Source organism: Pistacia vera, unplaced genomic scaffold (assembly GCF_008641045.1).
Source record: "Pistacia vera cultivar Batoury unplaced genomic scaffold, PisVer_v2 Contig671, whole genome shotgun sequence".
Taxonomy (NCBI): domain Eukaryota; kingdom Viridiplantae; phylum Streptophyta; class Magnoliopsida; order Sapindales; family Anacardiaceae; genus Pistacia; species Pistacia vera.
The window spans coordinates 37,080-109,168 of record NW_022196525.1 but is presented as its reverse complement, the minus strand read 5'-3'; the positions used below and the strand labels follow the sequence as shown (position 1 = coordinate 109,168).

At 34.8% G+C, this 72,089-nt stretch overlaps 5 protein-coding genes and 1 pseudogene across 7 annotated transcripts; 2 read left to right on the top strand and 4 right to left on the bottom strand.

The window, feature by feature from the left end:
• Positions 1-18,815: 18,815 nt before the first annotated feature.
• Positions 18,816-21,711, bottom strand: LOC116112940 (putative disease resistance RPP13-like protein 1). The gene is made up of 2 exons (XM_031399066.1): positions 19,895-21,711; positions 18,816-18,861 (listed from the first exon to the last, which is right to left on the bottom strand). Exons 1-2 carry the CDS (start codon positions 21,709-21,711, stop codon positions 18,816-18,818), a joined length of 1,863 nt encoding a protein of 620 aa, XP_031254926.1.
• Positions 21,712-30,117: 8,406 nt separating this feature from the next.
• Positions 30,118-37,890, top strand: LOC116112939 (exosome complex component RRP41 homolog). The gene is made up of 14 exons (XM_031399065.1): positions 30,118-30,276; positions 32,741-32,788; positions 33,490-33,552; positions 33,641-33,687; positions 33,767-33,827; positions 33,908-33,946; positions 34,020-34,084; positions 34,510-34,591; positions 34,674-34,710; positions 35,392-35,508; positions 35,653-35,720; positions 36,481-36,570; positions 36,766-36,829; positions 37,286-37,890. Exons 1-13 carry the CDS (start codon positions 30,118-30,120, stop codon positions 36,811-36,813), a joined length of 924 nt encoding a protein of 307 aa, XP_031254925.1. The 3' UTR covers positions 36,814-36,829; positions 37,286-37,890.
• Positions 37,891-39,392: 1,502 nt separating this feature from the next.
• LOC116112969 (probable LRR receptor-like serine/threonine-protein kinase At3g47570) lies at positions 39,393-41,829 on the bottom strand. 3 transcript variants are annotated; one of them, XR_004125337.1, is made up of 2 exons: positions 40,038-41,829; positions 39,393-39,869 (listed from the first exon to the last, which is right to left on the bottom strand). XR_004125337.1 is itself a non-coding variant. In XM_031399092.1 (2 exons), the coding sequence occupies exons 1-2, from the start codon at positions 40,534-40,536 to the stop codon at positions 39,487-39,489; spliced, it is 882 nt and encodes a 293-aa protein (XP_031254952.1). In that variant the 5' UTR covers positions 40,537-41,585; the 3' UTR covers positions 39,393-39,486. The 3 variants fall into 3 exon arrangements, 1 of the variants encoding a protein (XP_031254952.1); XR_004125338.1 differs by having other exon boundaries at positions 39,393-39,823; XM_031399092.1 differs by having other exon boundaries at positions 40,038-41,585.
• Positions 41,830-44,066: 2,237 nt separating this feature from the next.
• Positions 44,067-47,538, bottom strand: LOC116112937 (MLO-like protein 10). Its single transcript, XM_031399064.1, has 11 exons — positions 47,520-47,538; positions 46,964-47,052; positions 46,767-46,841; positions 46,599-46,687; positions 46,419-46,468; positions 46,276-46,316; positions 46,019-46,192; positions 45,593-45,628; positions 45,406-45,473; positions 45,065-45,125; positions 44,067-44,796 (listed from the first exon to the last, which is right to left on the bottom strand). Exons 1-11 carry the CDS (start codon positions 47,536-47,538, stop codon positions 44,392-44,394), a joined length of 1,107 nt encoding a protein of 368 aa, XP_031254924.1. The 3' UTR covers positions 44,067-44,391.
• A 288-nt stretch (positions 47,539-47,826) lies between these two features.
• Positions 47,827-54,794, bottom strand: LOC116112935 (annotated as a pseudogene).
• A 13,537-nt stretch (positions 54,795-68,331) lies between these two features.
• LOC116112964 (cytochrome P450 89A2-like) lies at positions 68,332-70,058 on the top strand. Its single transcript, XM_031399084.1, has one exon. It carries the CDS (start codon positions 68,383-68,385, stop codon positions 69,931-69,933), a length of 1,551 nt encoding a protein of 516 aa, XP_031254944.1. The 5' UTR covers positions 68,332-68,382; the 3' UTR covers positions 69,934-70,058.
• Positions 70,059-72,089: the final 2,031 nt, after the last annotated feature.

Here is a 72,089-nt window from a genome sequence, read left to right as displayed (position 1 = left end):
ATAGAGTAGGTTGTGCGATGGGGAACCCTTGAGTAATGGGTAGAGTATTCCCGCATGTACGCCGCATTGAGAGAGCGGCATGAGTATCAGATAGAGAAGTGGTGTAGCCCGTGGAGTGCATGCGGATGGCTATACCCGATACCCGAGAGAGAGATTAGACTCACATAGCCAAGGGTTCCGATCCATGCATAACCAAGTCCGATCGCTAGAATGAGTAAGGTCACGTAAGGGGAGCGAGTCCTGGCCGTGCCCCCGTTAGATGGGGTCGTGACTTACTAAAGTTAATGAAAAGAGTTCTAAGAGAAAGAGAAAGAGAAAAAGAGAGAAGTACCCAAAGAAAATTGAACGAGGAGTTGTAAGGAAATAATTAGAGAGAGAGAGTTACGGGGCTAGCATGAGTGAGGATTTACTTACTGAGCATTATTTAGTGCTCACCCCTTTGTTTTCCTATTTTTTGCAGGATCTATGAACACTGTCGGATGGATGTCGGCGTTCGAGAAGGAGCGGTTACACTGTCCTTATGTTTTTGATGACTTTTGTATATGTTAATTTTATGTAAAAAATGTATATTTTGTAGATATATAAATAATTAATAAAAGAAAATTTTGGGCCAATTTCTTTATATTATTTATATGTTTTTCATTATGAGTAGTGGCTATTACAGAAAGACGGAGAAGAAAAAGAAATAAGAGAATTCAAACAAAAAAATGGTTACATGACAAGTGAGTTGCCACATCAACTGCCACGTCACTTTGTATGCCCCTCTTTGTATTTCTCTTTGTAAAGTTACATTTTTCAACATAAAATAGCTTTGCTAAAGTGGCCTCCGATGGAAATTTGCATGCTTAAAATCCCAATAAAAGTCAAGGAAAACTTTGTCCATTATAAGGCAACATAACCTGATCTAGCACAAACAGGACTAACATAACAGCAGTAACACAAAGAATTTTAAATTGTAAATTCATCTACCTGAAGCTCTGCCATTTTATCGCGGATTTGCATATAACCTAATGAAGCTTCCCTCCAAAATGATCTGCTAAGCGATGGTCACTGAAGGTAACAAAAAATCAATATATTTCACTACATATTCGAAAACTTTCAACAGAAAGACACTTATGGCACATGCAGTTTGCCCATATATTTCTATCTAACAATGCATGATCACAAGCATATAAAACAGAAAAAATGACGCAAATTCTTTAGCTGCAAAAGTTATCCCCGTAAAACTGGGCCCAAAAGCCTGCTCGTGACAAGGAGGTATAATACTCGGGTCAAAGCTGAAGCACTTGAAACCCCAAAATACTGATTCTTTGTTGCCCTCAAAAAGCTAAAAGAAAAAAAAAAAGTTGTGATTTGGAAAGATATCAATATTTTACCTGTCATAAATGCTCCAAAATTGTCACAAACATGTAGCTTCTGGTCAGCCTGAAACACCGTTGGAGTTGATAATAGTAAGAACTGGAGATAGCGAAATCAACAATCACTTAACAGCTTTTATAAAGTACACAGCTCGAAGTTAATTATCACAATGCATATTGCGACATATGAATACAGAATCCTTTCACACCCCAGTTTAGCACGTTAAATAACTAAGACCCCACCTTTTATATGACGAGAAACTTAAGGGTGTATGGAACTAGAACTAGACTAGGCTAGTTTATTGTGATTCGATAGGATTGAATTATTATAATGCTATCTGTGTTTGGAGCATACCGAACAGGATCATAAATATTCCATCACAATTAAACCGTTAAAAAAATTAATTAAATATCAAAATTTGTTCAAAAAAAGAAAATTAATAAAAATATTTCTTAAATATTAATTGAAATGATTAAATAATCGTGATTTTTGTACCATCAAAAACTGTATTACATTTAATCTATCTGCTTGTAAATTCTCAACTCATCTTAATTTCTGTCTTTAAATTGTATACTTCAGTATTATGGTGCCAAATATAAATTGAAGGAAAAATATAGAAATGCAAATACATGCTGAAAAATGAACTCACAATGCGCACGTCTGCAGCAGTGTACTTGGAGGAATCTAGAAAAAAAAAAAAAAAAAAAAAAAGCATCATGTGTTTGACAGAGATCTAAATAGTGATATAAACCAAAAAGGAGAAAATATGGACCAATAGTCTCAAAAGTCAAAAGTAAACTACGATTTTCGAGAGTTAGACCTTCTTAAGTGGTTCAGCCTCTTCCAAAGCTTTTTGTGCCTCATCCACCATTCCTTGCTCACCTGATCAATGAAAAAGAAGAAGATGGGAGGAGGAGGAGAAGGGAGAGAGAAAAGAGAAAGGGAGCAGAAAGGAAAGAAAAACGAGAGAGGGAAGCGGTGAAGAAGATGAATGATGGAGATGAAAGAAAGAGAAAATGGAGTAAAAGATGATAAAGAAATAGAAAAAAAATTGGGATATAAAAAGTCAAAATGATCCCTTAGAGATGAAAGAACATCAATAATACGTGTTTATAACTATTAAAAAGCACTAATTATTGGTCAAATTGAGTTGCATTAAAAATTGTTAATGAAGAAGAAGATACAGTGCCATTTATGTAGATATAATTATTTTAACAATAAAGCTAGGGACACCGAAAAACCTGCACCGAAATTGTGTATCGGCCTACGTGTACCAGCCGCGTAAAATTTTTTTTAATTTTTTTTCTAGTGAACGGTCGTCCAAAAAATTTGGACGGCCGTTCACTCATATGGACGCCCGTCCATATTATATGGACGGGGTCCATATACCAGGGACGGGCGTCTCTATTTAAAGGACGCATGTCCATAAATAAAATATAATAAAAAAATTTACAAAACATTAGGGATGGCCATCCATCCATTATGGACGGTCATCCATTACTTTTGGACGGGCGTCCACAAATAATGGATGCCCGTCCTTGACCCAAATATGAAAAAAAAAAAAAAAAAAGAAAGACTTTGGGGACGGCCATCCATAAATTATGGATGGCCGTCCCTTACGTTGGACGCCCGTCCCTTACATTTGGACGAGCGTCCATACTTGTTATTCAACCATTTTTGAAGATACAGCTCCAAATCTTCTTGACTCATCTTCTCCAACTGTCGCTCGCACTCATCTGCACTCATCTGCTTCTTACTTCTAAAAGATTCTTCATCCTCCCTTTCAAGCATGATGTGGAAAGATTTTAGAATCCTTCGAAGAATATCTTCAGTTTTGTAATCTGGAGAGACTGAAACCCAAGCTCAATCTTGAAACTTATTTTTAGCTGTGATCTGTAGTGACCACTGACCAGAGGACGAATATATGATTTTGTAATCTGTAGTAGATGACCATGTTGTTACCTAATCCACCCATACCAAAAATAGAAATCACACCTCTCCGCGGCCCCCGCCAAGAAGTTTAGCCAACAATTTCTCAGCATCATCCTCACAACCAACAACATGGTTATCTACTACAAAGGAGGTGGCTCTTCTCATTCGTTCAATCTGTAAAAAGCATGATCCTTTCTTTCATCCTTGTTACCAATATCCTCAAGGCAGTACTGTTTGCTTTGCCGAGAAATATCATGAAGTTTCTGTCTAATATCTTCGATCTTGTTGCCTATGTTGCGTAGATGGGGAATGAAGACGAAGAAAAAGAGAGGAGATGGGGAATGAAGACGGAGAAGAATGGGTTTTTGTTTAAATTTTTTTTTTTTTTTTTTTATTAAAAGTATGGACGACCGTCCATTCTTAAAGGACGCCCGTCCAAACATAAGGGACGGACGGCCGTCCCTAAAGTTTTTGTTTTTTTTTTTCATATTTGGATCAAGGACGGGCGTCCATTATTGGTGGACGCCCGTCCAAAAGTAATGGACGGCCGTCCATAATAGATGGACGGCCGTCTCTAATGTTTTGTAAATTTTTTTATTATATTTTATTTATGGATGGACGTCCTTTAAATGGAGACGCCCGTCCCTGATATATGGACCCCCGTCCATATGAGTGAACGGCCGTCCAAATTTTTTGGACGACCGTTCACTAGAAAAAAATTAAAAAAAATTCACGCGGCTGGTACACGTAGGCCGGTACACAATTTTGGTGCAGGTTTTTCTCGGTGTCATTAGCTTTATTGTTATTTTAATGTTATTTCTAAGAAAAGACTCCTTTTGTTCAGGTCAAATGCCGTGCGTTATTCTAAAGATGATTTAAATTAGTTACAAGATGAAAGGCCAATTTTTCATTATTTAATTTCAATCAATCTCCAGATGATAATTGTCATTTAAGTTATTTGTTATTTTCTATTGAAGGTAATCGCAAATAATAGTTTGATATCCATTAATTGAATAATTTATAACTTTTATTTTTTTGGGTATGGTAATTGGTGACTATCTTACCTTTGTAACAACTTGAACCCAAGACCCTTTGGTCTCTTTTAACTCCTCAATCCATCATTTCCCATAATAATACATAATTTTCATTTTCACTTTTGCGGCAGTTTCCTCTAATTAGTAGAGCATAGATTTGATTAATGGACTGTTGCATACGTGAGTCAACTGATGGCCAATTGAAAAAACTATATGAAATTAAATAATCCTACGTCATACACCACAAGTTTGTCAATACTCAATATAAATATTCTATAGAACAAAATCCAAATTATTATCTGAATATTTATATTTAATTAATTAAAATTAAATAATAAAAAATTGACGTGTCATCTTGTATAATACAATTTTCTTCTGTCTTGTACCATGTCACCAATCTACCCAGATTTTTTTTAAAAACAAAAAACAAAAAGGGAAATAAGTCAATTTTTCATAACACCAGTTTGTGCTTTAAGAAAAAAATAAGATTTAAAATATTTTACTCATATATTAAAATATTAGATGATTTTAAAAGGCCGTAAAAATGACATATGAATAATTAATATTAAAAATTATAATTATTTATTCTTTTTAAAAACAAAAGAAAACAGAAACCATATGTGTGATTTGATCATAGTAGGACTGTAAGAGACACGCTTTCACGGCAGTTATCACTTTTAAAATTAAAGTATTCCCTCTAAAGCACGGATTTGATTAATGGACTGTTGCATTCATGAGTCACTGATGTCCACTGTCCGGTTGAATTATTTGGGGATGAGCACGGATAGCGGGTAGAACTGAAACCTACGGTAAAATCAAAAGGAAAATTAGAACCTACCTGGAACTAACACCGTATGGGTAAGTTCCAGTTCCATTTTTTTGGAACTGTAAAAACCGGAACATGAAAAAAATAAACCTGCAACGGGTACCCAGCTTGGAGCCTACAACGAGTATCCTGTTTTGGAACCTGAGCTAAAATGAAATATTTATGAAGAATGGGGGTCTTATAATTTTTACATATAAAAAAATTAAAATGGAAAAAGTTAAATTTTTACAATAACCTAATTAAATAAATATATAATTATACTTATTACATAAAAACTACATCATATAAAAAACTTTAATATATTATAATATATTAATATTAAAATTTTGATTAATTAAGTGTATAATTGGAATTATGACCAATTAAAAAAATTATTTTTGAATAAAATAATATATTTCATTGAATAATATTATAATATTTAGTTATTTACTTTAATTATCAAGTTCAAAGTATATCTATAGTAAATTAGTAATTAATTAATTATATAAAATAAATTGATAAATATTAATATATTACTAATTAAATGATTATTTAATCAGTTATAATATTACATTATAGTTAAATGATTACTTAATTAATTATAAATTTATAATATTACATTAGTAATTTAATTAAATAATTAGAAATTTAATTACTTATAACATTACACTATAGATTTATAGTATAATTACTTAATTAATTATAATATTACATTAAAAACAAATGATTACTGAATTAATTATAACATTCTATTATAAACATTAATACAATACTTAATTAAATGATTAAAAATTTAATTAATTATAATATTATATTAAAGATTTATAGTATGATTATTTAATTCATTATAACATTACATTATAATATGATCATATAATTAATTATAACATTACATAATTAAATGATTACTTAATTAATTATGACATTATGTTATAAACATTAGTAATTTACTACATTAACACAATACTTAATTAAATGATTAAAAATTTAATTAATTATAACATTACATTATAAATTTATAATATGATTACTTAATTAATTATAACATTACGTTATAAACAAATGATTACTTAATTAAATGATTATAAATTTAATTATTTATAGCATTACATTATAAATTTATAGTATGATTACTTAATTAAATGGTTATTTAATTAATTATAACATTCTATCATAAACATTAGTACAATACTTAATTAAATTATTAGAAATTTAATTAATTAAAACATTACATTATAATTAAATAATTACTTAATTAATAATAACATTACATTAAATTATAATCACTTAATTAATTATAACATTATATAGTTAAATGATTACTTAATTAATTATAAATTTATAACATTACATTATAAATATTAATAATTTACTACGTTAGTATATTAATTAATTAAATGATTAAAATTTTATTTTATTATAACATTACATTATAGATTTATAGTATGATTATTTAATTAATTATAATATTACAGTATAAACATTCGTACAATCCTTAATTAAATGATTAGAAATTTAATTAATTATAATATTAAATTACATATTTATAGTATAATTGTTTAATTAATTTAATTAATTGTTTGTGTTTTGGTTTTGATTGATGAATTTTATGTGAATTGTGATGAATTGATTGAATTCAAGTGTTGCCTAGAGATTAAAGGATTTATGAGTCACATTGGACACAAATGAATTAGTGATCAAAATTTGTTAGGGGTGCATTTGTAAACTTTTAAGGTATTTTTGTCATTTTTAAACTAATTGAGGGGTAATTGATTTTTTATAGGATACCTGGGAAAGGAACTAGAATCTGAATTACAGGTTCCAGTTCCTTGAATTTAAGAACCTACACTGTGCGGTTCCGGTTTCTTTTTTTAGGAACCTGCACTGCATGGTTCCGATTTCGATTCTCCCGAAAAATGCAGGGTACCCAAAACCGCTCACCCCTAAAAAAATCCTACGTCCTACACCTCAAGTTTGTCAATATAAACATTCCTTAATTAATAATTTGTTTGTTTATATATATATATATATAACAAAATCCAAATTATTATCTGAATATTTATATTTAATTGATGAAAATAAAATAATAAAAAAATTGATAGCTCATTAATAGTCAATTCAAAATAAAAATTTCATAAACAAATAATTACAAATAATATTTTATTTTTTCTTATTTTTTACGGAAAAATTAATTAAAGTAAGTAAGTAACCATCATTTTCTATTTTGATTATTAATAAATAAATTAATAAAATAACCAATCTTTTTTAATAAATGAATAATTAAAAAAGATTGGTGATAGTCAATTGAAAATTAATTAAAGTAAGTAAGTAACCATCATTTTCTTCCATTGTCGAGATTGACATCCATATGCTGATAGTCAATGGCTTGTTTGTGCCCAGACTGGGAGACCGATGGACGGAAAGCAGCTTTAATCGGTTTTGAAATTTTGAAAATTTTTATTTTTAAATAAAGTGACTTATTTTATATTAAAAAAAGAATTTCGAAATTCTGATAGTATTTTAAAAAATTCTATAAAAATAAATAGAATATACAAATTAAAAGACATATTTATATTATTTTCGTTACATAAAATTTATATATATAATTTTTATTAAAATTTTAACCGAACAGGCCCTTTCATGGGGTCAAGGCCTGGTCCGGGTCTTACAATTCAAGACTCTTAACATTTACATTGGGACAATTTCATGGCAGTTTCGCTTGTAGAGTTGTAGTTACAAAAGCAAATCCATGGACTTTTGCAAAGTCTATTCATGTATAAATAAATTAATGGACTTTTGCGAAGTCTACTCATGTATAAAGCAAAGTCTATTCATGTATAAATAAATTAATGGACTTTTGCAAAGTCTACTCATGTATAAATAAATTAATAAAATAACCCTTTTTTTTTTTTTTATATATAAATGAATAATAAACTAGCCATTCATTTTTTTAACTGAATATTCATATAACCATTATACTTATTTGTTTATTTATTATAGGACATAATTAAAAGAGTTGTTAATATTTCACTTCTTATCAATAAATATTTAAAATAACCTTCCTTTTTTTAATCATAAATAATTAAAACAACAATTTCTTTTTCTTTTTTGTTTTAATAAATAAATAGTAAATAAAAAATTCATTTTTATCATTTATTTCCTATAAATATATAATTAATTATTTTTTATTCTTATTTTTATAAATAAATAATTAAAACAATTATTTTTCCTTATTTTCATTTTATATAAATATAAATATAAAACGAAATAAGATAATTGATTTAATAGCTTTTTTTTTTTTAATAAATAAAATCAATTGCCTCTAACAATAATATATTTGTAACACCCGGCTTATTGTTTCAAGACTCCGTCCTTTTAAGTGAATTTAATTCATTTCCAATAATAAGTAATTTCATGATTTTTTTTCCTTCATTATATATTTTGATATTCTAATAAGATTTTTTTTCTTTATTCAAATTCTATTTTCTATAAAAAAAGCAAGTTACCTTAAGGGGGCGTTTGGTTCAGGAATGTTAGATTATTGGGAATGTTGGATTACTGGAAAGATAGATTACCTTGAAAGATTATGGAGAATCTTTAGGAAAATGTGTTTGGTTAGTTGGTGGGTATGTTATATTAATATGTTTGGTTATGGGGAATAAATTGGTGGGTAGTTATTTAAATTACTAAATTGTCCCCGTTTTAAATATTAATATAATATTATTTTTATTATTAATTTTTGAATAATTTCTTTTAACCTCCAATGTTTCAGGTTTAGCTAAAACACCCCTGCTTATATAAAAGTTTAATTTATGATGAAATCACCCCCACCTCCTGCTGCTGCCTGCCACCACAGCGAACCACCGTCAGATCTCTCTGAAAGTCAGCGTGAGTACCTCACCTTGACCAAGAGGCTCCGCTATGGCCGTTTCTGGCCATATTGATGGCCGAAAACGGCCATATTAGGCCAGATCTGGCCAGAAATGACCAGATCTATTGTGGCCATTTCCGGCCAGATCGATGGAACTGGTCGTTAACGGTAATCTCAAAATACCTGAGAAAATTGAGGTAATCAGATTACCTCTGATATTACCAATAGTAACCTCTATTGGTATTTAAAGATTACTGGTATCTTATATTATTTGACAACTAAACATGATAATTAAGTAATATAAGATGACATAACCTCAATAATCTCACTTAACCCCCAACCAAACGCCCCTAAGAGTATTTGTAAAATTCATTGAGTTACACAATAAATTCATAAATATCTTGACAGTGGATTATTCTCTGTAAAATATCATTTCAACTCAATAAATGAATCAAATGGTTTTTTTTTCTTCATTATATATTTTGATATTCTAATGGTTTTTTTTTTTTTCTTTTTTCAAATTTTATTTTCTATAAAAAGAAAAAAGAAGCAAGTTACACAAATGATTTTGAACTAAAGAATAAGTAGTAAAATTCTTGCTAAAACTGACTATTGCTAAACAAAATCATATTTAGTGATTAATATTAGAGTTATTACCTATAAAAGCTTAGCCATAATGATAATTGTTAACTTTTTCTCTTTATTAAATTTTCACATGAAATGCCCAGGAAGCTTCATCTGAAAATTCCTCTCAGGCTTCTATAAAACCATCCGCCACCCCATTCACTTAATAACACCAAACTTCATCTGCAACCCTTTCACTTCCTAACACCAAACTTCATCTGCAACCCTTTCACTTCCTAACACCAAACTTTCTGTTCTATAAAAGGTGAACCATAATCTGCAACACATAGCCATAACCATGAACCGGAAAATCGATTTACGCTTTCTTCTTCCACCTCTCCTCAACCTTCTCCTTAGTTTACTCAGCAACCAATTAGCTTACATAGATTTATTTCACAAAGAGGACGACGATGATCACTTCTTCTTTTTCATCCTGGCCTTGCTCTCTCTTCTCTTTGCCACTCTCTTCTTTCTACTCACCTCCATCAAACTCCATATACATGTTTTGACATACTCACTTGTTTTCAAGTTCGGTGACTTCTCAGGGCCACTGGCTCTGGCATTACTTGCCTCTCTCCTCCTTCGTCCCTTACTCTTCTTCATTGCTTACTTAATTTGCATAGCCATTTCTCCTTGGTTTCCAAAGCTGGTAGAGATTGTGAAGCGGTTATGGCTATCGTTTTATCATGACCTTCTTCAAGCCATTCATGTCTTTGTTTTAACTAGCATCACGGCGCCTGGTAGAGATTGTGAAGCGGTTATGGCTGTATTTTCGATTTTTTACTATTGAAATAAATATATTTGATATAAATTTAAAAAATAATTTAAGAGTAAAATCATTAAAATTAAATTTTAAAACTATTATACAGCGAAGCTGAACTGAACTGAAAACTCCCACTAAAAATCGCGCCCAGCTTTCCTCTTCCCGCAAAAATGGACCTCCGCTCCGCTTGAGAAACCAAGGAATCCGTACACTGTTCAGTCCCATACCTACGCAGAGTGGCCATCGCTTTACGCCGAGCGCCGTCAACGATGAAAAAATCCGCCACAAACTCAGCCTTGACGCCGGCGATTTTCCCGGCAGTTTTTTCAAGCGTCAACAGGTGTTATTTTTGTATTTTTTTAAATTTTCGGTTTTCGAATTTATTTATCGATTATAATAAGTAGATAGATAAAATATATAAATTAGAGATTCTAGATTATTTTCTGATTTTTTGCAAGTTCTTTTCAATTATTAAAGCTTCTATTTTTTTCCCCTACTGTGTCGAAACAATTTTTTTTTTCTTTATTGTTATTATTATTATTATTATTTTCATAACAATCACTGTGTGAAAAAGGTAAAATTTTATGTGATTTAATTTGTCATTTTATTCATTATTTCTATGGTTTTTGAGAATATTTCATGTTAATTGTTCATATTAGCAATATCCTTGGCCGTACTCAGATTATGTTTTCTTTTTAACAGATTCTTTGCAGTTTGGACTTCAGAATTTTAGTTCTGGATATGTTTGTTTGATAAAGATATGGAAGAATAACTTCTGGTGCTTGATTGTCTTGAAAAAGCTAAAAATGATAAAATTATAAATTTCCGTCAATTTTAATTCGTGTTGGTGGGCTTGATGGGGCTCGTGTTTGATGTAATGTGGTGTGTCTCAATGGCATTAACATTGGCAAGAAAGAAATTGGTGCAAGCTGCCTTGTTACAGTATGTTCTTTCGGATTCATTTCGACATCAACTCTTCAGACACCGGTCTTGTACACTGGTTTTGGAAGGTCTCTAGTATTGGATGGATGTGTAATAGTTTTGGTTTTCAAATCTGAGAGGCTTTTGTGCTGGTAGTATTGTGCCTGAAAAATTATGTTGGGAAGGTACGTCTTGTGAAGTTTTACTGAAAAACTTGAATTAACACTGAAGAATCATAAAGTGGATGAAGCTAGAAACTTTTAATGATTTGAAGAGATTGCATGTTTTCCTGGGTGTTCAATTATGAACAAGTTTGTCACGGAGTTGTCTTACTCATCGAGTCGCTGGCTAAAAAAAGCATGTATTTTGGTTCTTATAATCTTGAAAGAGAAACCGAATTTGCTTCAGCTTGACGTTCTAGCGAAGCTGTCCCTCTCTTTAGCAAGAGCTCAGATGCCTATCCCTGCTTCGATGATACTTAGACTGATGTTGGAGAAAAAGAATCTTCCAGCAATGAATGTATTGTGGTTGGTTTTTCTGCATATGGTGAAGACTGAAACTGGGACGTGTGTTGCATCAAATTTCTTGATTCAGATGTGTGATTGTTTCCTACTTTTAAGTGCAGAGAAAAGCAATTGCGCAAAGCTGATCAAACCTGATACAATGATCTTTAACCTTGTGCTGGATGCTTGTGTGAGATTCGGATCACCTCTTAAAGGCCAACATATAATGGAACTTATGTACAGACTGGGGTCATTGCTGATGCTCACACAATTGTTGTTATGGCTCAGATTCATGAAATGAACAGTCAGAGGGATGAGCTGAAGAAATTTAAAGATTACATTGATCGAGTATCAGTTCCATTTCTGCAGCATTACAGGCAGTTTTATGATAGTCTTTTGAGCTTGTATTTTAAGTTTGATGATATTGATGCAGCTTCTGAGCTTGTATTGGATATGAATAGATATCGAGACTCTCTTCCTGATCAAAAACTTATGAAAGGCAGTCCCAATCTGAGCTTGTAATGATTACTTTGAATTCCTCTATTTATAGTGGAGGAATTCAAGATAATCATTACAAATCTATAAGTGGGTAGATACTGTACAAGGTCTTCCTTATCTCCTATTGGCTAACTTGAAAAATATCCTCAAATTACTTAGGGTTTGATCAGGTGTCCGCTCCTATTTACTTATAGACATAACCTGAATCTGTCGAGTTGACGACATCCATATTCTTTCTGTCTTGGGGGACGTGACAACTTTTAGACGGTACAAAGCCTTCCTGAACTCTGATTGGAACTTACATCAGCCGTTATTTTTTAGGCATAACATGTACAATCTTTGGGTTTTTCTGCTTCTCTTATTATAAATTCTCTTCCTTTTTTTCTAAGGTTCATCAGGTTCTTGGTCTGTTTTCGGTTATAAGGGCCAACATCACTTGCCCAATTAATAGAAAAGAGAACCTCGTGATTGAAGTGAATACCAAGATATTATAATTATTGATACGTGTTTATGACTATTAAAAAACACTAATTATTGGTCAAATTGAGTTGCATCAAAAATTGTTAATGAAGAAGAAGAAGATACAGTGCTATTTACGTATTTAATTTAAGAACAATTATGTGTTTAGAAATTAAAAACAATGTGTAATCTGATCTGGGCCAAGATTTAGATAGAAATTGAGCTTCTTTTAGATTTGTTTGAGTGTAATGTGCAGTCAGTGGATGTCTAACCCAATTTTTGGGGATTTAGACGAAAATTGAGACAAATGTCAATTATATAGATTTTCCCCCAATAACAACATGTAACATCCACATTAAGATACGTTACTTATGTTCTAATACCCTTAGTTTTACTTGTTGCAAGGTGGAAGATTAAAAAATTAGAATTTGCAAACTTCGCCGCGGCAAGGAAAGAAGTTCACCGCGGCAACGTACACTTTGGAATTTTTCGCCGAGACGAGGAAACAATTTCGCCGTGGCAAAGAACTTGCTGGAATTTTTAAGAAAATTCTAGAAAACTTCCTAAGGGCAAAATGGTCATTCCACCCATAATTAGTTGAAAATGTGGGGAGCGAAAAGTAGTAGAATTTCATGGAGAATGAAATGGAGATAAGGGTATTATTGTAATTGATCAAAGGGCAAAGATGGAATTTCATAGAAAATACAAGGGCAAAATGGGAAAGTATAAGTAATATTATGTGATATTAAGGGTTCAAGAATTGAAACTCTACCATTCTCTACTCCCTCTCACGCCACCTTCATCCCCAATTCTCTCAATTTCTTCGCCAAATTTTCAAGGAAATTTATAGGATTTTGGTCGGATTTTGGTAGAATTTCAATCCTAAGCATCCAAATGTAAGATTTATACTTGAAGATATGAGATTAAAGTTTTTAAAGTGTTGAATTCTTATAGTTTATATGCTTCGGGTTTAAGAGGAAGAGGAAGTCTACCAAAGAGAGAGATTCTAGTGTGAAACTACCCAAGTTCAAGGTAAGTAAATCCAACCCTAGCCATGATTTGAGCAAGAATTGTGCAGAGAAATTTTATATATATATATTTATGTGCTTGAATGTTGAGTATTGTTGATGGAATTGATATTGAATGATGGTTAGAATTCCCCCTTGAGAAGTAGTGTTTAGTATGAGATGAATTGGTGGGAGTTTGAAGAAGTTATGAAAGAGTTAGAATAGAATTTTGAAGTATGAATTTCCTGGCCAGGTTTGATGATGATTTTAGGGAGCTTTGCTCCAAATTTTGGTGGTTAGAAGTAGATATGGAGATGTAATCACCTTAGTGCTTTGTTTGTCCATACAAAGTGTTTGATGAAATTTCAAAGAGAAGTGCATGTATGAGTATGTTAGTTCATTATTTTGATATGAGTTTGTAGATGATAGAGAAAGTAGAGAATGACATGTTTACATGCCATATTGCATTCTTGCATTTAAACATTTGAATTTAGAAAGAATAACAAGAAAAAGCCCATCTACATGTATACATGCATATAAGAACACTAAAGAACAAAGAGAAAGAAAAGAAAGTTACTAAAGAAAAGAAAAGAAATTAAATACAAAATTTCTAAAAGAAAGATAAGAGAAAAGAAGGTTGTTACGATGGGGAACCCATGAGTGGTAAGAAGAAGAATATTTCCACATGCATGCCGCCTTTAGTGAGCAGCCAAAGAATAAGAAAGAAGAATTTGTACAGTTCATAAGAAGTGCATGTGGATGAGGACTGTATCCAAAAGAACATACCTTCATGCATACCGCCTTTAGTGAGCAGCCTAAGAATAAGAAGAAGAATTTGTACAGTCCGTAAGAAGTGCATGTAGATGAGGACTGTACTCACTCACACGGCCAGGGTTCCGAATCCATACCTCAACCGAGTCCGATTGGCAAACAAGAAAAGAAAAGAAAGAAAGAAAGAATAGAAAAGAAGAAAAGAAAAGAAAGAAAGATTAGAAAAGAAGAAAGAAAAGAAAGAAAGAATATAAAAGAAGAAAAGAAAAGAAAGACATAATAGAAAAGAAGAAAGAAAAGAAAGAAAGAATAGAACAGAAGAAAGAAAGAAAAGAGAGAATAGAGAGAAAAGAAAGAACAGAAAGAAAGAAAGAAGAGAAACAAAAAGAAAGAAAGAAAGAAACACAGAAAAAGAGAGAGAGAAAACAGAAAAGAAAATGCATCTCTTATGCATTTGTGCATATGCATTATGCCATTTCTATTATTTAGAATTAGTTTCCCTGTTTGAGCTTACATGTTAGTAAGTGAGAAGCAAAAATTCTAGAAAGAACAGAGAAGAATAGAGAAGTTAATGTAAGGAAAGAAATTTAGGATACGAGTAACGGAGGAAGAAGAATGGTATAACAGATTTACCTACTGAGCAATTAGTGCTCACTCCATTGATTTCACTATTTTTACAGGTAGAAAGTGAGAAGCGGTCGGAGGGAACGTCGAGAAGCGGTCGGAGGGAACGTCAAGAAGCAGAAGAGAATGGCACCACTGTCCAGCTGTATTTTGAGTTTATGTATATGGTTTTCCTACTTGATGTAGAGAATTTATTTATAAAGTAAAGTTATTTTCTGGGCCCACTCTCTTGTACTTGTATACATATATGTTTCCTATATCATATTTAGGGGTTTCTTATTATATATTTTTCGAAATATACTAGCTAGAAAGAGTTATTATACAACATCATATAACAATAACATTCCTAAAGGTGGAAAAATAACCCGCCTGGCTCGACCCATGGCGGGTTAAGCAAAATTGTGGGCTAGGCCTAACCCAACCTGCCAACAATTCGGCCCACCTCTTTGGCCAAAGAATTGGCAAGTTGCCCAAATTTTTTTTTATTTTTTATTTTTTTCTTTTGTGTAATTTTTTTTAGTTAACTTTTCAAATATCAATAATTCAATTAAATTAATTTTTTTTGTTAACATTTCAAATATTAATTCAATTTTAATGCACTTAAATTGTAGTATAAGAAAAATTAGATTTATTCATTTATCAAAAAATAAAATAAGAAATAAGAAATTACAACAATTATTGTCTCGTTAGAAACCTTACCAAGGAAAACCTAATTGGGACAAAAACTTGGTAAAGAAAAAAAAGTGTAATAATTGACAGTTAATTTACAAATTACAAAGTTAAAATTTACAAAACAACTAATTTGAAGGTTGAGTAGGATCTCTCTCATCTGTATCATCTAAATTACAAAATTGAAATGATTCTATTAAAGTATCGTCGACAACCTCGTATTGATCCCAATGGCGCGACTGTTCCCAATCTCAAAGACATATGAGGACTTCAATCATTTTTTGTGAAAGTTTAGTCCTCTTGTCATTTAAAATTCTTTCACTTGCATTAAATGTTTGTTCGGATAAGATGGTTGAGACAAGAACAGAGAAAATATCCAGGGCAAGTCTTAATAATATCGGAAAAATATATTTTCTAGTTTTCCAATATTTTAAGACATTAAAGTTGGCTCTTTGTTGTGAATCTGTTGGTAGCACGTCGGGGTTCCCAAATATTGGTGAAACTCAATACTCTGTAGCTGCATGGAGGACAATACATTCGTTGTTGATGCTTTTGAAGTGGAGGCTATGCTTCGGGTTTGGGTCCTCTTCGACCTATTAAGTGCACTCTAGGAGTCGAAATCTTCGTTCTGATGCTACTTCCTCGGATATTTTGCCTTTTCGCTAGTTCCTATACCTGTTTTTATATTGCAAATATACCTCTGCAAGACACTCTATTATCTTTCCTAGTTAATTGGCATATGTTTTGTCTCGTAAATTTTCATTTAACGTGTCTAAACCATTTTCTAAATGCGCTAATTTAATTCTATGATCAAATACAACAGCTAAACAATAAGGACAAGGAATTGGTTTCCATTATTTTTTAAATTTTAATTCCATTGCCTCTATTGGTCTTGCTAAAATTTCATTGTTTCTGTTTTTTTTTTTTTAAATAAATCTAAAATTTTTATAATTGTATGCATTACCAATAGACTAATAGGATAATACACACCAGAAAGTTGTAAAGTGGGTTGATAAAATTTTTTAAGAAAAGAATGAAATTTTTTAGCTATATGCCAATCACTGTCTATCAAATAACGAGGACCCCTATTATTTGCCACAAATAACTAATTAAATTTGCATAAGGTAAATATGAATCAAGTATTAAATAAGTATTATTCCATCTAACTTGCATGTCTAATGCAAAAGTTCTAGGAGACATATTTGATTTTATATAAGCATCTTAAAATTTATCATTTCTTCTATTACTACTAGTAATCTAAGCTAAAGAATCCTTAATTCTATCAATATTATTTCTAATTTTTTTCATACAACTTTTCACAATTAAATTAATAATGTGACATACACAAAGTTAGTGAAAAAACTTTAAATTGTCATAAAAAGGAAAATTTATTTGAAAAAAATATATAGCTTTACTATTAGCACTTGCATTATCTAACGTTAAACTTATCACTTTGTGAACAATATCATAATTTTCTAAAACTTCAATAATTTTATTATAAATTTATTGACCACTATGACCTACATCTATTAATCTCAATCTCAATAAAGATTTATTTAATTTATATTCATTATCAAAATAATGACTAGTCACACAAATATAATATTGTTTAGTTCTATCACTCCAAATATCGACGGTTAGAGCCACACTAACATGACAACTATGTATTTTATTTTTTAATTCTAATTTCATTTTTCCAAACAATTTTTTTAAATCATTTCTAATTGCAGTTTTAGAATAATTTTTAAATCATGGAAAAAATGAATTTTTAATAAATCTTTTAAAATATTTATCTTCAGCCATATTAATAGGTTGATTAGTTGCAGCAATATATAAAGCTAATTATTCCCTATATAAATCGGAATTATAACGCCAAGTAGTACTCATATTAGTTATTTGAGTTTGATTGGTTTCTCTATTTCCATGTTGATTCATATGTATATTAGCATGTCTTTTTAAAGTACTAGAACCATTACCTAGATCAGCTTTATAAATATTTCCACAATACTTGCATCTTGTTTTCTTCACTTGAACTCCATTTTCTGTCTCGTAAAACTTATCGAAATACACATAAAAGTCTTATATGTGCCTGTCGTCGATTCTGACTGCAATTGATGAACTCGCTTTTGCTTGAAATGGAGTTGGACGAGGATGACGATTACAAGGATGACTTCTAGAACCACCGAGAATTGTAGCAGCATGGGGAGGAAGCTGGGAATATTATGAAGTTATTAGATTTTGAGAATGAGAAAGCAAGACGATTTGAATCTACTGCATTTATGTTAGTAAATTTAGGGGGACTATGATAATTTTCTTCATCATTGAAATTGATGGGATAAAAATATATATCCATTCTAGTTTAAAAAAAAAAAAAACAAATTGGATATAGAAGAAATAAAGAATTAAAGAAGAAGAATTGGAATTTGGAAATATGAATTGAAATTTGTAAAAACTAATAAAAATTAAAATGAGAGCAAATTGACAAGAAAGAGATTGAGAGATTTTAATAGTGAGAATGAGAGAATTTGTGATGCGAGGAAATATGAGAATTTATACCTTATTTATAGAAAAAATGATAAAAAAAATGACCAAAAAGACCCATCAAACTATTATAAAATGGTTATATTTCAAAGGTAAAATGAGTTTTTGAAAAAAAAAAAAATCAACCCGCGGTCAACTTAATGGGTTGACCGTTGGGTCGCGAAGGTGGCCTATGAAGGCCCAGCTAGTCCAACGGAGTATACATAATCCAAAACCCAATTTGATGCAAACTGGATTAGGGTTGACCTGCCCTCCAAACATCCCGCAATGGATACATATCGTGACAAGACTCGAGGGTTTCCATCCTTGTAGATATGATTATTTTAATGTTATTTCTAAGAAAAGACTCCTTTTGTTCTGGTCAAATGCCTGCGTTGATTTCTAAAGATGATTTAAACTGGTGACAATGTCCTCATAAGTAGTTATCGCTGTCTTTAACACTTACTAGTTAGGAGGCCCTTATCATTTTCAAACTTGTACCTGAAAAGACACAACTTATAAATAGTTCAAATAAGACAATAATTAATGAATTAAGTGGGGTCAAGTTCAACTTTATATAAAGGTAAAGATGTAATTGAATAATTTAAATTATAAATTTTACATATAAATAATAAAAATTAAAAATTATCAAAATTAAACAAAAAAGATATATAGTTTTTCTTATTTTGTATTTTATTAAATTTTTTTGTTTCTTCAATTTCCTTAAAAAATTAGTTTTGTCCATTGGCTTTTAAAAAGTTTTTAAATTAGATTTTACGAACTTAATTCATTTTGGGAAAAAAGAAAAAAATACCAAAGGCATTCAAATTATTTGTTATTTTCTGTTAAAGTTAATTGCAAATAATAGTTAGATGTGTCTTAGTCGAATAATTTATAACTTATATTTTTTTGGGTAAGATAATTGTGACTACTCTTATCCTTACAACAACTTAAACCCAAGCCTCTTTGATCTTTTAACTACTCAATCCATCATTTTCTATAGTAAGTCCCTAAAAAGTTTATACCCTAATTGGTAATTTTCATTTTTACCTTTGCGGCAGTTCCCTCTAACACTTGTCACTGTTTTTATTCTTTGTCTAATTGCTAAAGCATAGATTTAATCCATAGACTCTTGCAACATGAGTCAACTGATGTCCAATTGAAAAATCTATATAAAATAAAATAATCCACAAGTTTGTCAATATACTATTCACACCAACACGTTTTATTTTCTCCCCTTTTACCATTTGCACTATTCTATGAATAGTTGGCGGTCGCCGTTAATTTTTGCGTGTTACAATTTTTTGNGACAAAATTAGATAATGTTCGAAGATTCTTCCAATTTTCCATTCCCAATGGCATCTCTACTAGATTTACTCCTTGGATATTAAGATGGCTTAGATTGATCAAATTTCCCATAGGAGGTAATTTTTTGATTAATCTACACCATCTTAGTTGCAAAACCTCTAAGTTGATTAATGAATTCATTGACTCAGGTAGGCTTGTAATAGCGGTGTTTGAAAGGCATAGGTACCTCAAATGTTTCAAATCTCCAATGGTATCAGGTAAACTGATGATTGGAGCACTCCTTAACATATAAAAATCACTCTTTAGCGACAACACCCTCAATTTTTTGAATTTTGGAAAAAAAATTGGAAAATCTATACCAGATGCAACATAGTTGACTTCAAAGATTGTCCTCAAGTTCACAGCTTCGTGAATTGCTTCAAATTTTGTGTAAGACAAGTGGTGAGTCGACAAGTGGCGAATCTTTTTTAATGCTTCTGATTGGTTGTTGATCCTCAATTCATCCTCCAATCTAAAACTTGTATCTCCAGAAGCCCATTTTGCTAGATCATTAACGAGATCATGCGTTACATAAGTAGAATGGGACATATTGCTTGCTTTCTGAAAAAGTGATCTTGATAACAGATCTTGAAAATATTCACCACCTACATCTTCTAATTCTTGATTGTATTTTGACTCTTGAATTAGACCTTCTGTCATCCACAAAAGGACAAGCTCCTCCTCTTTGAATTCATAATTCTTCGGAAAAATTGCACAATATGCAAAACATCTTTTAAGATGGGAAGGAAGATGGTGGTAGCTTAATTTTAGCACCATCGGAATCTCACTATGTTTACTTGAGTTCAACGTATCTTCCCATATTTTACTGTCTAAGATATCTTTCCACTTACTTTCTCTTTGCTCACAACGTAGAAGGCCACCAAGAGTCCTAGCAGCCAAGGGCAAGCCACTGCACTTTGAGGCTACTTTTTGACGAATATATTCCAAATTTGTAAATTTGGCAATATCTCTATTCTCGAATGCATGTTTGGCGAACACGGACCAGCAGTCTTCTTCCGATAAGAGCTCCACATTATGATGTTCAATGGATCCAGTCATTGTTGATACAACATTGAGGTTGCGTGTTGTAACAATTGTCCTACTCCCTGGTGCTCCTGCCATGAAGGGAGTTTTTAGGATTTCCCAGTTACCATAATCCTCATTCCAGACGTCATCCAAGACAAGCAAGAATTTTTTGCCAACTACTTGAGAACTTAGTTTAACTTGTAGTTGGTTAAGAGTCTCCACATCGGAAGACTTGGAAGTTATCTCCTCCAAAATTGCCTTGTAGATCTTTTGAACATCAAAATTATCATGATCCGAAACACAAACCCATACTTTTGGGTCAAAATCTTTCACTGCCTTGTCGTTGAACACTTCGCGAGCAAGTGTTGTTTTGCCAATTCCTCCTATTCCAACAATGGGTATTACATGAATGTTGGCATCACTTGGTTTATCCTGCAACATCATTTCAAGTAGTTTGGCTTTATCATCATCTCTACCAATAACAGCAGGTTCAAGTTGCAAGGATGTAGTTGGTAGTCTTTGTGGTACAGCAGTTGATGTCCCTCCAGCAATCTCTTTCAACCCAAGACAATCTCTTTGTTCACAAAGATCTTCCAAACGGTCAGTTATCTCTTCCATCTCCGACTCCATGTGACGGTTGGACATCAAAGAAGAGAGATAACCAGTAAAGCTGTTCGTTGGCTGGTCTGTAATCATCAATTTGCGCTCTGCAAGTTGAGTGGCATATTCATCCAGAATATCTTCTACATCATAAGCCAAGTCTTTTAGATCATTCAACCAGATTTTCACTGCCGGGTTGGTTAGTTGCTTCTCTTCTGCGTCGTTAAGTACTGCTTGAATCATCGATAACTTTTTCCTCCACTGCTTTATCACTGAATCTATCCCAGATTCACGTAGAAAGGACAGCAACCTACGATCCGCCAATCTGTCAAAAAACACCTGGAGGAACGCACCCAGAAACACCTCTCCCACTGCCATGATTCTGGTCGAGTCTGTGAAAGAAAAGAAAGGATTGTTAGAAGGAAGCGGCAGGCAAGAGAGAGTCATGACAATATCAACAAAACTGTCCAATAAACTATATTCTATTCCGGAGTAATATGATATACTAACACTTGATGATCGATCTTGTGGCCTAAAAAAGAAGACAAAAGGTAAAAAGCAAAAGAGAGATTTTAATTTTTTTTATCTAAAAAAGGGGACAACATATTTAACATGTTCTCTCAACTTCTCTTTTATGAAAACGAAAACGAAAATGTAAATTTCTTAAATTTTTAGAAAATCTAATTTTAGAAGTTGAGATGAAATTCTGGTGTTAACTTAATCAAATAAGTTTCACTGTATTATTAATGATTTCAAAAGTTAATTTCACTTTTATAATTTTCAACTTCTCTTTTATGCAAATGAAAAATAACAAAATATTTTTTTTTTTCCAACCAGTTCAAAATTAGGACATATTCATAAAATTATATGTCCTAAATTTTTTATGATTTAAAAATATTTCTAAAAAAAAGAAAAAAAGAAAGAGGGTGTTTATAATGAAAGTACTTGTAATGAAAGAGGGTGATAATAAACATTTGAGTACTTGTAATAATAAAAGTAAACATAAACATTTAAATACTTACACAATTAAGTAAATTGAAGCAGAGATTCCCACAGAATTTCAGAGCTAGAGCTAGAAAGGCTGAGCGAATATGAGAGAAATATAGACACAAATAACCATGAATGGTATCAAAATTAACGATAATGAATTTAAAGGGAAGAAGATGGACTCTGGTGTTTTCAGAAATGGTTAATAAAATTAATTAACCCTGTCTCACTCTATAACTACCCTTAGTCTTTATTTTTATAAATTAAAACTATAACCGCGTGGACTTTTGATGACATGATCCAAGAACAAGAAGTAACAAATTATTTGATCAGAACCTAGTATTAACCTTGTGCAAGGAAAAAAGAAATCTTAGATTTTTTGAGTTGTTGTTGTAGATCAGGAATTGATAAAGATTTTATGATTATCCTTATTATTATTTTATAATTGTTGACTCGTTAGATCACGAAATGATTGACTAATGCGAAAAAGAAATTTGTTTTTCTTAATTCCTGCCGTCCTGCAGCTGCCGGTATTGGATTGGATAATACCATCCACGTCTAAAGCTTCAAAAGATGACCAGTAACTTAACGCCGCTTTTTGGCAAAACATAAGACCTTGACTCCCCCACTGCCACTTGAAGACTTTGCGGTGCTTTTCTTGTCTGTTTTGAAGTTAGAAGAAGCGCCTTAAATATTACCTGACACATCAATGTTCGAAGTTTTAGGGCATTAACCTAAGCCATTATACAAATGTGTGATTTGTGTTCTAGTTAAAGTCTTACTATATGAAGCAGAGCTAACACCAACATATTCCTGCCATTTCTTGCGGCTTCACAGTGCCAATAGTAGAGGCTAACTCGTAGAAGAAGAACATCAAAAAAATTTTATAAAGCAAAAGTCGATTAGCAGATTTTTCAAAATTTGCCAATGATTAGTGTTAATGTGAAGCACAAAAAATGGCATCGTTGAACTTTAAGTTCAACGCTGTCGTTTTAAGTAGACTGCCATCAGCAGAGATCCTGACCATTGAAAGAATTCAGCATCTGACGGCCAGAGTTATCCCACCTCAAAACAGTATAGATCGAGTGATTCATTCTGCAGAAGTGGTAGTTGTTCATACTGTTCTTTAGTTTTAGAGAATCCTCTGTTAGGGTTGCTGTGAATCTCTTTGATAGGTTGTAATCTTGAGTGATTGGTTGTAATCATGGGTTGAGGGTTGAGTTTCCCTTGAGTCTTGAGAATCTGGGTGTAGTATTCTCATAGGAAAGGTTACAGTTTATTGTGAGAAAGAGTTTTGCAGTGTGTGAACTGATTGGGTGTAATTCTTGGTTGTATTGGTGTAGAAACTTAATCTTTAGTGCAGTGAGCCCCAAGTTTACTAGAGCTCACCGTGGATGTAGCTTATCCTATATTGGATAAGTGAACCACGGTAAAATCCGTGTTCTTGTGTTCTTTGATTCCTTTACAGTTTGATTGTGTGTGTTCTGTGTGTGGAATTGTGGATTGTTAGGTTATTAGATTTACAGATTATCCCTATAGTGGTATCAGAGCCATCAATTTAGAGTTTGTCGATTTTAGGGTTTACTGATTGAAATTAGGGTTTGATAAATTTTGGGGGTTTCTTGATTTAAAGATTCAGTGTAGTCTAGGGTTAGGAAATCTACGAAATTAAGTCCCTAATTTCTTGTGGTAATCAGAATCCGAGCGAAACTCTTGTTTTAGAATCTGTCTGTCAAAAATTTACCAAACACTATTCTTCTCTGTTTCACACAATGAGTACCACACGGGTTGAGATCGCGCACTATGACGGCAAAATCGATTTCAACACTTGGAAGAAGAAAATGAAGGCACTTCGGTCACATGACAAAGTGGCAGTCGCACTGGAGAAAGACCAGACCAAATGGCCAGAGGAAAAGCTGAAAAAGAAAGCCGAAATTGACGAGGAAGCATACAACCTTATCGTCATGAACCTTGCCGACAACATATTACGGAAGGTAGATGGTGTTGAGACACCGATAACTCTCTGGGGTAAGCTTGAATCTCTCTGTACAGTTCAATCTGTTCCTAATCTTGCTTATTTGAAATGTATACTGTTTTCGTATAAAATGGATAGTGCTAGGACCATAGAAGAAAACCTAGATGAGTTCTTGAAAATGACCCTTGTACTCAAGGGCATTGATCAAGAACTCAGTGAGTCTAGCTTAGCCATGATCCTTTTGAACTCCATTACCAAGGAATATCAGGTTGTCAAGAATGCTCTGCTTTACACTGGAATTGTCCCTAGTCTAGACCTAACTGCATCAGGATTGAAGGCTAGAGAACTAGAGCTTAGGGTTCACAAGAAAAACAACAGTACTTTGTTTGTAAAAGGAAAGGGAGATTCTAGGCAGTCTGAGGGTAATTCACAGTTTAATACTGGTTTTAGAAATAAAAAGAAGAGCAAGAATACTCATAAGATAAAAGGAGAAACAAGGAAATGTTTCTTCTGTAACAAGACTGGTCACCTGAAGAAAAATTGCTATGATTGGATTAGGAAACAAAAACAAAATAGTACAGAGAGCAATTTGGCCTCTAGTAAAAATGTTGTCCAAGAATCTGAAGTCTTGACTGTATCCAGGTATGAAAATATAGATGAATGGGTATTAGACTATGGGTGCTCATTTCATATGAGCCCCAATCGAGAGTGGTTTTAGGATTTTGAAGCTACTGAGTTAGAAACTATTTATATGGATAATAATAATGCCTGCAAGGTTCAGGGAATTAGGAGTATAGCTTTAAGACTTAATAATGGTAAATCTGTCAAATTAACTAGGGTGAGATACATACCAGAATTGAAAATAAATCTGATCTCCCTAGGCACATTAGATGAATCAGGTTGTTGCTATAAGGCTGAATATGGTTGCCTAAATGTGTATAAGAATAAGAACTTAGTCCTAAAAGGTGTCAAACGCAATGGCCTCTACATCCTGTGTGGTAATTACTATTCAAACTATGTTAATTCTACTCTGTTTACTACTAACCTTACTGTTACAGAAAAGTGGCACCTTAGAATGGGTCACATGAGTCAGAAAGAACTCAACATTTTAAGCCAGCAAGGTATGTTTGGTAAGAATCCTATTGACACTTTAAATTTCTATGAGACCTGTAGATTAGGTAAACAACACAGGGTGAGTTTCCAGAAAGGAACTCACCTGGCCACTAATTGCCTAGAATATCTTCATGCTGACTTGTGGGGGCCTGAAAAAACCAAAACACATGGTGGAAGCAGTTACTTTCTATCTATAGTTGATGACTATAGCAAAAAAGTTTGGGTTTACCTACTTAAGACCAAAGATGAGGCCTTTGCTAGGTTTAGAAGTTGGAAAGTGTTGGTAGAGAACCAAACTGATAAGAGAGTCAAATGTCTCAGAACAGACAACGGCTTAGAATTCTGTAATAGTGAGTTTGACCAATTTTGTAGTGACCAAGGGGTACTTAGACATACGATGGTGAGGAAGACACCACAACAAAATGGAGTTGCTGAGAGGATGAGTAGGACCTTATTAGAAAAGATTAGATGTTTACTGTTTACATCAGGTTTACCAAAATCTTTCTGGGGTGAGGCCCTTAACACTGTAACCTACATGGTTAATAGAAGTCCCTCAAGTGCTATTAATTTCATATGCCCAGAAGACAAATGGTCTAACAGGAAGCCCAACCTAGGTCATCTTAGAGCCTTTGGATGTGCTACTTATGCACACACCAATGAGGGAAAACTAGAACCTAGGTCATTAAAATGTGTATTCTTCTATGGGAAAGAGATGCGCCAGGGGTGAAAGTTATTATAAGTAGGGATGTAATCTTTAACGAGAATTTGTTTCCTAGTAGAACTTCTAATAATCCTGTAGGTTTCTCAACTAGTGAGAGTATTAGTCAAGATCAGCATCATGGGACACAAATTGAGGTGGAGCAGGTCAGAGTTCAAACTGAACTGGATAATCAAGAACAAACACCTGCAACATCAGATTTGGAACATGAATCAGAGGATGATCAAACTGAAAATTCAGATCAACCCCAACATGAGTTATTAGCACAATATCAACTCACCAGAGACAGAACTAGGAGAGAAATCAGGCCTCGTATAAGGTATTCGTATGCTGACTTAGTCTTTACTGCTTTGGTTACAGGTGCTGAAATCCAAAGAACTGAACCAGATAGCTATGATGAAGCTATAAGGTCCAGAGACAAGGATAAATGACAAGCTGCCATAGAAGAGGAGATGCACTCCTTGAAGGTAAATGAGACTTGGTCCCTACTACCCTGTCCAAAAAACTAGAAGCTTATTGACTGCAGATGGTTATACAAAGTAAAGGAAGGTATGACTCCCACTGATCCACCTAGATTTAAAGCTAGGCTTGTAGCAAAAGGCTACACCCAAAGGGAAGGGATTGATTTCAATGAAATCGTCTCCCCCATAGTCAAAAATAAGACTATTAGGATTATGCTATCTGTAGTTGCACACCTAAACCTAGAACTAGAGTAGTTAGATGTAAAAACTGCATTCCTGCATGGTAACTTAGATGAAAAAATCTTCATGAAATAGCCTATGGGATTTATTGATAGAAACTGCCCTGAGCATGTTTGCTTGCTGCATAAATCATTGTATGGGCTTAAACAAGCCCCTAGACAATGGTATAAAAGGTTTGACACCTTCATTACCAATATAGGATTCAAAAGAAGTGAATATGATAGTTGTTTTTACTATGACTTGAATGCTAGTATGCCTGTGTATTTACTACTTTATGTGGATGGCATGCTATTAATTAGTAAATCAAAAACCAGGATAAATGATTTAAAGTCTAGGCTGAATTCTGAGTTTGATATGAAGAAACTAGGGAGTGCTAAAAAGATCCTAGGGATAGTTATTGACAGAAAAAGAGAGGATTGTGAACTAAAACTTTAGCAGTCCTCCTACCTACTGAAACTGATATCCAGATTTGGAATGTCTAATTCCAAGTTAGTGTCCATGCCCTTAGCCAGCCACTTTACACTTTGTAAGACTCAATGTCTTAAGTCTGAAACTAAACTGATTAAAATGGAAACGATACCTTATGCTAATGTGATAGGATCAATCATGTACGCCATGATTAGCACCAGGCCTGACCTATATTATGCCATTTCACTACTTAGTCGTTTTATGTCTAATCCAGGTATAGAACACTGGAAAGCATTGAAATGGTTACTGAAATACATTAATAGTACAATATATGTTGGGTTGGAATATAAGAAAAGAGGAAATTCACTTGATCTTGTGGGATATGTAGATTTTGATTTTGCAGGAGACAGGGACACAAGAAATGTTAGGAAACGACTCGGTTGCGCAGCGGAAAACAAAAATTTACAACCACGGATCGTTCCTTAGAACCCAAAATCAAGGCACAGATTTTACAGTTTATACATAATAAGAATCTGCAGAAAAATAAATCCAAATGTTTAGATTCATACCCACGTTTGGAGGCTCCACCAATGTTGTCCCTGAATGTGTTTGCTACCGATCCAAGTGTAGGATCGAACCGTAGAGGTCCACACGAAGACAATCAACAAGAACCAATGAGGGATTTGCTAGATCCTCCTTGGCCTTAAGAAATCAAGAAGAAAAACAAAATGTATGTTTTTCAATGGAACAGTGAAAGGGGCGTGGGAGTGAGTGTAAAATGGGCTGCTGTGTGTTTTTATCAAAAGGCAAAATGAATTAATTTTAAATCACACAAACACTATTCCTTTTATAGGCAAACCAAGTTGCCCTATTCCCACATGGAATGGGCTTGGGCTCCAACCCAAACACCCCATGTTGCCAAACGCTCCCAATTTGATATTTTAATTTAATTCATCATTATCTTAATTAAAATCAATTAATATTTAATTAACATTTAACAATAATGATGATTTAATTAAATATGTGCGAACATACATTTAACCGTAATTTCACTTATTTAATTTTTAACAAATTAAATAAAAGGCTACGACCTCAGCAAATTTAATTGCACTGTGAAATTACCAAAATACCCTTTNTTAGATATATTGGGTTCACGTTCTTTATATATATATATATATATATATAAGATTCCATAAATATGTAGCATAAATGGGTTTAATTTATTAAAATGTAAATCAAATTCGAACAAGTCAAATAATAATTTTAAAAATTGGGGTCTCTAAAATTCTGAATTTTTTTTATTGGATATAAATTACATGTAGTTCTCATTTATACGTACAAATCATTGTAATTTTGTGAGTTGTATAGTTTTTAAATGCATGTAACTATTTGCTCAGTTTAATTAATTCACACTGAGATGGATGAAAACTCGGATGTTGTCATTTCATTTGGTTTTTGGTGGATAAATGATGGGATCTTGCCAATAATAGTATTTAATTGATGTAAATTGAGGGGCAAACCGATGAAGTTATTTTTTACCATTTGCAATTGCATGCAATTGCCTTCCAGTTATACAGTCCTTTAGATTAGACAACTGATGAAATTTTGTTATTTTTTGTGGTACTGAGACATCTGATTTTGATATACTCATGAAGGAGCGGAATACAACCGAAGTTTTACATGATGCAAGAAGTTTTACTTGTATAGTTGCGTAAATTTGATCTGAGAGGGCTGTTGGAAGCAATTTTCAACTTGTTTTTAATGTTGCTGGGTACTTGATTAACATTGTTTTGTTTAGTTTAATGATGCAATTGCAATTAGGTTCTATAATTTGATTTTAAATTTGATCATGCATTTAGGAACTTTGGAGCTTATGGAAATTTGATTTTAAAACTGAATGTGAATAAACTGATGCAATTACAGCTTGAGATGGAATAAGAATTCGAGTAGTTATTTGAGCTCGAATTCGAACTTTGATGCGAGAACAAATCCGAGCTCCTCCTCGAACTCTAACATAGCTTAGGTTACAAACGAATCGAACTCGAACACTCATCAATTTATCGAACTCGAATACAAACATGGTTTTCCTAGGCTCGACAAATTCGAACTCGAACTCAAACTATATCAAATTTTCATGAACCGAACACAAACCCGACGGTGTTCGGCTTAGCTCAACTCGTTTGTAGGCCTATTCTCACCACACTTCAACCATATATTTAATTATTTCAATTGCATCAATTATTTCTTTTTCTATATTATGTTTAGTACACTATAATATATTTATTTTAAACTACATTAATATACATCGATATTATATATTTAATAATGTTTTACTACCTTAATTTATATAGACTACAAGATTATACTAATAAATGAATATTAGATTATGGGAGAAAGGTTTTTCAATTCTTGAATAATTAATTTCAGTTGCACCATAAATTGTCACTTTAATTAATTTTCGGTTCATGCTAATTATAATTAATATGTATGAATTGATTTTCAAAGGAAGATAAATGGTAATTATAAGAGATATCTTTTATATAAAAAATTGTTTGGAGATTAAAATTGTTAATGCAAGTGTAAATTTGTCTCATAATCCCTGTTATTAGATGTTAATTATTAATCCAATTAAAAATATTAGTTCCATAATTATATGGAGGTCATATTGTTTACTTGATTTTAGTCTTGTACGGCTCTTTTATTTATTTATTTTTTTTTTTTTCCATTTTGGATTGTTTATTTTTATTGAAGTAAGCAAATAATTGAATGTGGAACTTAGATATGCCCATTTCTATCATCATTTTGCTAGATCTAAATTTCACTAAGGTTAATTTTTATTTTATTGTATAAACTACTAAAGAACTCATGAAGGAAAAATGTAAATGCGGAGTGGACTAGTCACAGTCACAGAGTCATGGCCAGAATTTGCATCCTTATGTTTCAAGGATAGAAGATGGTGGTGGGCTGATGTTGCTGCTGCTGGTACAAGGCTCGTAGCCTTCCAGTCTCCCTCTTCAATACCTCCTGCTCCACTGAACAAAGTCCGCACATGAATTAACCTTCTTACAAGTAATATTTCAGGCAAAAATATTCCCAAAAACTAATTCTAATATATGTCTGTGTGTGTGTGTGTGTGAATGATATTTAATATATGAAAATTAATATAAATATGAGATTCTTTTACTTTCGATAATAAACTAGTAGATAAAATAAAGTTGGGCCGGTCAGGGTGAAAACCCTGTAATAAGAGTTCATCCAGTTTCAATGAGTAAATGGCATTTTTGCCCTTGAGATTTTGAAAACGTATTACTTTGGTCCAATAAAAACTAAAGGAAAATAATACAGTTATCGAAGAATGCGCACAGAATTCATACACCAAATGACGTGGTGCCATCCTGATTGTCGATTAATTATGAATTTCTTTTTTTAAGAAAACAGGATGGCGTCACATAATTCGGTGCATGAATTCGATGTGCATTCTTCGGTAACTGTAGCATTGCTCAAACTGAAAAGGTCATTGTAATCCTTGTCAAACAGAGACTAGTGTGCTAATGCTTTCAAATTGAAATATCCATTTTACCCTCTTTTTTTTTTACTGGGAAGAATAATTATAGAATAAAAACATTAGAACTTTAGAGGTTAATAATAAAATTACAATGAAAAATGAATAAAAATTTATCAAAAACTGAAAACATTTTCACAACTAAAATTAAAGATTTAAAAAAAAAAAAAAAATCTCTACCTTCAAAAACAAAACTAAAATAAAATTCCCATATCAAATTTTATTATCCTCCGTTGTTTTTTTTAATTAAATTAAATTTTATATTTTTTAAAATTACAATGTTTCTTTTTTTAATTCCATTTTATTATTTTTGCAAAAGTATAAATTGCAACCATAACATCATACTCTTTATTTTTTTTCAACTCAGTAATCTGATGTTTGGGGTGAAAGTTGAGTCGAGTGGCTCGAGATCGACTCGTTAAATGCTCGACTCGGCTTGATAATAGTTGAATTGAGTTCGGGCTCAACGAGGCTCAACTACAGTATCGAGTTGAGTTTGAACACAGTGCTGATCAGCTCGAAAAGCTCACTAGCTTTAATGAGCTTGGGGGTGCGTTTGATAGTTTTGAAACTGATAGCGAGCCATAAAATTTTAGTTTTTAGAATTGTAAATCCATCCGTATTCAAATTATGCAAAAATCGAATTGGATTTGGGGATTAAAAATTAGAAAAATAAGGCTATAATTTAAAAACTCTCTCCTTCGCCGTTGCAGTGTCCTTCTCCGTTTGCCGTTGGGTCGCCGGTCACGGTTCTGCGTTCTCCTTCGTCTTGTCTCAGGCTCTCAGCGCAGGTACTTTGAAAACGAACTCTACTATTAGTTTTATGATTAATCTCGGTTTCAGTTCTTCTAGATTCAATGTTCACATATCTTCATCATACTCTCTTTATAATTGTTTCTTCTGGATCCTAATAAAACATTTTCAATGACCTCATAGCATCATCCTTCTAATCTCTGTTGCTGTCTCTTTGTTATTCTGTTTGTGCCTCCTTTAAACTCTGTTTCAAATACTTATAAAACAGGAAAATGGGATTCTACAAACTTTGATTTCAAGCAAGTGTGGCAATGTAGCAAAATAATTAATTTGTTTCTGGTTGTAATGGTGAATGTATTGTGTTCATTGAGCTGAATCTAATCTACGTTTTCTTGCTACGCTTTCTGGTCCATTTTGCCAAATACTTCACATTGTAAAGGAAAGGTCTATTTTCCTGTTAAATATCATTTAAGCTGGCTATTTTCCGGCATTTTGTTTCATTCTTCAATCTCAATGTAATTCAAAATATATCATGTAATTTCTTTTCAAAATGTTGTAATTTTGTTTGGGTAATTTTGTTACCCAAAGATTTGAGTGTTGTTGGTGTGATATAATAGAGTTTTAATTATTTGGATTGTGAGAGATTAAAGTCGTAATTTTCTTGCTAATATATATGATATATATGTGTGTGTGTGTGTATGTGTGGGTGTGTGTGTGTGTGATTTGATCATTTATTTATTGTTGTTGGTATGGTTTGTGCAGTTTTATAATCTTAATATGGAAAAATCAAGCCCTAAATTATGTTAAATTTGGATTTGCTCTTTATCTAAATTATGACTAGCACGAGGTCAAGCTCGAAAGCTCGATTAATTGAGCTCGAGTATCCCCTTAAGGTATCAACCAAACTCGAGCTCGAACTCAAACTCAGTACTGTAGCATTCAAGTCGAGTTCGAGCAGTTAGATACTCAACTCGGTTTCACCCCTAGTCTGACAGGGATTATAATGACTTTTTTCAGATTTTATTGGACCAAAGGTATTTTCTCCAAACCTCAGGGATGAAAATTTCATTCAACTCTTATTTCAAATGATACAATCAACCCAAAAGAGTTCAACAACTCAAATTAAGTAACTCAACTGACTCAATAGTGACATAGGCGCCAAGCGGGCGAACAAAACTTGTTGAACTTAGGGTTTTTGCCCCTTCTCTTTACTGCTTCATCATAAATCTTTGAGCAATGTAAGTTACTCCTTTCTTCCTTTTGTTTTACAGGGTTTCACTTCTTTCAATTGATAGTTGTATTAGGGTTCATATGAGTTAGGGCTTTGTTTATTTTGTCAAATATTGCGAGAACACGTTACACTATATTTATATAAGCAGTGAAATAGGAAATGAGTATTTGGTATCTATGGTTTTAGTTTGGAAAGATGTTGTTTTTCTTCTGTTCAGTGGTGAAAGATTGCATTTTGGTATTTTGGCCCCCTCGCTTTAAAACAGCCAGATTAAACGCAGACACAGAGACAGCCACCTGAAGGCTGAAAATTGTTATTTTATTTTTTAAAATTCTTTGATTTATATCTCTGCTTTTGTATGGTTTTTTTATTCTGTGAAGTGAAAATTTGTTACAGAAAATTGCCGCAAAGAGAATGCTTTTTAACTTTTTTATGGTTTTTGTCTTTGTGAATTAGATAGACAAACAAAATTAATATTGCTGGGGAATTGTATTTATTGTATCCATGTTCAGTATCAAAGAATTTTCAATCATCAATTTTTGTCCCGTTAAGGTATTAAATTAATTGATTGTTTGTATGGTTCCCTTAAGACATTAATTTAATCATAGCGGTCTTCGAGCTTCTATTGTGACAACTCAGATAAAGAGCTTGTTTTGTGAAGTGGAAACTAACCCTCAATTGTTCTATCCTGTCTCCACTTTCACATAGTTGATAGAGAAGGAATATGTAAGCTCTGAAGGACTTAGATTAGATGGTCGCGGCCCTAGCGAAGTATAAATCTCTTCTCTCGTTATTTGGTTCCTTTTATACTCATTTTTCCAATATTAAATTCATATTTGTTTTCACAATCCAATCCTAGATGAGGCAACTACAAGCCGAGATTGGTGTCGTTGCCAAAGTAGATGGGTAATTTACCACCTTTTCTTTTAATTATTTATTTCCAGATTAATTTCAATTTTTATTTACTTTGCCTTGCGATTTCTAGTTCTGCTATGTTTGAGATGGGTAACACAAAAGTCACTGCTGCTGTCTATGGCCCTAGAGAGGTCTCTCTCTCTCTCTCTCTCTCTCTGTGAATAGGGCAAAAGTGATCCTCATTCTGTAAGCAATTTACTGTTTTTTTCAGGTTCAAAATAGGAGCCAGCAAATTACTGACCAAGCACCAGTAAAATTCTCAGTAAAACTTCTAATGTCTTAATTTAAATAACTCTGATCATCCGTATTTGTGTATTTCTCAGGTGCGCTGTGAGTACAGCATGGCTAATTTTAGTATTGGAGATCGTATGAGAAAACCGAAGGTTGACAGGGTGGAACATATTCTTTATACTCTTTCATATGTTTTAAAATTTAATTTACAAGTATTCACATCAGTATACAAATTGCTTACATGTATTCAATTGGGTGGAAAATTGACTGTACATGCACCGGAATATGGATAAAGTTTGGCTTGTAATTTTTTAATCTGAGGTTCACTGGGTTATGCATAAATAATGGTTGATTTTAAAGGTTTTTGGAAAAAATATTCTAAAAAGAGTGAACTGTTACTTATGGAGGAATTGACATTTGTGTTTGTTTTGGAACTTGTTGTTAGCAATAAGTTTTAGAGCTTTTAGATGTATCTGTGATTTGTTTTGAACAATTACTTCACTTTTTGTACAACTTAATTGATGAATATTATTTTAGGAGTATATTTTGTTGTTTAACACATGACTGTTTTCATGGTACACCTAGGCGATCAACAGAGGTATCTCTTGTTATTAGTCAGACAATGGAAGCATGCATATTGACCAATTTAATGCCTCGTTCTCAGGTATGTTACAGATCACGGGGAACCCTTTCTAGTTCCTAAACAGGATTGGTTTTTTCTAAATACTTCTTTTTTGATTCTGCAGATAGATATTTTTGTACAAGTTCTACAAGCAGATGGAGGTAACTCATACCTCAGTATATGACCGTGCATTTATCTAATTTCTCCCCACCCCCTCCGGACCTCCCCCAAAAAAGGGCTCCTTGAGCTGAGCTAATGGAATGGAAACTGGAAAAAAATAATTTTAGATTTCATTGTACTTGGTTTATTAGTGAACTAGGGTGTATTTCATTAGTTAAAGGGGTAGTGTGGTTGCTCCATGTAGACTTTCTTTGTGGTTACCCTTGCCTCGCAAATGGTGATGGACTTGTAGACTACCATTTCTTTTACTTTTCTTTTTTCATTGAAAAAAGAAACATAAGCGGACATAAGAGCTGATCTATGTATATGAAAGAGGTTGAAGAGAGAAGTACAATTGACATATTCTCTTCAAGTTCTAAACTGGAGTAAATCTTTCAGATGTCTTATCCTGTCTCACCATGCCCTCTTTATTTGGGTCTCTCAAGTTCTTTGCCCCTTTTTCACCACCCTTAACTGGATTACCCCAAACTTGATCAGTTTTGGGGTGGCATTGACTATGCGAACATCATTTGCTACCCTCTATTGATAGGCAGCATAAATCGCTTAGGACTAGCAGTTTCATTTAATTCTAAACAGCTGCTAAAGCATTAGTGTTAGGGCTCATTATTTTCCATGAAAAAGAAGAAAGAATATGTTGTTGATTTGGGACTTGTTGTCTGCAGGAACTCGATCTGCATGTATTAATGCTGCAACATTAGCTCTTGCAGATGTTGGGATTCCAATGCGTGATATTGTTACTTCCTGTAGTGCTGGATACCTCAATAGTATTCCTCTTCTTGGTATTGTCATTTTCCTGATCCGCTTTTCTTGAAGCAGTATGATTTGTTTTTCGACTAGTTATTATATGGTATGGTATTAAATTTTGTACACTTGATTACCATACTGAAGATTTGTGATGTGGGCATATTTGAATTATGTTGAAGATAGTGCTGGAGGTCCTGATGTCACTGTAGGCATTCTACCTACATTGGACAAAGTTACTCTCCTTCAGGTTTTTGTCTCAAATTCTGCTTTCTTGTTTATGACTGTATCATATGTATGGAGTTGGGTTCATGTTTTGTCTTTATTAAACATTGCCTCTTTTGGTTTATATGAACTGTTGGGTTTCATTTATACAGCATGTGGTTGCAAAGAACTGAATGTTGATCCTTTATTGAAAGTTGTTTGACAAACTCCCAATCACAAACCCTGGTTCACATGGTGATCAAATAAAAGAAAGAAGGTGCTTCCATTATGCTACAATGGTTTAAAACCGTACCAGTTATTAGCATTTTTTTATCTTTTTCAGATGACGTGAAATTAAGTCTCTGCTAGAATCTTTCCTCTTTCTTTTGTCTGTAATTGGTTAATCTCTTTTGGCCAGATTTAGGCCTAAACCTTCTCTCTGGCTGTAATGTTAGATCTTTAAGGAATTTGGTATCCTTTGATGAATGGTTGATTTGTGTCGCTAGCTGGTTGTAAAATAATTTCAAACTAAAACAGAACATACTTCTATTAATCACAATTAGTTGAACAAGATATATCTGTTCTGGTTTAGGTTCTTTTGAACACTTTTGTCATTCTAGTTTCTGGCACTGTTTTGTATTGTTTTTGAAGTGTGGAATGTAATCTTAACTGTTGACTTTGTATCCTTTGTTTTTTGTACCGTTATTACCTCATCATTGAGGTTTATGTTGATTATCAGAGGTTCCAAGTTATTTGGAAAAAAATTTAGTCCTAGAGCTCTCATTTCTGATGTTTTCCTGACACAGATGGATGCTAAGTTACCAACCAATACATTTGAAGATGTCATGCAACTTGCTACTGAAGGCTGCAAGGCAGTAGCAAATTCTATTCGAGAAGTAAAAACTTCTTTTTTCTGTTCATAATTTTCCTTGTCCTTATTTTGTGAATTTAGTTTGATTGTCATCTGGGACCTGTGTTATAATTATTGCTAATGGAATTCTTATGTTTATTTGCTTCATTAATTCCCTAAACAACATACTTGATTATTAGTTGCATGAATTGTTAGGATTATTGATTGAATTGCTTGGCAGGTACTACTAGAGAATACCAAGCAGCTAGAGTGTCGCCGAGGTTCATAATTGATAATTACATTGGGTAAGTTAAAACCCCTTCTTCTTCTTCTCGTCTTTTTTTTTTGGGGGGGGGGGTGGGGGGGGGGGGGGGGGGGGGGGGGGGGGGGGGTGGGGGGGGGGGGGGTGGAATTTTTGATAAGCCAGAAACTCCGATTTGGAATTAAAAAGACGACAAGCGACTCATTGATTGCTGAGCTTGGTGTGAGAATTGAGATGGTGACTCTCAATTCCAACATGCTTGATAAGGAATGTAGGAAGAAGCAAAAGAACACATTTCATTCCTTTATTTAGATGCACAGCTTCTTTGGTACTATTTATTTTCTTAATACCTGCTTTTTCTTTCCAAAACAGAATCTATTAGGGAATCCATTGCGGTTCACGGGTCAAGCTTTCATTTCTGTGATTGGGAATGTTGAAAATAGAGAATTAGGTGATATGATTATAAATGGCTAACAAGTTGAATGTTTCTACTAAGCAGGTAATTTATTCGTGGATTCTGTAGACTGGCCTAGTCGTTCTTGGGCTTGGAATCGTACCATTTTTACAGGGTGATATAAAATCATTTATGGATTGAAGTGATATGTCTCCTTAATTCAACATTCGTCCCTTGCATGCACAGTGAGATCATAGCATTTTCCATGCATCCACCTTTCTTACTGGAAATTGTTTAGTTCATACTATTCTGTGGTTAAATTAACACCAGCAGCTCAGAAATTGTGCAAAACTGATTTTTAAGGGACTTAGAATAGCAATTTTTTTAATGTTATGACTATTCATTAGAAGATGTTAGTTCTTTTTCTCTCTTTTCTCTGCTTTCGTATGCATATTTTGGAAGAAAAATAGACGCCATGAAGAGGATCATGAATATCTTTCTCCTTGAATTCAAGCAATGCAGGTCAATCAGTTTCATCGTGTTTGAGCAGAGAATTGGCAGAGGCAAAGAAACCATAAGCTTGCAGGCTTGAAAAAGCATAAAAGCAAGAGAAAAAAGCTAACCGAGCAGAAAGCTATTGGACTCATTATTCCATTGTGAAATTAAGAAACTCAACTTGACAAGATTTCTTCACAGGCTCAGAACTTTAAGAGGCACTTACGAAATGCTACAAGTCATGTCATGTGCATAAAGAATTAAGGATGTGGGCTGCTACTAGGCAGACTTCCAGCTACTTTCGTTGTTCATTGTAAAAGGCTTTTGGATCTTTAATTAAGACCCCACTCTGGTCTGCTAATCAGTCCAATTCTGTGTGTGTTGGAAACTCGGAATTCTCCAACCGGTTCACACTTACCGACCCAACGCCATAAGTTCATTTAAAAGGGCTTTGTAGATCTTTAATTAGGACCATACTTTAGTCCTCAGATTCCAAGGAAAGTGGTTCATAATCATCTCTTTTATAAATATAATTGAAGGTTTTAGATCTAAATTTTGTGCCAATTCAGGATTTTGTGGAACTCTTAAAGATGGATTGTACGGTTTATTTGACTATGAAATATGAATACGTAAACCTATGGAATTTTTACTTTTTAGATCCAATTGCTGCTTCAGTTATGGGAAATTGCCTTCACTAAGTTGCAATGATTTGTATGAAGTATAAACTACCTCCTTTGAAAATGTTGTCAAAAGCCAGATAGACACACACTGTCAAACTAGTTTATGTTTTGACACTATATATTGGTTCATTATTTTTGAATTAAAATTTCTTTTTCTAAGAAAGATAGTTAACAACTTCTACTAAGATATGATCGTTCAATATAAGCTAAACCGTCATTTTCAATTACAATTCTCTAATTCTCACTGTTATTTCAATTATATGATCTTATGTATATAAAGTTATCAAAATCTCTATAAATGTTTATATCACAAATCAATAGTATTGATTATCAAGCTCACCACATAGTTAATACTTCTAAGATTCGGCACAATCAAACCACACGAACCTCAATCATCTTACATTTGAATTGATCTCTTCAGGGTGCACCCCATTTCAAAAATCAAACTTTTATCTCCAAACAAATAAATTTTATACATACAATTAGTGCAATAAACCTTCAAATTTTCAATGGACAGATATAAATTATTTTTTGTTAGATAATAATACTAGAATGAGTAAATTTGAAAAATCAACTTTATAAATACCCTATTAATATAAATAAGTGAGAACTATTTGCATACATAACCGTTTTATACGAAGTTATAAATCTCTGATAAATTTATATTTCCACACTAAAACTCTAATTTAAAGTTTTACGCCGGCAGCCGTATGTGATACTTAATTTGAATCCAACAATAAAGCAGTACTGAAGCTGGTTGTTTTAGACAAACTTTAATGTGTTAGGCTAAGATCGAAAATTGTTCTAGAAAAAGATTACTTTTATTATTGCACTTCATAACAGAATAATTCTTTATTTCAGAACTTGGTGTTTCAGTTACACTAACTTCAAAATCTTAAACTATACATGCTCCTGATTATGCTTAATGTTCATACACTACACTCCTTAATATAAATTTGAGCACTTACCTTCTAATGGCAAACAATGACAGTCTAGATTTATTTATTATATGAGTAAAAAATAAAATTACATCCATTAGAACATATTGCGAGTTGGACATTGTTTAACAAACCTTATTCTGAAGTTGTATCAGACATTTAATTATAAAACACAAGAAAATTACTCATAAAGTTACGGTAGTCTCTCACCCCGTCTTGGAGTTTGAAGAAGTTTGTTCTTGATAGGATGCAGCTGGTCTGTAACATCATTCATGTTCATCCTTTCACTCGGTGACCTTGAAGAACAAGTGACTCCAATTCCAAATATTGAAATCAAGCAATCCCGAATGTTGTGACTTCTCATGCTTGTATGTCCTTCTTCTGTTTCTAGAAGAAGAACTGGATCCACTATTTCAATGACTCGTTCAGGGATAGCTGCCTTCACAAAATTATGAAGATCCAAATCACCATTAAACATCTCATCGGTTGGCCTCTTCCCTGTGAACGTCTCCAATAAGAGTATGCCATAACTGTACACATCACCATAAGTTGAAACCTCGCTTCCCATACCATATTCTACAATTGGAAATATTATACATTTGTACAAAGAAACTCCCTATAAATAATATAGCTTAGCTTGTATAACCACATCATCTAAGGAATTTTTTAGGAGGTAAAAATGAGGAAAGAAATACAAGAGTCATATGAATTTCAAGGAATGATAAAATAGTTAAAAGTATTTACCTGGAGCAACATAACCAACAGTTCCTCTTACACCAATGGAGCTTGTTTGATTACTTGAAAGGTTATGGGTGCCCTCTGGAAGGAATCTTGCCAATCCAAAGTCACTTACATGTCCTGTCAACTCATCATCAAGAAGAACATTGCTTGGCTTGAGATCACAGTGAACCATTGGTGTTTGGCCATGGTTATGAAGATAATCCACTGCACAAGCAACATTTGTAGCAATATCAAGTCTCTGTAGAAAATTTAGATTCCTGGGCGCCTCTTGCAACACAACTGTAGTTAGATTGGGATGCAACCACTCCTTTAAGCTCCCATTAACCATAAACTCATAGACCAAAGCCTTGAAATCATTTCCTTGAAAATCAACACTTGCACAAGCGGTTATTATTTTGACAAGATTTCGATGTCTTATACTTCTTAAGGCTTCACATTCAGCCAAGAAACTCCTGGAAGCTCCTCGATGTTGAAGGTTAAGAACCTTCACTGCCACTGCCATTTCGTTATGGTCTAGGATTGCCTTATACACAACCAAAACTCCCCGAACCAATCAAATTTTCTGAAGAGAACCCAGCAGTTGCTTTCAATAGATTCTCATAAGACACTTGCAGAAATGAAGCTAACAATTGTGATGTAGAAGAGGAATTCTTTTTCGTTCTTCTCCACCAGCGAATAATTATCAAACATAACATCATAGTCAGCAACAAAATTCCAATAACTATAGGAATTATCACTGTTTTTGAAACATATCGAGTTTGCTTTGATCCTTTGATGGGACACTTGGATAAATGTAACTTGGTTATGCCACCACAAAGTTTAACGTTTCCCGCAAGTGAAATTGCACTTGCGTTGTTGAAGACTCCACCGATTGGTACTTCACCCTCGAAGTCATTGTCAGACAAATTTAAGTTCATAAAAAAGGGAAAGTTCACTAAAAATTTGGGTATTTGGCCAGACAAATTGTTGGATGAAAGATCAAGATAATCAATGCCTCTCAAAGAACTCAAGGATGATGGAATATTCCCTTGAAAGAAATTACCATTCATAAATAGTTTTTCCAGGCTAACACAATTGCCTAAACTGTCAGGAATTTTACCTGACAATTTATTCTCATATACAGCTAAAAAACCCAGATTTATTAAGTTACCAACATTTGAGGGCAGGGAACCAGTCAATTGGTTTACAGATAGATCAAGATATATTGACAAGGATGAGAGACCAGTTACTTCAGGGGGTATGGTACCACTTAGATTGTTATGAGAGAGATCTAATACTTCTAAATTAGTGCATCTCCCAAGACTTGAAGGAATGGTCCCCTGTAAGTTGTTTCTATCTAATCTGAATCTGGTTAACAATGTTAGATTGCCTAGAGAAGATGGTATATCCCCAGAGAACTTGTTCTCATGGACCAGCATAACATGTAGCTTTTGAAGATTCCCAATATTGCCAGGTATATGGCCCGTGAATCGGTTCCTTGATAGATATAAACGCTCCAAGTTAACAAGATTGCCTACTACTATTGGGATTTTTCCAAACATCTGATTGTTTTCAACTGATAGTCTTCTGAGTTGCGTCGACAAATTTCCTATAACATCCGGCAACATACCTCCAAATCTGTTACTACCAATACCCAGTAGCTCTAAGCTCGTAGCATTTTGCAAAGAATTGAGAAACCTCAAGTCATCTTCTTCCCCATATCCTAATTCATTCCTAGACATGGTAACCCACCGTAGTTTATGGAGGTTCTCCAACGTGGGTACATTTCCACTTAATCTATTTTCTGAAATTCCAAGAATCATTAGATTTGAGGCATTGGATATAGAAGGAGGAATGGGTCCAGTCAATTGGTTCATTGCGACATTTAACATTTCAAGGTTATGAAGAGTGAAGCCTGGGTCTAAGGGTAGACTCCCTTGAAGTTGGTTGTCCTCAAAACCGATATGCACAAGCGAAGATATGTTGTAGATTGAGGGAGGAATCGTACCTGATAGCTTATTTGATCCAAAAAAAATAACCTTGATCCTTTTCAACCGACCAAGTGTTGCTGGAATTCTTCCTTCAAATTGATTTCTATTTGCTGAAAGTATCTCAAGGGATGACAAATTGCCAAAGGAAGATGGCACTTCTCCTGACAGATTGTTGTAGAGTACATAGAGTCCATGGAGCTTTGATAAAGATCCAAGCTCCCTTGGAATTGTCCCTTCAAGCTTATTCTGGGAAATGGCAAGGACTTCAAGGTTGACACAACTTGATAAGTTTCTAGGAATTTTCCCTCCAAATGAATTGTTTTGGAGGTGTAAAATCTGTAACCTGAACAAATAACCAATCTCGCAAGGGATTTCATTGCGAAAACTATTATTATCGAGATCTAGAACTCTAAGAAAACTTAGATTGCCAATGGATGGTGATAGAGATCCCTCCAGTTTCTGTTGACGAAGATCTAATGTTGTGACCCTTTGGTGACGCTGACTGCATATAACACCCTTCCATTGGCAGAAGTGGATAGAATCATTTCATGAGCTCAAAACCTGGAGAGGATCATGAGAAATTTTAGCCTTGAATTCAAGCAAAGCAAGTTGATCAGTTTCATTGCCTCTGTGCACAAAACTGGCACAAGTAACTAAACAATGAGTTGGCAGGCTGGACCAACACAAAAGCAAGAAATAAAGGCTAACTGAGCAGAAAACTGTTCCACTTTGCATTGTACTGTAAAATCAAGAAATTCTACTTGACAAGATTGATTCGCAAGGTAGGAACTTATAGGCATTCTGGAGACACAACCTTCACGTATACGTTGATAGAAAATTAAGATGACGTAAGTGATTGTAAAAGGGGTTGTGGATCTTTAATTAAAACCTAGAACCACACTTAGTATAATATTCCATCCTTCAATCACGTTACATGTGTCAAGGTCATTCTCTACAATTTTAAATGAGCCATTACAAATTAACATTAAGAATCAACTCTAATATGAAGAGAAATGAGACGGCTCTCATGCATAAAGACAAACTGATGTAGGATTGTTGTTTCATTTATTTATTGTCTATAAATATGCCTAATGTGTATGTGGAAAGTTGACTTGATGATTGGTTAATAAGGTGTTTTTTCCTTTGAATCTCTGCAGAGCTTTCTTCTTTTTCCATTTTTTTTTTTTTTTAAAACTCCGGTCTCTAGAAAAGACAGGTCAAGTCTGATAACCCCATTTTCTCGATCAGAAACAAGTCTAGTCTGATAACACTAGTGTCACACGGCAGCCAGGAACAGTGTAGAATAATTGAATTCTATGTTCTAATTTCCTCCCCACACTACAAGGCAAGTGGTTCACCTCTTCATAAACATTATTGAGGGCTTTGGAAATAAATTTTGCTAACATTCAGGATTTCTTGAACTCTTTAGGATTGTACAGTTTATTTGACCAAAGGATGGGGAAAAGTACGCAGTTTTGAGGACTATTTAGTGCTTCAATTATAAGAAACTGCTCCTTCCAAGTTGCAATTACTTCTATGTATGCAAACTCATTTGAAAATGAAGTCTTTAGCTAGAGAAGCACGAACCATCAAACAAGCTATGACCCTAGATGGTCCACTACTGGTGACTTAGATTTTTATTGTCTGAAAAAGATATCTTAAATAATTCAGAACTCTCCACAAGAATATAAACGTTTATCACGAGTTAATTAGTCATTTTGAATAATACTCTTCTTCTCCTCCTCCTTATTTCAATTATATGATTTTATTGGTATGTAAAAGTATCAAGATGTAAATCAACGATTTCATCGCAGAGTATGGAGTATCTAACTCACCACATAATAATCATAAGAAAATTCAGCACGATAAAACCACACTGACCTCAATCTTCTTAGACTCGAATTGATCTCTTCTGGGAGCACCCCACATGTTGCAAAACTTATACAGAAGTAGACTTACATTATAACATCCGTCCAATTTGCCGTTGAAAGCATTTTGATAAATTTTCAACATCATTAAACTCTTTCATGTCACCAACTCAAACATTAAACAATATTTGGGCTTAAACAAGCGAACTCTAGATTTTATTACACTTCATAATTAATGAACAAGCATGTCTATACAAAAAAATTAATAAATAAAAAGTAAATCTACTATAACTACTCAACCCATTTCAATCACTAAACTTTTATCTCCAAACAAATAAGGTTCATACACACAAGTGCAGTAAACCTTCTCTGCATCTGCTATAGCTAATGCTGAAGCTAAGTCTCATGGTTCGTTTTGTCAGGCAGGCTTCACAAATGAGAAGTCATCTTCAAAAAATTTTAGACAACCGGTACAGTAAACTTTCACTGCATACACTACAGCCACCGCTGAAAGCTATATCATGGTTCTTTTGCCGGTGCAGGCTTCACGAACGAGAAGTCACTTTCATTGCTGGTTTGCTTCTCATAATGGAGTTCATTTATTTCAGTTGCTCCATCTTCATCATGATCCACTTTTATCATTAAGTTTCTTGTTGATGATGTGGGTGATAATGGATCAGCTTCAAGATCAGATGCCTCAATGTCCTCATAGGTATATGAGCGGTTTGAGTGGCCAGTAGTTTGGAAACGATGCAGTGAATGTGCTCTGGAGGTAAACAATGATGAAGGGGTTGCGCTTACACTTCCACCCTGGAATCGAGCAGGAGACTTTCCTCCCGTCTGCTTTTTTGCAGCCTTGTGCCAGTTCTTAAGGGCCTTGGATGTTTGTTCATCAAAGATCGATTTTTTCATGTGAGAACCCATCTGCAAGTATCCACCAGGGACTCATTTAGCTCACCATGTACAACTTATAAAATGAATAACATTAATATAGAAGGAAAAACAGAAAACAATGAGCCCTAATACTAATTTTTTTTCAGAAAATTGGTCAAGGATGTTTGAACAGAGTATATATACACTGGGGAATCTGAAATTGGAGATTACTTTTATCTTTTTCCAAAATATATTTCGTTACTTCTATGTTTTTTTGAGGTCTATTCCATCTTCTATATAAAATGAAAAACAAGCTTACCTGAGCAACAAGGGCATATAGTGGAAGTGTGATGTAACTGCACAGAATTAAAACCACAAGCCTGCAAAATGCCGACAAACATTCAGCCCACTTGATGTCAAGGTAACATAAAACTTTACTCCATCAACATAACTTTCAGGGCTTCAATAATATTCTAGGGCAAATATATTGTAAGAATGCTACATAAATTCATGGATGGTTGATTGGTTAACAAATAATGTCCTGACAAGATCTATCAAGTTTGTTGTAAGCATCTGCTTATAAGCAGCATTGTGCCATGTAAAGGGCACAATTGATGTTAGATTTAGTTCCCTATCACTGAGGAGAACAACATGGCTTACCCTAAAGAAACTTTTACAATTGCGAGCTTCAAATTAGCATGGAAGCAAGACTTCAACCCAAAAGAGTACTGCACAGAAAAGACTTCGTTATACCTCACTTGAGATACTTGCACTGAAGTAAACAGGACAAAATAAGCATGTACGATTCAATATTTAATAGACTAATTAGAAGATAAGGATTAATTACCCATATCCACACGAAATATGTGATCTGGAAAGCATTCTGCAAGCACCCCAAAAAGCACAAAAAGAAAGCAGTTAGAAAACAAATAAAAAGAAAGAAAAATGAAAGAAGATAGTTACCAGATGAAGTACAAAAATGTTAAGTAAAAGCATAACTTTAGACGTTGCCAATTGTGGTTGATTGATACCGAGAGAGAGTACTGGGATTATATAGCTATATCAATCAACCACAATGGCAACTTCTTCAGTCATTCTAGTAGAAGTTACCATTCTGCAGACTTTTATGCATGCAGAAGGTAATCTAGCTTAGTTTAGCACAAATTACAGGATGAACAAAAACCTTGAAACTTGAAACAATTATTTCATCTTTTGCACTCTTAACACATATATCAAAGATCTCATATCTTCAAAAGAGAAGGTTATTCAATACCTGAAATAAAGTGAAATGAATGAGATGAAGCACTAACTGAGGCCGACCAAACCAAAAGTATCGGTCTGAGCCTTGTACAAGTGGTATCCCTTGCACCACTGCATGTTTTTCTGTAATTTCAATAGCCATCTTTGTCAAAATGGATTGAAGCTCGGTTCCAATTGCTAAGATTATCTGGAATCAGTCAATCGATAGTTAGAATTTCAAAAATCTTCAAATTAATCTGGAATAAAGATCACTGAGACCAGATTTCTTACAATCAAGGGGATTAACGATGCCCAAAAAAGTGCTTGCCATCCTGAAAAGCATATAATATATTAATTGAGGTGACTAACTTCTAACTCAATTCAATACACAGAACATTTAGTTCAAAAGGACTTTTCCAGGAAAGATAGCTCACCATCTACGTTTAAAAGCAAGAAAACCACAAACGATGCCCACAACACAGGACTGCCAATAATACAAAAATAGGTAAGCATACAAACAAAACATATTCCAAATTATTTAGGCAAGAGTAGTACAAACAAGAAACTGTGAAATATAAAAAAAGAAGAAAAACAATATATGAAAAGAGCAGTACCTTACTCCCACTACTACCTTGAAGTCATCCTCTAATGATCTTTTAATATATTTCTGGAAGTCAAATTTACTTCCGGGAGCTAAATGGACCTATGAATGATATAGCATTGTCAGAAAGGAATGATATAACCAACTCTAAACAATTTAGATTGTATGACAGAAAGCTCACATTGATGAATCCATTTCGCAATGTCAAGTAGTCAGCCCTACTAACAGACCTGAAAAATTGTCGAAGGAAGCATCCCTGCAATAGAAAGAGATTCAGAAATTTAATATGGATCTAAAAGATTATATCACAATATATATTTACCTAACTCAATCCACTTGGAACTGACAAGATTTCCATTTCCTAGTTAAAATACTTACAATATAAAAGTAGAAAGGAATTCTTGTCCAAAAACTAGTGTGTGCTCTGACAAAAGATGTCTCATGACTAAGTCTGAATCTTGAAGGATCTGCATATTAACATAGACCTGGTTTAGCTTCGAAGATGATACACAAATCTAGGTATTCAGGTGTAACTTGGGAAATTCATGTTCAGAAACCCAAAAAAATAATTAATCAATTAAAAGATTTTCNCACTAAAATGGTTAATGACTTTAAACCCGACGCAGCGACTAGCGTAATAAATCAAGGCTAGCATTCGACTAAGCCTTTAAAACCGATAACACATATTTCAAACCAGAAACTTAAAGCTTAAAATTGAAAGTCAAATCTGAATAATTTATTGAATGCTCTCCAAAATGAAAAAATAGGTTTATATAGGGTGACAACCAACCCTAATAAGACTTCTAATAACAACAGGAAACAAAAACTAAATCAATTAAAACAAGAAAATTCGAAATAAAATAGGAAAAAACGCGTAATTAACTAAAACAGCCCGAAACATGCCAAAACAATGGATTTTGGCATCGAAAATGACCTCCAACCTTCCAAAACATGTTATACATCGGCAGGCTCGAAATAAACTTTCCAACGATATCTTACAAGCCTTGTAACTCTTCCTGAATCAAAAGTTATGGCTTTTTAAATTGGGCATGCTCATTTAGGCCCTTTGGGCTTTACGCACGGACTTCTGACGTTCAGCCCGCTCCATGAATTCATCTGCCAAACGTTCTGCATCAAAACCCAAAAAAAAGATAAAGATAATGCTAATTCCACTTTATGAAGACTTAATTGTATATGTAAATGACAATTTCAATAACAAAGTTCAAATTGCTTGTTTCATTCTACGGGAAATTTAACCTTAAATCTTCTAATAAAGATTTCAGATCAGTGTTTGATGATCCTCCTTCTTCAATAGCAGTCTTTGCCATCTCCTTCAGTGCCCTGGCTCAGTTTCCCATTTCTTCTGCTTCTTTACCAACCATTAACAGAGTCACTGCCTTCTTTATATCGTCCCTCTTTGCTATTGTCTCTTTAGCTTCAAAACATCTTGACCATTCCTGGGTTCCAATCGCCACTCCTATTTTAAGATGTTAGTGTGAAGCACAAAAACGATGTCGTTGAACTTTTAGTGCAATGCTGTCATTTTACACAGTTGGCTACAAAGAAAAAATCCTGACCATTGAAAGCATAGAGCATCTAATGGCCAGGTTCATCCCTCCTCAAAACAGAATGAAAACGCACTACTTACTCTGTTGCAGAACTAGTTTTACATATTGGTTTTTTAGATCTTTTTGTTCTCAGTTAGGGTCTGCTCTGTATCTCATTGTTTGATTGTAATCTTGGGTGGTTGTTTGTAATCATGTTTTAAGGGTTGTGTTTCCCTTGAGTCTTGAGGATCTGAGTATAGAATTCTCATAGGAAAGATTGCTGGTCATCGTGAGAGAGAGATTCGCAGTGTATGAGTGATTGGGTGTTGGATCTATTTGTATTTGTGTTGGATTAGGGTTTAGTGCAGAGAGCCCCTGAGTTTCTAGAGCTCAACGTGGATGTAGCTTATCCTATATTGGATAAGTGAACCATGGTCAAATCCGTGTTCTTGTTTCTTGATTCCGTTTATAGTTTTGATTGTGTGTGTTGAGTGTGGATTGTGGATTGTTAGGTTGTTAGATTTACAGATTATCTCTACAGTGGTATTAGAGCCATCAATTTAGGGTTTGTCGATTTTAGGGTTTATTGTTGAAATTAGGGCTTGATAAATTTTGGGGGTTTCTTGATTTCAAGATTCGGTGAAGTCTAGGGTTAGGAAATCTTCGAAACTTAGTCCCTAATTCCTTGTGGTAACCACAAATCCGAGTGAACCCTTTATTCTTCGAATCTGTCTGTCAAATTTACCAAACACCATTACTATCTGTTTCACATAATGAGTACCACACGGGTTGAAATCATGCACTATGATGGCAAAGTTGATTTCAACACTTGGAAGAAGAAAATGAAGGCACTCCTGTCACATAACAAAGTGGCAGTCGCACTAGAGAAGGACCAGACCAAATGGCCCAAGGAAAAGTTGAAAAAGAAAGCCGAAATTGACGAGGAAGCGTACAATCTTATCGTCATGAATCTGGCCGACAACGTGTTATGGAAGGTTGATGGTGTTAAGACACCGATAACTCTCTGGGGTAAGCTAGAATCACTCTATGCAGTTCAATCTGCTTATAATCTTGCTTATTTGAAAGGTATATTGTTTTCATATAAGATGGATAGTGCTAGTACCATAGAAGAGAACCTAGATGAGTTCTTGAAAATGACCCTTGTACTCAAGGGCACTGATCAAGAACTTAGTGAGTCTAGCTTAGCCATGATTCTTTTAAATTCAATTACCGAGGAATATCAGGTTGTCAAGAATGCCCTGCTTTCCACTAGAATTGTCCCTAGTCTAGACCTAATTACATCAGGATTGAAGGCTAGAGAACTAGAGCTTAGGGTCCAGAAGAAAAATAACAGTAGTCTGTTTGTAAAAGGAAAGGGAGATTCTAGACAATCTGGGGGTGGTTCTCAGTTTAATACTGGTTTTAGAAATAAAAAGAAAAACAAGAATACTTATAAGGCAAAAGGAGAAACAAGGAAATGTTTCTTCTGTAACAAGACTGGTCACCTGAGGAAAAATTGCTATGAGTGGATCAGGAAACAAAAACAAAGTAGTACAAAGAGCAATTTGGCCTCTAGTAAAAATGATGTCCAAGAATCAGAAGTCTTGACTATATCTAGGTCTGAAAATATAGATGAATGGGTGTTAGACTCTGGGTGCTCATTTCATATGAGCCCCAATAGAGAGTGGTTTCAGGAGTTTGAAGCTGGTGAGTTAGAGACAATGTACATGGGTAATAATAATGCCTGCAAGGTCCAAGGGATTGGGAGTATAGTTCTAAGTCTTAATAATGGTAAATCTGTCAAACTAACTAGGGTAAAGTATATACCAGAACTAAAAAGAAACCTAATCTCCCTAGGCACATTAGATGAATTAGGTTGCTACTATAAGGCTGAATATGGTTGCCTAAATGTGTATAAGAATAAGAATTTAGTCCTAAAAGGTGTCAAACGTAATGGCCTCTATATCCTGTGTGATAATTACAATTCGAATTATGTTAATTCTACCCTATTCACTACTAAACTTACTGTTACAGAAAAGTGGCACCTCAGAATTGATCACATGAGTCAAAAAGGACTCAACATTCTGAGCCAGCAAGGTATGTTTGGTAAGGATTCTATTGACACTTTAAATTTCTGTGAGACCTGTATATTAGGTAAGCAACACAGGGTGAGTTTTCAGAAAGGAACTCACCTGGCCACCAATGGCCTAGAATACCTTCATGCAGACTTATGGGGACCTGAAAAAACCAAAACACATGAGGGAAGTAGTTATTTTCTATCTATAATTGATGACTATAGCAGAAAAGTATGGGTTTATCTGCTTAAGACCAAAGATGAGGCCCTTGCTAGGTTTAAAAGTTGGAAAGTATTAGTAGAGAACCAAACTGATAAGAGAGTTAAAGCTCTCAAAACTGACAATGGCCTAGAATTCTGTAATAGTGAGTTTGACCAATTTTGTAGTGACCAAGGGATACTTAGACATAGGACTGTGAGAAAGACTCCATAACAAAATCGAGTCGCTAAGAGGATGAACAGGACCCTGTTAGAAAAGATTAGATGTCTATTGTTCACCTCAGGTTTACCAAAATCTTTTTGGGGTGAGGCCCTTAATACTGCAGCTTACTTGGTTAATAGGAGTCCCTCAAGTGCCATTAATTTCATATGTCCAGAAGAAAAATGGTCTAATAGGAAGCCCAACCTAGGTCACCTTAGAGCCTTTGGATGTGCTGCTTATGCACACACTAGTGAGGGAAAATTAGAACCTAGGTCTTTGAGTTACCAAGAGGGGACTAAAGGGTACAGGTTATGGGAAAGAGAGGCACCAGGGGTAAAAGTTATTATAAGCAGGGATGTAATCTTTAATAAAAATCTTTTTCCTTGTAGAATCTCTAATAATCCTGCAGGTACCTCAACCAGTGAGGAGATTAGTCAAGATCAGTATAATGGGACACAAATTGAGGTGGAGCAAGTCAGAGTTCAAACTAAACTGGAAAACCAAGAACTAACACCTGCAACCTCAAACTTGGAACATGAATCAGAGGATGATCAAACTGAAATTTCAGATCAGCCCCAACAGGAGTCATTGGCACAATATCAACTCACCAGAGACAGAACTAGGAGAGAAATCAGACCTCCTGCAAGATATTCATATGCTGACTTAGTTTTTACTGCTCTGGTTGCAGGTGTTGAAATCCAGAGAACTGAACCAGATAGCTACGTTGAAGCTATAAGGTCCAAAGACAGGGAGAAATGGCAAGCTGCCATGGAAGAGGAGATGCACTCTTTGAAGGTAAATGGGACTTGGTCCCTAGTACCTTGGCCTAAAAACCAGAAGCTCATTGCCTGCAGATGGTTGTATAAGGTAAAGGAAGGTATGATTTCTACTGACCCACCTAGATTTAAAGCTAGGCTTGTAGCAAAAGGCTACACCCAAAGGGAAGGGATTGATTTCAATGAAATCTTCTCCCCTGTAGTGAAATATAAAAACATTAGGATCATGCTATCTGTAGTTGCACATCTAAACCTAGAACTAGAGTAGTTAGATGTAAAAACTGCTTTCCTGCATGGTAACCTAGATGAAAAAGTCTTCATGAAACAGCCTATGGTATTTATTGATAGAAACTGCCTTGAACATGTTTGCCTGCTACATAAATCCTTATATGGACTTAAACAAGCCCCTAGACAATGGTATAAAAGGTTTGACACCTTCATTACTAGTATAGGATTCAAAAGAAGTAAATATGACAGTTGTTTCTATTATGATTTGAATGCTGGTTTGCCTGTGTATTTACTGTTTTATGTGGATGACATGCTGCTGATTAGTAAATCAAAAACTAGGATAAATGATTTGAAGTCTAAACTGAATTCTGAGTTTGACATGAAGAACTTAGGTAGTGCTAAAAAGATCCTAGGGATAGTCATTGACAGGAAAAGAGAGGACTGTGTACTAAAACTTTAGCAGTCCTCCTACCTATTGAAACTGATATCCAGATTTGGAATGTCAGACTCCAAGCCAGTATCCATGCCCTTAGCCAGCCATTTTATTAAGACACAAAGTCCCAAGACTAAAACTAAATTCATTAAAATGGAAAAAAATACCTTATGCCAATGTGATAGGTTCAATCATGTACGCCATGATTAGCACTAGGCCTGACCTATCTTATTCCATTTTACTTCTTAGTCGTTTTATGTCCAATCCAAGTATAGAACACTGGTCAGCCTTGAAATGGTTACTGAAATATATTAATAGTACAATATATGTTGGGTTGGAATACAAGAAAAGAGGAAATTCACTTGATCTTGTGGGATATGTAGACTCTGACTTTGCAGGAGATAGAGACACAAGAAAGTCTACCACCTCATACTACTTCACATTGGGAGGAAATTGCATAAGTTGGAAGTCCCAGCTTCAACCCATTATTGCACTCTCCTCCTTTGAAGCAAAATACATTGTTGTAGCAGATGTATTCAAAGAAGCATTATGGCTTAAGGGGATACTATCTGAGGTGGAGTTGATTGATGAAGAGATAGTAGTTTTTTCGAACAGCTAGAGTGCAATTCACCTGAGTAGGAACCCTGTCTACCACGAAAGGACGAAGCACATGGATGTGAGATGCCATTTCGTGAGAGATTTAGTGGCTAAAGGAATCATAGACCTAAAGAAGATATCAACTAAGGACAATCCAGCTGACATGTGCACAAAGGTAGTAACTATCACAAAGTTCAAACATTGTTTGAACCTGCTGTTTATAAAATAAGCAACAAACAACAGAGCTAAGAAGGATTCTTGGGAGGTAGCTGCACTAGAGAGAATCAAAATGAGCAGTATGGTTGGTTTCTTTTTGTTTTTTGGAGTTTCAAGGTGGAGAATGTTAGTGTGAAGCATAAAAACGATGTTGTTGAACTTTTAGTGCAACGCTATGGCTACAAAGAAAAAATCCTGACCATTGAAAGCATAGAGCATCTAGTGGCCAGGTTCATCCCTCCTCAAAACATAATGAAAATGCACTATTTACTCTGCTGTAGAACGAGTTTTACAAACTGGTTTTTTAGATCTTTTTGTTCTCGGTTAGGGTCTGCTCTGTATCTCATTGTTTGATTGTAATCTTGAGTGGTTGTTTGTAATCACGTTTTAAGGGTTGTGTTTCCCTTGAGTCTTTAGGATCTGAGTATAGAATTCTCATAGGAAAGATTGCTAGTTATCGTGAGAGAGAGATTCGCAGTGTATGAGTGATTGGGTGTTGGATCTGTTTGTATTTGTGTTAGATTAATCCTTAGTGCAGTGAGCCTCTGAGTTTCTGGAGCTCAACGTGGATGTAGCTTATCTTATATTGGATAAGTGAACCATGGTAAAATCCGTGTTCTTGTTTCTTGATTCCGTTTACAATTTTGATTGTGTGTGTTAAGTATGGATTGTGGATTGTTAGGTTGTTAGATTTGCAGATTATCTCTACAAAGAACATCTGTAACCAGCTTTTCATTGTAAAATTGCTCTGCTGAGAGAAGCCATGTGACCATTGGCAACCCAGCAGCAACACTCTCCAGAGTTGAGTTCCATCCACAATAAGTCATGAACCCTTCAACGGCTTCATGATCAAGAATCACCATCTGGGGTGCCCATCCCCTTATTATCAAATCTTTTCCCTCTATTTTCTTCTCAAATTCTTCAAGACACCATTCATTCTTTTCCTCATTACTTTATCACAACCCAAATGAAGTGCTATCCAGAAGCTTGAAGCCCCATAGCCATTTCAATTAGTTGAGTGTCTGAAAATTGTGCCAAGCTTCCAAAGCATACATAGATAACTGATTTGGGTTCTTTGGAATCCTGCCATCTTAAACATTCATGTTCACCAACGGAAGCTATTTCTCCTTGTTGTGCTTTGTCATTGATGTCTGTGTTGCAAAGTGAAACAGGGCCCATATGCCATGCCCTCCTTCCCATAACTTTCCTGTAGTAGTCTAAGTAAGCTGGTTCTAGCTCATGGAAACTGTTCACCACAATCCCATAGCTTGTAATCTCCGCCTGTATAGCTTGTTCCACCAGCTTAGTTAATAATTCATTTTGCGTTTCTACTTCCAATTCATAACTTGTTAGTTGTGATCTCGTCAACATTATTTGGTCTGGAAGACCTGGTACTGTGAAGGGTTCAAGTCTGATGTAATGATTTTATAAGGTTGATGCTTCCTTAAGCTGTAATACACACAGTGAGGAAAAAAACCAGTTCCATGGAAACACAGCCTTGGAATCCCAAACTTGGCTGCATAATCTGAAGCCCATGTAAATAGAATGTCTACCACGATGCAATTGGGGTGGCATTCTTCTAGAAGTTGCTCAAATGGTTGTTGGAGAAGGCTTATGGCCTTATAGAAATTGATTTCCATTTCAGGAGAATTGATGGAATTTGCATTCTCACATGATTCTGGAAGCCCTGCCTCAACTGTAGGAAATTTGATGTCTCGAATACTGATATCAGTTTCTTCTTGCCTCCCTATTTTGATTTTTTTTTAGAACAGATGTGCATTTTAGAGGTGTAGTGACAACTGTTACCTTCACACCATGCTGGGCAAATAACCTGGCCATGTCTTGTGTTGGAATCATGTGGCCTTGGGCCAAATATTGAAGGAACAATATATGAAGCTGACGTGATTGTGAATTCATGTAGCCTTGCAAGAAATCTTTTCAGAATTATGTTTCAGAGTGTCAAATTAGGGAGAAACTGAAAAGCTAATAGAAACTTAGTTTATTTTCCTTTCTTAGCAAGTAAAGTTTTTGGCTTGCTTTTTTTGTCACTGGTTTCGAACTTATATACCACGGATTTGAAGGGAATCAGTCAAAAACATCATCTGTACATATTCTTCCTCCAGTTTAATCCTTATAATTCGATTGGTTACTTGTACTGTTCCTTGGCCTATAAGAAACTAATAAAAACTATTATCCAAGCTTCTTCATTGGTTCTGCTGGGGTTCTGCTGGGTTGGTGTTATACTAGTTGGTACTGCTGGGTCAGTGGGTTGGTTTTCTGCGGGTTGGTTTTGGTGCTGCTGGGTTGGTTTTCTGCTGGCTGGTACTGCTGGGTTGGTCTGATGTTGGCTAATGCTGCTGATTTGGTGAAACTATTGTTCTTTACTGGCTGAGACTGCCGGTTTGGCCTCTATAGTTTGGTGCTGCTGCTCGGCTGGGATATGCAAGTGGATGTTGCTGTTGGTTCTTCTTCTGACCAGTGCAGTAGCTGATCTTGCTTTTGTCCCTTTCTGATTTTTTTGATTAGGCTATAATCCGAAAACAACCAAGAACAAACATACCCAACAATCAAAGAAACAATCACACAAACACCAAGATTTACCATGGTTCACTTGCTCTATGTTTGAGCAAGCTACATCCACGTTGAGCTCTAAAAATGGGGAGCTCATTGCACTACTATTAGTAAGGAATCAATAATTTACAGCCCTATTCAAGAGCACGCTCAAGATACACCTCTCACAGCCCTGAAATACAACCCGTAACCTGACCCTTGGTAAACTCTAACCAACGAAAACCCAAGAACTATCTTACTCTTCTCCAAATAATTAACCAAAATCACTTAAGAATCACACAGGTAACACAAGAATTTCATATCAGAAATCGCAAACCCTAACAGCGAACACAGAACACAGAAAGAGAATGCTTCAAATGGAGAAGGTTGGGGTGTAACTGAAATTTTGTTGCCTTTTTATATTGTTGACTTGGAGTAGGAATTCCAGCCGTTGGATTGGAGATGATTCAATGGTCAAGATCCTCTCACAACTGACCCAAACGGTGACGTTTCGCTAATCCTCCATTACGACATCGTTTTAGCATTCATTTCAACAATCTCCACCTTGAATGCTAAAGACCCTTCTAGTGTAGCAGGCTCAAACCAGATCCCTCATAGCTCTTGTCCTCACTGCTTACTTCATGTACAATAAGTCCAAGCAGTGCTTGAACTTGGCAGAGGAAACAATCTTTGTTCCCATGTCAGTTGGATTATCTTCCGTGGACACTTTCCTCAAGTCAATCACTCCTTGAGTGACTAAATCTCTGACAAAGTGAAAACGGACATCTACATGCTTTGTCCTCTCATGATAGACTGAATTCTTGCTTAAATGAATTGCGCTTTGGCCGTCTGAGTATATGATTACCTTTCCCTCTGTCAAGTTTGCTTCAGCTAATAAACCTTGTAGCCAAAGGGCTTCCTTTAACACATCAGCAATGGCAATATACTCAGCTTCAGTCGATGAAAGTGCCACAGTAGGCTGAAGTTGAGACTTCCAGCTTATACAATTTCCACTGAGAGTGAAGTAATATGAAGTAGTAGACTTTCTTATATCTTTGTCGCTTGCAAAATCTGAATCTACAAAGCCAACCAAGTCAAGTGAAGCATGCCTTTTACAAAACTCTAACCCAACATTCAAAGAGTTGTTAATATACCTCAATACCCACTTTAAGGCAGCCTAGTGTTCACTACCAGGACTACCCATAAATTAGCTCAATAAGGAAATAGCAAATGACAGGTCTGGTCTAGTGTTTATCATCGCATACATCACAGATCCAACTACATTAGCATAGGGAACAAATTCCATTTTTATTAATTCTGCTTCAGTTTTTGGGCATTGTCCTTTATTTAGTACAAAGTGGTTTGCAAAAGGCATAGAACCAGTTTGGAATCTGCCATGCCAAACTTAGATACCAGTTTTCTAAGGTATGATTGCTGCCTAATTTTCAGCTCATATTTGCTCCTATTTCTAGTTATATCCATTCCTAAAATTCTCTTGGCATTTCCTAAGTCTTTCATGTCAAAATCAGCCTTGAGTTTGCTTTTTAGCTCAAGTATCTTTGACTTGGACTTACTAACTAGCAACATATCATCCACATATAGTAATAGATATATAGGCATGTTCCCATTCGAAGTAAAAAAAAAAAACAGCTATCATATCTACTCCTAGTAAACCCTATGCTCAAAATGAAAGTGTCAAACCTCTTGTACCACTACCTAGGGGACTATTTCAGCCCATATAAAGATTTATGCAGGATGCAAACATGGTCAGAGACTTTGTAGTCTACAAAGCCTATTGGTTGGCACATGTAAATTTCCTCTTCTAAATTTCCATGCAAGAAGGCAGTGGTCACATCCATTTATTCTAACTCTAGGTTGTGATGGGCAACTATGGAGAGCATTAGTCTAATGGTCTTATACTTGACTACGGGAGAAAAAACTTCATTGAAGTCTATCCCTTCGCATTGAGTGTACCCCTTAGCAACTAACCTAGCTTTGTACCTAGGTGGGTCAATAGCTAAAACACCATATTTTATTTTAAACAACCATTTACATTGGATCAGCTTCTGGTCCTTTGGTTTAGGAACCAAGGACCAGGTTTTGTTTACCTCAAGTGACCTCATTTCCTCTTCCATTGCTGCCCTCCACTTGTCCTTTTCCTTGGAGCTTATAGCTTCTTCATATGAGTCAGGTTCTATCCTTTGCACCTCTGTTCGTACAAGTAAAGCAGTAAAAATTAGTTCAGCATATGAGAATCTGGTAGGGGGCCTTACCTTTCTCCTTATTCTATCCCTTGCAAGTTGATAATGCTCCAGTTGATCATGTTGTGGTTCAGGTGCATCTGTTGCAGCTTCTTCATCTACTAATTCAGGACCATTGGATCCTAGTTGAGTTTCTAGGACCTGTTCATCTTCAGGTTAAGGTGGTTCAGCCTGTTGACCCACAGGCTCCACCTCAATTGATGTAGTCTCAGTTGAGTGATTTTTATTTTTAGGGGTAATGCGGTTGCCTGTATCATGGTTAGTAGCTTTGCAAGGGAAAACCCCTTCATTAAACACTACATCCTTACTTATGATGATTTTTACCCCTGGTGACTCCCTATCCCAAAGTCTATATCCCTTGGTCCTTTCTTGATACCCTAAGAACACACACTTTGGGGACCTAGGCTCTAACTTCCCCCATACTATGTGTGCATAGGCTGCACACCCAAACACTTTTAGGTGGCCTAGATCAGGCCTTCTCCTAGCCCACACCTCTTTAGGGCATTTAAAATTTATAGCTGTGGATGGGCTTCTATTTATCAAGTAGGCTGCAGTAGCCAATGCCTCTCCCCAAAAAGTATTAGGCAGTCATGAGGTGAATAGCAAGCATCTAACCTTTTCTAAGAGGGTCATATTCATCCCCTCAACAACCTTATTTTGCGGAGGAGTTTTTCTTACTGTTCTATGCCTTAAAATGCCTTGCTCACTGTAAAAGCTATCAAATTCAGCATTGTAGAACTCTAGTCCATTGTCAGTTCTTTAGGCTTTCACTTTCTTGTCTAGTTGATTTTCTACAAGTAACTTCCACTCTCTAAACTTGGACAAGGCTTGATCCTTAGTTCTTAGAGGGTAGACACAAACCTTTCTACTGTAATCATCCACAATAGACATAAAGTAGCTATTCCCCCCATGGGACTTGACCCTTTCAGACCCTCACAGATCAGAATGGAGATACTTTAGGCAGCCAGTGGCTAAGTGTGTTCCTTTTGGGAAGCTAACCCTATGTTGCTTGCCTAAGACACAATTCTCACAAAATTCTAAGGTGGAAATAGACTTTTTATCAAACATTCCCTGGTTACTCAGAATGTCTAACCCTTTCTGGCTCATGTGACCCATTCTAAGGTGCCATTTTTCAGTAATAGACAAGTTTGAGGAGACTAAAGCAGTGTTGAAACAATCTGAACAGAAGTCACCACATAGGATATATAACCCATTCCTCTTTTCTCCTTTCAGAATTAAGTTTTGGTTGCTATACACATTCAGCCACCCATTTTCGGCCTTGTAGCAACACCCTACTTCATCTAAGGTTCCTAATGAAATAAGGTTCCTCTTGAGTTCAGGGATAAACCTAACTTTAGTTAGTTTTATCAATTTCCCCACACTAAGCCTGCGTGTTATGCTTCTTATGCCTTTCACTCTACAAGCATGGTTATTTCCCATAAACACTGTCTCATTTTCATAGTCTTTGAAGTCCTGAAACCATTCTCTGTTTGGGCTCATATGGAATGAGCATCCTGAATCTAATACCCACTCTTTTGTACTATCTGATATAGACACAGTAAGGACCTCTGTTTCTTCTGCTAAGCTTTTGGTGGAGGCAATATTACTCTTTGTATTGCCCTGTTTTTGTTTCTTAAGCCACTAAAAGCAGTTCTTTTTCAGGTGACCAATTTTGTTACAGAAAAAAACATTTCCTAGATTCAGACTTTTGTTTATTATTACACTTACCTTTTTTTTTTTTTTTCTAGACCCCTGACTAAATTGGTTTCCCTTAGCAAGTTGGATAGTTTTTGGTTTGCCCCTAACAAACATGTTGTTGCCATTTCGTTTTTGTACTTTTGATTATAGTTCTCTAGCTTTAAGGCCTACAATTATTAGGTCAACACTATGGACAATACCAAAGTACTGGAGAGCATTCTTGACTACCTGGTAGTCATCAGTTAAAGAATTTAGCAATATCATGGCCAAACTAGTTTCCCCTAATTCTTGATCGGTTCCCTTTAAGATGAGTGTCATTTTTAGAAATTCATCTAGGTTTTCCTCTATAGTCTTATTAGTATCCATCGTATAAGAAAATAAGGCACCTTTAAGGAAAGCTAAATTTGGAGCAGATTGAAGGGCATACAGAGATTCAAGCTTACCTCATAACCCTAGGGGGGTTTCGATTCCATCAACCTTCCTCAGTACGTTGTCTGATAGGTTCATCACGATCAGATTATAAGCTTCTTCGTCAATTTCCTCCTTCTTCTTCAGTTTCTCTTTGGGCCACTTCTTAGGATCCTTCTCTAGTGCGAGACCAACTTTATTGTGCGAAAGAGGGGCCTTCATCTTTTTCTTCCAACTCCCAAAGTCGCTCTTCCCATCATATTGGGTGATCTCCATTCGGGTGGTGGTGTTTGTCATGATGTAGTGTTTAGGTTTAGTGTTTAGGAATCGACAGACTCAAGAACTTAGGACTAATCTTGAATTTTAAGATTCGAACAGAACCCTAATTTTCTACCTTTGGTCTAATCGACACTAGTTTACTCGGGTATAGGCTCTAAAGATAACTAATTAGATCGAGAAACCCTAGAAATGAGAAACCCCTAAATTTCTACAACCCTAATTTTTCAGATCTAATTTCCAGAATCCAATCACCCAATGACTTGTTGCCAAATAGCTCTGATACCACTGTTATGCTATAAACCGAAGACAACCAAGAACAAACATACCCAACAATAAAAAGAAACAATCACACAAACACCAAGATTTACTGTGGTTCACTTGCTCCATGTTTGAGCAAGTTACATCCACGTTGAGCTCTAGAAATGGGGAGCTCGCTGCACTACTATTAGTAAGGAATCAACAATTTACAGCCCTATTCAAGAACACGCTCAAGATACACCTCTCACAATCTTGAAATGCAACTCGTAACCTGACCCTAGGTAAACTCTAACCCACGGAATCCCTAGAACAAGAACTATCTCACTCTTCTCCAAATGATTAACCCAAATCACTTAAGAATCACACAGGTTACACAAGAATTTCATATCAAAAATCGCAAACCCTAACAGCGAACACAGAACACAGAAAGAGAATGCTTCGAATGGAGAAGGTTAGGGTGTAATTGAAATTTTGTTGCCTTTTTATATTGTTGGCTTGGAGTAGGAATTCCTGCCGTTGGATTGGAGATGATTCAATGGTCAGGATCCTCTCACAACTTACCCAAACGGTGACGTTTCACTAATCCTCTATTACGACATCATTTTAGCATTCATTTCAACACTTGCCTTTTTGTTTTCTTTATGACTTTAAGCTTCGTGCGTTTTTACGTGTGAGTCGTAGTGTTTTGGGTCATTGTCCCTCTTAGTTTTCTCTGTAAAATATGCATTCTTTGTAAAACTTTGAACTTCCTCAAGGAGACGACTACATTCTGATATGACTTTAGAAGCCAATCATTCACAGAATCTAATTTGACAAAAATATAAATTATATAGCTGCAAGATAATTATTTCTAAGTAAAGAAAAATCATTATACTTAAGAACATAAGAATGAGCCTTAAAGTTATGTGTTAGGATCATCTCTCATTTTAATAAGTGAAAGAGTAAACGACTTTTTCACCCAAAAAGTTTCAAAATATCACTTTTCCACCCAAAGTTTATATTATGATCAATTGTGGGCCGATTGTGACATCTTTGTGAACCCAAACAACCACCTTTCTCTTTTCGATCATCACTTACCAAAACCCCTCAAACTTTGCTCCTGTCAACCCTGCCAATCGCTGGCAATCGAGCGATTTGTGAAATATGTAACCACCCCTCCCAAGTCAAATTCCTATTAATTTCGACCACCAAAATCCAACATGCCACCACCAAAAGACTCATTGGTATCCCTTTTTCAAAAACCCCAGCAGCCTGGACCGAGTTTGCTCTCCATTAGTCGCCGAATCAGAAAGTGTATTTTGGGTAGGAAACGAAATATAAACTTCGTGTGGGAAACTTTTTGGGTGGGAAAGTGTCATTAAGGAAAACCTTGGGTGGGAAAAAGTCGTTTACTCTAAGGGAGCGTTTGAATCATATAATGTTTTATTATAGGGGGGTATTATATTAATGGAAAGAAAGATCACCTTGAAGATTACTATGAATGTTTAGAAAATGTGTTTAGTTGATTTGAATAAATTGGTGAATAATATGTTTGGTTGGGATGATAAATGGGTGGGTATGTTATCTAGATTGCTAAATTGCCCTCCTTTTTAAATATTAATATAATTGTATGTTTTATTATTATTATTTTAATCATTTCCTTTAACCCCCTACATTTGAAATTCTGCTAAAACACCCCAGCCATATAAAACTTTAATTTGTAGCAAAATCACCCCCACCCACCCCAAGCCACTGTCGGCAGCCAACCACTGCTAGCAATAGACAGAATGGCTCACGACTGACTATATATGGCCGGTCGTGCACTGGCAAAGCTAGAAATGGCCATGGATCACAAATCTATGGCCGAAAAACAGCCAAATCTATGGCCATTACACGGCCAAAGATGTGGCCGTGAAACGACCACAAATCTTGCCGTAAAAAGGCCAGATCTTTGGCCGTACCATTTCATGGCCAAATCTGTGGTCGTTTCACAGCCAAATCTTTGGTTGTGAAACGACCATAGAAACGCTAGATCTGGTTGTTTCAGATCCATGGCTGGAAAAGGCCTTATCGGTGCACGATTGGCTAGATCTCGTCGAATGTGCTTCATTACAGTGATTGACGCCAGCTGCCAGCAGTGGTGAGTCACGGCCAGCGCTAGTCTAGGGTGGTTGGGTGTATTTTGTTAACTTTTAAACTTTTTTGTGGCTAGGGTGTTTTAACTAATTTCTCAAATGTATGGAGGCTGGGTAATTGTTATTTGGTAGACATTTGAGGGCAATTATGTCCGAAATGGTTTTTAATTAAGGGCAAAATAGGTAGAAAAATTATATTACCCTGGTAATGTTTTAATCCCAAGGGTGGGGGAGGATATCGGATTATCCCCCACATTACCAACAATAAACACTATTTACAATAAAAGATTCTCATAATATTTTATTACTTGCAAACCAAACACCGGAATCTTGCAAAATAAATGAAGATCACCCATGTTATCTTATATACCCCCGATCCAAACACCCCCTAAGTGAAAACGTGCATGTTTCATGTTTGCAATTAAAATTAATTAAAATGAAAGATAATTAAAAAAAAAATGATTACATTAAAAAGGAATAATAGGTGGTCTAAAATCCATTAAATTCAAAATCAACAAAATATGAACATTATTCTCAAGCATGCACCCACCAATAAATTTGCAATCAGAGCTTGTAGACAAGGTAGCTTTGAATGGTTCTGTCTTCAAGCCTAAGGGTCAATACAAGTGGCTAATGAATTACTGATGGAGAGAAAAACAGAAGACATTTTTTACTGGTGTTCTCTTTAAATTGCCCGTAGAATGAGAAAAACAGCAAATATAAACATTGTTTATTGAGCATTTTCAGCTTCAGATAAAAACAACAAATAAACAAACATTTTCACTGTTGTTTATCTCCTCTTTGACTCATGTATGTTATGATCTTCATCTCCTCTTTAAGGTAGTTGTTACAAGTTCACTTCCAGGCATATTTAATATTATAAAAATATTGTTTTACTTTATTTATTTATTTATTTATTTTTACTCTCACTTGAAATAATTCTTATTATTTTTCTTGGAGGGCAAGGCTTTTACTGCTCTGTTAAACCTGGCATGGTCTTGTAGTTTGTTACTTACAAATTGATTGTTATTTTAAATCGAAATGAAATGTTTAAATTATATTTACTCTCACATTTAACAATATGAAAGTTTTGTTTCATCTACAGTAGATGGAAAATACAGAGTGCAAAAATGTAAAAGGCCTGAATAGTATATGTTACTTCTTATTCACTAAATCACTAGTCAAATTTTAAAATGTTTATTATCAAAACAATAATCACAAATCATATGAGTTTATAACAAAAAAACATATTGACATTAACAGTCACAAGAACACTAAAATGGTATATGACTTTCAGAACCCAAAACAAAGATAATATAATTCTAATTCCACTTTATGAAGACTTAATTGTATACGTAAATGACAATTTCGATAACAAGGTTCAAATTGCTTGTTTCATTCTACGGGAAATTTAACCTTAAATCTTATAATAAAGATTTCAGTTCGGGTTTGGTGATCTCTTTCTTCAGTAGCAGTCTTTGCCATCTCTTCAGTGCCTGGCTCGGTTTCTCATTTTCTTCTGCTTTCACCAACCATTACAGGTCACTGCCTTCTTTAATCGTCCCTCTTCATATTGTCTTTTTAGCTTCATTGAAAAGGTTCGTGGCGGGACAGGCCATGTGACCATGTGGCAACCCAGCAGCAACACTCCGAGTTGAGTTCCATCACATTATGAGTAATGAACCTCCAACGGCTTCATGATCAAGAATCACCATATGGGGATTGCCATCCCCTTATTATCAGACCTTTTCCCCTCCAGATTCTCTTCTCCAAATTCTTCAAGGACTCCCATCATTATTTTCTTCACTACTTTATGCACCTCTCTTCAAACCGAAATGAAGTGTTAGTCCAGAAGCTTTGAAGCCCCATAGCCAATTTCAATTAGTGAGTGTCTGAAAAATCGCGCCATGCTTCACAAAGCATACATAAGAAAACTGATTTGGGTGCTTGTGGAATTCAAGCCATCTCTAAACTTCATGTTCAACTAACAGAAGCTATTTCTCCTTCGTTGTGCTTGTCATTGATGTCTGGGGTGCAAAAGTGGAAACAGGGCCATATGCCATGCCTTCCTTCCCATAACTTTCCTGTAGAGGTATAGTAGCTGGTTCCAGCTCATAGAAAACTGTTCACCACAATCCCATAGATTGTAATCTCCGGCTGGATAGCTTGTTCCACCAGTCGTAATAATTCTTTTGCGTTTCTACTTCCAATTTACATAACTTGTTAGTTGTGGATCCGTCAACGTTATTTGGTCTGGAGACCTGGGTACTGTGAAGGGTTCAAAGTCAGATGTTAATGATTTATAAGGTGATGCTGCCTTAAGTGTAGTACACACAGAGAGGAAAAAAACAATTCCATGGAAACACAGCTGGGAATCCCAAACTATAGCTGCAGGAATCTGAAGCCCATGTTAAATATGTCCTGACTAACACGATGCAATTGGGGTGGCTTCTTCTAGAAGTTTGTTCCTTAAAGCAATTCATTTTCCATGTCAGGAGAATTGATGGAATTTGCGTTCTCAACATGATTCTGGAAGCCCGCCTCTACCTGTAGGAAATTTGATGGGTTCGTACTGTATTCATATCTCTTGCCTCCTTTTTCTCTTTCCCGCCAGTCATTTTGCGAGAGTGTAGATGTGACCTTCACACCATGCCGGGCAAATAACTGCGCATGTTAGTGTTGGAATCATGTGGCCTGGGCCAAATATGGAAGAACAATATAGGAAGCTGACGGGACTGTGAATCCATAGAGCTTTGCAAAAATCTTTTCATAAATATTTTTCAGAGTGTCAAATTAAGGAGAAACTGAAAAGCGAATAGAAACTTAGTTATTTCCCTTCTAGCAAGGGAAGTTTTTGCTTGCTTTTTGTCATGGTTTCGAACTTATATAGCAAGGATTTGAAGGGAATCAGTCAAAAAACATCATCTGAAACATATTCTTCCTCCAGTTTAATCCTCTATAATTCGGATGGTCACTTGCATTGTCCTTGGCCTATAAGAAAATAACAAAAACTAATATCCAGCTTTAATATGGTGTTTGATTGTTCAAGCTAAAAAAAGTCGTATTTGTAAATTTATAAATTTTTGTTCTCCTTGAGGGAAAGTTGTTCAATCATATAAACAAGAGCGGTGCTTGACTTGTTAAGTTCTTATCATTTGCTTAGTGGGGCAAGGTTTGTGCGCGATCATTAACTTGTTTGCTTCTTCGAAAAAAAAATGTGTGGGTGCTTTAGTTGTATCATTTTGGATAGGAATTTTGAGGATAGTATGACAAATTCGAATATACGGAGTACGAGAGGTAAATTTAAAAATTATAAAAAAAATATAACTAAGTTTGTAATGTAATAATACCCCAAGTATATAAAAATATGTAAAATGACAAAAAGACCCCCAACACCTACCATGCCAGATTCAAGGCCCCCACCGCCGGAAGATGACCGAAAAATTGACTAACCCACACATAAGGCTGGTATGGCTCGAGGGCTTTTTACGGCCAGATCATACGGCCAATGTGGACCGTGGACGGCCGAGGGAAACGCCAAAGAAGGCCATCTTAGCTGTCGTTGACCGTCAACAAACGGCCATTTGCTTTGGCGTACATGACAGCCAGATCGGTAATTACCGTGCCAGTTTCGGTCGGTAATTCATCGTTGTGGCAGATTTGGCTACACGATAGGGTTTGTCGGAACTCTGACAAATATGGATCATGGGGTGATTTTTTGTAATATGTATTAAAACTTTTTCAGGGGGTAGTATGAAATTACATATTTATGGGGTCTGAAAATAATTAAAAAAATAGATAATATTTCTGGAATAATGTGCCAAACATTATTTGGGAATAGGATTTGGAATATGGGCAGAAAGATGAAGTCAAACGCACCGTAATTATTCGGAAAGACATAGAAGAGATAGGATATTTAATGATTATAAGCAATGCTTATATCGTAAATAGAAGATGATACGCAATATCCAGATCATGTACCATCTAGGAATGTCTATAAGAACAAAATAAATAAACAAACATGTCACTGGTGATCCCTCTTGACTGACTGAGTATACGTGACATATGTGAGATGTAAATTTAGGATATTTGTTTACACGTAATATTACTTAGTTATCTAACGTCAAAGGTATCTTTTTTATTTCAAATATCTTAAGGAATTTTATTATTAGCTTAAACGGGGTGGCTAAATCCCATCCCGACCTAAAACCATTAAAAGATGTTTATATGTATTTTTAAGATTAGTAAGGTGTCTTAATCATTAAAAAAATGTGGAGGTTACGTGGTGTTGTTTACAGAAGACTTTTCCCAACCATATATATATATAGACCCGCACTATCTATTATACATAGAAGGAGAGAGAGAGAGAGAGAGAGAGAGAGAGAGAGAGTGTGTGTGTTAACGACTTCTCCCACCCAAATAATGGATTAATAAAATTTTCTCACCAATATATTTTTAAAATACTATTTTATTTCCTAAATTTATGCTTTGTTTACTACCCAAAACATTCAACAGTGAATGAAGAGTAAACTTAATCCAGACTATTAGGGTTTTTTAAGATAGGAGGTTGGTAAGTCTTTTAGTGATGGTATGGTAGATTTTGATAATTGTGATTGGTCAGAATTTAACTTAAGAGATGTGACTACACAAACTCTAATCGTTCGATTGTTGGCGATTGACTGAATTAGCTAGAGTATGGTTTGAAAGGTTTTGATGTGTAATGATTGAGGAAGAGAATAATGGTGGTTTTGGGTCATAACAATACCAAAATCAGTCGACGATTGGTTTGGATAGTAAATAGAATATAAATTTAGATAATAAAATAGTATTTTAAAAGGTTGTGAGTGAGACAATGCCATTAAGCCATTACGTGGAAAAAAGTCTTTTATATAATAAATGTGTATTACGCAACTTCTAATTTGACTTTCGGTATCCTCAAATGACAAAGATAGACACTAGATAGAATAGTATTTGTAAGAAGGGTGCAATGAATATTCATTAATATTGATTTTAGTGTAGAGAAAATTCTTGCCCAGCAAGAAATTGCACATGTTATTAAATAATGAACACAATTAGTAAAGTATTTCCTAGCTAAGACTTTCCCAACAAGATGACCAAAAAAACAATTGAATTTTAGTTTCCTCGATCGATCAAATATAAAGACGTTAAAAGAAATTATTTGTAAGAAGGATCCAATGAATATAAATAATGATTTTTAGGTTAGACAATTAATTCTTGAAAATAAAATACAATCCATCAACATCCAATTCACACACAATAATACTATTCAATCCCAAGCCTTTCCTCATATTGAAAAGACAATAAGATTTTAAAAAAAAAATTAGAAAAAGGTAATACAATACTTATAATCCAATCTAAATAACTATCTCGTACAACATCTAGGTGACAGTTTTCAGTGTTTTGCTGATAAATTTCTCAAAATTCAAAATTTATAGCAGAAAACTAGAAACTATCTCGTAACGGTTGTGCATGAGAGTTTGTGAGATTTGGTTAATGATTGTGTAAGAGAGTTTGTGAGATTTGGTTGGGAACTAATATTTATTGAATAGAAAATCAACATGTTGAAACTCATTTTTATGCAGTCATGACATACTATTTGAACAAATATAAAAATACTAAAAGAAAAGTATTGTAAGAAGGATCCAATGAATACGAATAAAGATATTTAGGTTAGACAATTCATTCTTCAAGTTAGACCCGTCGTCGATAAGAAGACAATAAGATAAATACAATCCATCAACATCGAATTCAAACACCGTCTTTTTCAATCAAGAGCCTTCCTCATATTTAAAAGACAATAAAATTTATTTTAATTTTCTGCATTGTTGACATACTATGTGATCTTATATATACTTCCTTAATTGCCGTCTAAAGCATCCCTTACTAATTTGTTATTAATTTTTTTCCTGTAAGAAAATGGAAACTTGGTTCATCATTATCATCTCCCTCTGCATCGCAGCTCTCATCAAAGCTTTCTTTAACCTTCTCTATCCCAATAACATCCCCAGACTTCCTCCAGGCCCCTTTACTTTTCCCATCATAGGCAGCTATCTTTTGCATCGCAAATCTTCATTAGAGCTTCAGCATTTCATCCGAACCAGGCTTCAACCTAAATATGGTCCCATCCTCACCCTCCATATCAACTGTAATAGTCCCTCAATATTCATTTCTGACCCATCTCTAGCTCACCAGGCCTTGATCCAAACTGGCGCAGTTTTTGCTGATCGCCCCGCTGCCTCTATCATTAGAAGAATTTCAAGTTGTAATCAGCATAGCATCAACTCCGCTGCTTATGGCCCGACATGGCGACTCTTGCGCCGTAATCTCATGGCAGAAATACTCCATCCTTTACGTGTTAAATCTTTCGCAAATGCACGCAAGCGGGTCTTGCTAACCCTCCTTGATTGTTTCAACTATCACTCAAAATCCGGGGACGCCTTCCGCCTTATGGACCCTTTCCGATCTGCTAATCTTTCCTTATTAGTCTTGATGTGTTTCGGGGACAAGCTTGATCAGAAAAAGATTAAAGAAGTTGAGGATCATCAGTTTCGCATGCTAATGAGTTTTAGACGATTTAGTATACTCGATTTATGGCCTAGAATTACAAAGATAGTGTTCTGTCAGAAATACAAAGAGTTCTTGCGAATGCATCAACGACAATGTGAAGTATTCATGCCGTTGATTGAAGAGAGAAGGAAGTTCAAAGAAGAGAGAGTAAGAAACTCTAAACTTCGTGTTATGGAAGTCAACGATAATGAATATGTCCAAGCTTATGTTGATACGTTGTTTGATCTTCAACTCCCAGAGGAGAAGAGAAAGCTTAATGAAAAGGAAATAACAACTTTGTGCTCGGAGTTTATTAGTGCTGGAACTATTACAACATCCACAGCGTTGCAATGGGTGATGGCAAATTTGGTTAAGTATCCACATATTCAACAAAAGTTATTTACAGAGATTAAAGGGATTGTTGGAGATGAAGAGAGAGAGGTTAAAGAGGAAGACCTAACAAAGATGCCATACCTGAAAGCTGTGATTTTGGAAACATTACGGCGTCATCCTCCTCTAGGCTTTGTTGTGCCGCATGCTGTTACAGAGGACATAGTTCTAAATGGTTATTTGATTCCAAAGAATGCTTCAATAAATTTCATGGTGACAGATATGGGATTGGACCCAAAAGGATGGGATGATCCGATGTCGTTTAGGCCTGAAAGGTTCCTAGACAAAGCACAAGTGTTTGACATAACAGGGAGCAGGGAGATAAAGATGATGCCATTTGGAGTTGGGAGGAGAATTTGTCCAGGGCTTGGTTTGGCAATCCTTCATTTAGAATATTTTGTGGCAAATTTTATTTGGCACTATGAATGGAAGGCTGTGGAAGGAGATGAAATTAACCTGGAAGAAAAGCAAGAGATCTTAACGGTCATGAAAATTCCCTTGCAGGCTCACCTAAATCCTAGATTTCCATAACCAATACAGATTTGTGATTTCGTTCTCAGATGTTCATTAGACTACTAAAATAATATATGCTAATTTCGATTTAGCATATGCTGTATATATGTTTGTAGGTATAAATAATTAATGTTTTTTTCTTCTTTTTCGTATGCTTGAATGAATTATAATAAAAAAAGATATTGGGGTAAATTATTAGTTGATTTCACCACGATAAATTTTTTTATTTATATGAATTTGTTTTAAGTGCTCCGCAAGGTGAGAGAAAAGGAGTTACCGAAATCTTTAAATTGTCCTAGTTCTTTGTCCTGGTTCTGGTTAAATTAGCAATGGTTTGCAAAGATCTATCTTACAAAACATTATTTCTGCAAAATAAGGGCTCTCGTCAAACGAAAGGAAGATAGAAACCTTATGTTGCAGTGGATTCTCAATTTTGTTGCTTCCATGTGATGTGAGTCAAACGTGAATCACCCGACAACCTTTGGTTCTATATAAAGAGGTTAAAGTTTAATGAAAACACTTTCTTTTCTTGATAGGAATCTTATAAAGGCAATTAGTCTTTTGATAATGAGAAAATATGGAGTTTCAAATATTTGCCCCTTCAAATAGGGTCGACAGAATTGGACATGAACCGATAACATGATGTGAACCCATTCGTTAAAAGCAGGTTTTGACTTTGATTTTAATGGTTTTGGGCATTAACGGGTCAACCCGTTAAGACCCGTTTTACAACAGATTGTGTTTGGGTTTAATCCTTAAAAACATTTGACCTGTTTGACCAATTTCACTTTTTAACCAAATATATTTTAATAATTAAGTGTTAAAAAGTATAATAAATAAGATATAATATTTTGATTATTTTTCTTTTTTTTTTAATTTTAACTTTATTGCTCTAATATATTTTCTAGTTTCTATTATTGCTTAACATAAAACAAAGTCTCATTTTTTTTTATCTCCTAGTCTATTTAAATTCAATATAGGTAACATTAGTTTTAATTTTTTTTTTTTTTTTATAAAACTTAATGGTAAAATGTGATAATTAATGTCATTTTTCATTAATTTCTGTATATGGTTTCAATGATGAAACTTTAGTGGAAAGATGAATTATATTTTATACACTACATTGAAATTTGAGAAACAGACTTTAGTATTGATTTTTCTTGTATTATTAATATTGTAAGAAAGGAAAATAATAACAATGTCTGGATTATCTGATTACAAAGTTTTTTGTATTCTAATATCTATGTGTTTAAGCATAGCATTTTATATTGTAGATGCAAAAAAATCTACGGCTATGGAAATAGGGTCTGATCCTATGAGGTTGAGGCCACTGACAATCCTTTAGACCTGCGCACACGAAGAGACAAGCGTGAAGCTTATGGAAAACACCGAGATGGTGTTTGTCGTAGGCACTTCGACGCTCAAGTCAGCAAGGCTAAAAGAGATTATTTAATATGAATTAAGGAGAAGAATGATTACCAAGAGTCTTGTCGGAGGCCAGGACTACGGTGGAGGCGTAGAATTCTTGGGAGCAAGAATTTAGGAGTAAGGAGGTGATTTTGAGTAGTCGAGATTGATTATTGGAGATTGATTGAATAATGAGAAGGCGGACCTCTGTTTTTATAGTGAACCCAAGGGGTTGGAATCCTAGTAGAACACTGAGCCCTGTTTTGGGAGATAATCAAAGAAATAAGGTTTCTTACCTTTATCAGATTAAGTTTACTAGTTTGAGTAAGATTCAGAATCTCAACAGAAGAGGAAATAGAATATGATTCTGATTTCCTATTTATGGACGGTTGTAGGCTAATGGGCTAGAACTCAGTTCAGCTTAACTTGTAGGATAGCCCAACTCATAGAGTTGACAGTTTTCAAAGTGACTTTAAGCGTAGGCCCAATTGGAATTGGGCTAAGGCTTTAGGTCATGACATGTTTATTTCGTTATTAAACCTTGTCAGGCCCAAGACGATTTTTTGCCCATACAGTTAGCCCCCCACTCTCTAAGTTAAAGGGTATTTAGCTTAAAGAGTAGATTTAATCGAATGAGTGCGGACTGAGCGGATCAGTGCTAGCAGCTCGTTAGCTCAGATGGACCATTGTTTGAAGAAAGTTCGCTCGACCAACCCGAGTTGGGAGGATTTTGCTCGACCACCCTAAGTTGGGAGAAGTTTGCTCAA

Bases quoted from the DNA above. Each gene is read 5' to 3' on its own strand.
- LOC116112969 (XM_031399092.1), bottom strand. From the start codon at position 40,536: ATGGCAGTGGCAGTGAAGGTTCTTAACCTTCAACATCGAGGAGCTTCC. The intron at 39,870-40,037 runs GTAAATACTTTT...TTCCAATTGTAG, and splicing joins TGTTGGTTATGTTGCTCCAG to AATATGGTATGGGAAGCGAG.
- LOC116112940 (XM_031399066.1), bottom strand. From the start codon at position 21,711: ATGGCAGTGGGAGAGGTGTTTCTGGGTGCGTTCCTCCAGGTGTTTTTT. The intron at 18,862-19,894 runs GTACCTATGCCT...GTGTCTTTTCAG, and splicing joins GGAGATTTGAAACATTTGAG to GTACAAGTTTGAAAATGATA.
- LOC116112937 (XM_031399064.1), bottom strand. The intron at 46,317-46,418 runs GTGAGCTATCTT...TATGCTTTTCAG, and splicing joins CTTGCTTTTAAACGTAGATG to GATGGCAAGCACTTTTTTGG. The intron at 45,126-45,405 runs GTAAGCCATGTT...GGCATTTTGCAG, and splicing joins ATTGTAAAAGTTTCTTTAGG to GCTTGTGGTTTTAATTCTGT.
- LOC116112964 (XM_031399084.1), top strand. From the start codon at position 68,383: ATGGAAACTTGGTTCATCATTATCATCTCCCTCTGCATCGCAGCTCTC.
- LOC116112939 (XM_031399065.1), top strand. From the start codon at position 30,118: ATGCGGAGTGGACTAGTCACAGTCACAGAGTCATGGCCAGAATTTGCA. The intron at 30,277-32,740 runs GTCCGCACATGA...TGTTGAACTTAG, and splicing joins CTCCTGCTCCACTGAACAAA to GGTTTTTGCCCCTTCTCTTT. The intron at 34,592-34,673 runs GTATGTTACAGA...TTGATTCTGCAG, and splicing joins ATTTAATGCCTCGTTCTCAG to ATAGATATTTTTGTACAAGT.